General features: G+C 37.3%; 1 protein-coding gene and 1 pseudogene across 1 annotated transcript; both read left to right on the top strand.

Moving 5' to 3' along the window:
• Positions 1-40,477: 40,477 nt before the first annotated feature.
• LOC127076742 (homeobox-leucine zipper protein HAT3) lies at positions 40,478-43,307 on the top strand. The gene is made up of 4 exons (XM_051018504.1): positions 40,478-40,951; positions 41,267-41,595; positions 42,192-42,271; positions 42,598-43,307. Exons 1-4 carry the CDS (start codon positions 40,783-40,785, stop codon positions 42,929-42,931), a joined length of 912 nt encoding a protein of 303 aa, XP_050874461.1. The 5' UTR covers positions 40,478-40,782; the 3' UTR covers positions 42,932-43,307.
• Positions 43,308-47,704: 4,397 nt separating this feature from the next.
• LOC127076741 (hydroquinone glucosyltransferase-like) lies at positions 47,705-49,208 on the top strand (annotated as a pseudogene).
• The last annotated feature ends 22,881 nt before the right edge of the window (positions 49,209-72,089 follow it).

The raw sequence follows: 72,089 nt of genomic DNA, 5'->3' as shown, positions 1-72,089 counted from the left end.
CATCCCGTCTGACAATTATCCACTCTAAATGTCATGGTTAGTTGGTCACACGTCTACCTCTTTTCGGGTTTTCATCTGGTAGGCGGAAGGGGAACCGACTTTTTTTCCATGAACGACCCTAGTGGTGTCCAATTAACTTCGGGGGAAGACCTTGTAAGTCCGCAAAGATCTGGAGCCAAGCACTCAGGATCATACAAATACATCTTAAATAGATAACAAAAAGCATTTCATTAAATAAAAAACTATTTTTTTACATGCTTCTCCATGGTAAGGTACTATCAAATAGTACAACAACTAAAAAAGGAACATAGAGCCTCATCCGGTTTACTTCCATAGAAAAACAATTTCCCCATCGATGATGACTTGAAGCTGACAGATTTTCTCCCTAGAAAGCATCAAAGGATGATGAAAAGGCTCCATTTTCTACAAAGAATTTTCAAATAACTGTGAAACATCCCCAAGGGTGGAACTCATACATTTGGCCAACCGTTGGATCAAGAAAGCATTTTGAGGATGCAATAGCTCTAATTCTTTATGAGCAGATCCTACGATATCCCGAATAGAAGTCAAAGCTTAGTCCTTTATCGCCACGATCCTCACCAGCTGAACCACTTAGTCTGGAAGAGAACCAACAAGCTTCAAAGGAAGCAAAGTATATTTCACTCCAGTAAGACAGATAAAAGCTCTCTTTGCTTTCTGCATGTATTTATCCCGCTGAAGTTATAGATTACAAATGCTCTCCTCCAGCCGTTTCTTATCAGCATAATACCATTCATAACAAAAAGCCTCCCAGTGAACGGACCCACTAATGGCCAAAGCAGTAGAGGCACGATGAGCATATTGAGCCTAATTAGTCATTTATTCCTCTAAAACGGATGTGGAAGAATGGCTAAATAAGAACAATCCTCATCCAAAGGAAGAAGTCGATTATCCTCAGCAGAACGAGAACGAGATCCCGTTAGTAAGGGGCAAGAAGTCAAGCCCAAGATTTTTGGTAAAGTCGGTAAGGCCTCTGCATCAACGTCACTCCCGACCCGCTTTATTCTCCACCTAAGAAGGTGGAGTTTCCCTTCATTATCCATATATTCTGCATATGGTTATGAATAAAGCAAATACATTAGAGATGTATAGATTAAAAATATCAAAAGTCCTAAAGGACCTAATTCTTACCAAAAAAATGGGTTTTATCTCTTCCTGAGAGAGGACTCTTAATAGCAAACGAGCACCAATTAGGCGCTTTAAACATCTTTTATCGACCTCCTCACTGGATTACCTCCTCATATATATCCCAGATTGTCAATAACCTTCACTCACATGCCATTCTAGTACCGAGCCTCGTATAGGATATCATTTTCCTTATATACATAAAGATATTTCCCTAGACGAAAGTGACCTTTATTTCGAATATTTGGAGAACTGATCGACACATATGCCATCTGCTCCATCACTGATGTCACAAACTGCATCATAAGCCTCAAAGCTAACAATGGTTACCAAAATGAATTGTTCCTCAAAGGACTAAAGCTTAGGAGGAGGTTCGTAACCGTGGGTAGTTGACTCCAAGTAAAGTAATCATCTACCCCTGATTGATGCCTCAGAGTCATGGCAACATTTGAATAGATTAAAGGAAAGAATCATAAAAGGCTCTCCATTCAAATGCTTGCACCAATACTGGTAGACTTTCATGTATGCCTAACGTGTAGGATGAAGTTGTGAATGAGTCATGGTCAGGTGATTCAAAACTTCTACCTCCAAGGACGTAAAGGGAAGACGAAGGCCCATGACAGAGAAAGTGTATTCGTAGAAGGGGATGGCGTAATCACCATACTTGTCACATATTCTTTCACCCTCAAAGGGACTCGGGATTCCCCATTAGGAAGAAAGACCAACCTTTGTGAAAGCATCATCAAGACAACCTACTTTAACAAAAGTAGAAACAATGGAAGAATATACATAATCCACCCAAGAAGATGGAGTATCCTTCTAGAACTTATGAATATTTTTCTGTGATTTATTGCCCATGTCACACTAAGTTTACAGTTGCAAGAAAATGGAACGCTAAAGAAGAAAGTAACCGCTAGACTTGAAAAATAATGACTCAGAAGCAAATGGAATTTATCCTTCTAAAGGATACTATAATCTAGCATGCAAAAGGACTTCACCAATCATGTATAATCACTTGCACACAACACTCAAAATTTTTGGTTCCCTAGAACCATAATGATGACTCTTCCGAAAATACGTTTAAAATTTGGTGCATTAAACACACAGTTCCCTAAAGAAACTAAAACACTCATGCTTCGTCTATCTCAAAATGATCACGGGGAGGGGAGGTCAGTACCTGAGGCTGCAATATCAAGCCTCCACCTACCTACACCTTGGCAAGAGCTTGAGGGTCAATTTTTCTGAGTCAACCACGTCGACCCGGTCAACCATCGGGAAGGGGTACCACTCCTTATAGAATCTTCTCATCACATGAAGATTATCATCCTAATGATTGCAAGAGATCTAAACTGCAAGTTCATCCAACAAGTCTTCGAATTTTACTGTTGACAAATATCAAAATAGTTATTTCACTCTATATATAGAGAGAGAGAAGACGCCAAACTGAGGTAACAGGTTTCAAATTTAATTTTATTTCACTCTTTTTTATCACATATTGACTTGAGCTTTGGAGTGTTAACCTTGTAGGCCCCCCACTCCATGGTATCAAAAGTTTTGATATGTCATCATTGTCGTTCATTCTCTCATTTCTGATTTCAAAACTGAATATATATATATATATATATATATATATATATATATATATATATATATATATATATATATATATATATATATATATATATATTAAGATAATAAATTATTTAAAAAAGAATGTAAATAATTGTTTTGGGTCCTATTCGCAATTATTGTGAATTTTTTATTTTGAAAGTCTATTTTAAAACTAAAATATGTTCGATTAAAATATAGTCAAATTGGTAGTGCTCAATTTCAAAATAAATTTTTACTAATGTTTTTTTTTTTAAATAATTATTTTATATATTTTTATTTTAACACTAATATATCATCACTAAATATTATAGATAATTACTCATATTATATACTACTTCTATATAGAAATAGATAGATATTTAATTTTGTTAATGATAAAATTGAGAAAATTACACACACACAAAATTCAAAAAATTGTTAATAATACAAAAGATAAAACAAATGATATATGCTTTTGCTTTAAAAAATAAATTGTATATATTTCATTACTAAATTATAAATTAATATTTACCCACACAATTTAAAATCTTTGGTTATGTCCCTTCTAGCAACCATTTAAAAGTTATGGACACCATATGTTTGCTTAAATTTTCAGGGAAATACTTTTCCCATCCAATGAGGTGCGTTCCACACCTCTAAAATCCTAATAATGACCTTATTCGTGTCCGGACATGCATCTTCGGACGCACTTAAAATCACACCAGCCCTCGTAATTCAGTTACACACACCTTATTTTTGCCAAAATCTGGTCCCAAAAGATGCTTCTTTGTAAATTTTATGGGGTGAATTCGGAGATACATTTCCATAAAAACCCCTAAATACATTTTAAGCGTTTTAAAAGGGTGTTTATTGCACATGATAATGGATAATTTGGAGATGTATCTCTGGAAATCCCCCATGATTCCCTTTGTACGGGGAAAAGGCGTTAGCATATGGTCAATCCTCAATGTAGTTAGGCTCATGTTCCCACTCGAATATACGAGGAAAGTGAGATATGATTGACGCTTGAAAATAGTTCAGATAAAATATTAGTAAAAAGTGTAACACAAGAGTTATGAAAATATTAGTAATAGTACATTATCGTAAGTAATGTTCAACTTCCTGTCAACTACTTTGCCTTCCTGTAAACTAAACAGGAGGTCTCCAAGTTGTACTCTTGAATCGCCGTTAAGTTGATGGAGTATTTAAAGTAAACCACATCGACATAGGTTGCACTTTTGTCCACTAACATGGGCGTGCCAACCAGGAACAAAAGGTAACACCTCAATGCACACTTTTGATGGTACTCAACTTGTATATCATCATCTTTGGCATCAACAACCAACTATAGGTGGTCTTCATAAAGGTGTTCCAAGAACTTAATTCTAGAATGAGCACCTCTGGTGTCAGCTACCTCATTCTGGGCATCGTTTGGGTCAACTACTAAATAGGTAACCATCATCTTGTTGGCTTCGTCTCGATTGAGTCTTCGGTGGTCCAGTAATTTCCCCTGATGAGAAGATGTAGGAGGCATCAGACATCATATAGGGTAATGGACATCTCGCCAATAGGAAGGTGGAAAGATGACATATTGGAATGTCATCTCTCTGCAAATGCCACCCGCGTGCCATGGTTTATGGTCTTGTATGCAACAACACATAAATCAGAAATCCCAGAGTATCAGAGAACATTCTTGAACTAGTCATATTCGGGTTGTTCCAATTTTAAAATCTTCCTTTTGTGGTTTACATATTTTAAACATGGATGCTCCTGTAAAACTAAATATATCACCATCACTCGCGATTAAATTAATATAAAACATATGTGATGCAAAAGTAAATAAATATATTTCTCATTTCCAAACATGCCTAGCAACATGTTTTCCATAGAGATGAAGTAAGGAGGTGTCAAACAGAACTCTTGGATAACTATTTACAGAAGCATATGCATCAGAAATGGGTTCCTCGTTATTGGCTTCATAAGCAGGGGACATGTGCCCCTGTGAAGTAGATGTTTGAGACATGCGACTTTGGGGAGTAAAATTAGTTGGTTGTGAACCTCGACCTTATGAACCATCAAATAATGTAGCACCGACTCAAGGTCTCGTGGCCCTTCCCCAAGCCATCTCGTGTCATACAGACACTTGTTGGGACACAATCGAGCCTCAATCTATCCTAGTTTTCTTATCCATTGTATATGTAATAAAAATAAACAATCACATCAAAATGAATTCAGGTCAAATCTGGAGATACATTCTTTTTCTCGATAGAACAAGATTCAATCGCTTTCTCGATTATTTTAAGATTCTTGTTCCTCACTTTTCACTCGAGTGATTCAACCACACATTGGTTGCAAGATGATTCCGCCACATAAAGATTTGAAGAGAGAAGATAATTTTAGAGACAAAAGAGAAAAGAGAGAAAATTAGGGCTTAAAGAAGGAAAGAATAATGTATTGGATTAAATGGAAATTACATGTTTACAAATATAAGGTACCTCTCTATTTATAATGAGATTGCTTACATATCAAGCAAATTCAAACTAACTATCTAACTTCAAAAAGTTGTTATCCAACTCTGTCAAATACTAGCTACTTCAACTTTGATTAGCAGTATTTGACTCTCTATCGAATACGTGAACCTTCTTCTCTTATGAGCTTTATTCGAACTTCTTTTGGATACATGCATATTCAACTACTACTCTATAAAACATATTCTACTTTGACTCAATCGAATCCTATACTTTACAAACATGCTTAACACAAAGAATTACACATTGAACACACCACCTAATTCATTGTGTCTAAGCAATATACCTTCATCATAGTTCTTAATCTCTTGAACAATTCCACCTGCATAGTCTTCGTCATGATATATGCAATTTTGTTCTTAGTTTTGGAATGTCCCAAGTTCAACTTTCCATTTGATACTTGCTCTATAAGATAATGGAATCTCATCTCAATGTGTTTGCTTTTTCCACGTGCTATCAGATTCTTAGCCAAATTGATAGCAAACATGTTGTCGATTTTCATGATCATTGCTCTGTGACTTTAACCTGAAATATCTTCGATCAGATTCACCATCCATGTTGCTTGACATGCACAAAGAGAGGTAGTTATGTACTCAGCCTCACATGATGGTAGTGCTATAATTGGCTCTTTTCTTGAGCTCCAAGAAACTGGTGCACCATCTAGCATAAACACATAACCAGTTGTGGAGTTTTTATCCTCAGCATCACCACACCAACTTGAGTCAGTGTATCCCATTGGTTTGCATTCCTTTCCTTCATCTGCTGCAGGAAACAAAATGCCATAGTCGATATTTCCTTTGAGTTACCTTTGCATCCTCTTTGTGTCTGCAAGGTGTGATACATTTGGCTTTTGCATGAATATACTCAAATACCTACATTGTATGCTAGATCACACCTTGTGTGACAAAGGTATCTTAATGATCCAATGAATCTTCTATACTATGTTGGATCGACTTCATCTTCATCTAGATCCTTTGTCAGTTGCAATCTTGGTTCAATTGGTGTCGAAGTTGCATTACAATCCTCCATCTTAAATCTTTTGAGTATCTCACTTGCATATCTTCTTTGGTGCAACATCAATCCTCTACCACTCTCGTAGAACTTGATTCCAAGGAAATATGAAATCTTATCCAGGTCAGAAATTTTGAATTCCTTGCTCAAGTCACTTTTGAAATCTTTGATCTTCTTCTTGTAGCTACCTGTTACCAACATTCCATTGACATAAAGACATAGTATAAGAAATTCACTCCCACTTTTTTTTCCAAGCTCTTGGAGCTTGATTGAGACCGTGCAGAAGTTTATGCGACCTGTATACCTTGATTTATTGGCCTTGCTTCACAAAACCAACTGTTTATGCTACATAAAATTCTTCATCTAAAGGGCCATTCGGAAATGCACATTTCACATCCATCAGACACATATACCAATTTTTCATGTTTGCTAGGCCAACAACTAACCTGATTGTTTTGATCCTTGCCATTGGTGCAAAAAGTTTATCAAAGTCGATTCCATCTCTCTGAATAAATCCTTTAGATACAAGTCTTACTTTGTGTCTGATCACTTCTCCTTTTGGATTTAACTTCACTTTGTAATCCTACTTTACATCAATTGTCTTCTTACCTTCTATGGACCAGGTTTTATTTAATTCTATGGACTTTAGTTGCTCCATCATGGCTTGCATCCACTTCAAATCCTTCAATGCCTCAATTAAATTGATTGGCTTAATATATTCATAAAAATCATAATATACGAGATCATCTTCATCATTTACCCCATCATCTAATGTGATCACACGTTCCTGCAGCCTTGCAGGCATCTTCCTTGTCCTTTGAGGTCTGATTGTGCCTGCTTGAATTCCACCTCACTTTGGTCGATTTCCACTATCATATTCACTAGATGGTTCATCGCATAAAATTCCCACCGAATCTTTCTTGACATTGTCATTCCAATCCCACTCCTTTAGCTCGTATATGATCACATCTCTACGAAGGAAATTCCTATCCAAAATGCAGCAGAAATTAAAATGTTTCCTTTAGTGATTCTTACGAATGGGCATGATCAGTGATAGAAACGGTCATCTCTTGTGGCGACTGAAACCTTTGATGTAGATCTAAAGAGTGATCACAAGCGTTGAATGGTGACAACGCCTCTACTCGGTCCACATAATAGATTCTTTCAGTCTCAGTGCTAGCTGCTACGAATGAAGGCTTTGAGTGAGTGAGAGAGAGAGAGAGAGAGAGAGAGAGAGAGAGAGAGAGAGAGAGAGAGAGAGAAAGAGAAACGAAATTTATTAAATCAAATGCTTATGCACAAGGGTTCTATTTATAGAACCGCTTGTGTGGGCTGCAAGCTAAAAAGTCCATTTAAATGTATGTGACCCATATCTTATGGTATACTGAAAATCACTTAAGCGCGTGGTACCTTACCATATTTCGTATTCTACTTAAGTGCATTGTACCTTACGATGTTCTACAATTCACTTAAGTGAACTGTACCTTACGGTGTTCCTTATTCACTTTATCTCTCATCAATCCATCCTTTTATGTGTGATCTTGTAGGTTTTCGCGATATTGGCAATTATATTAAATAACGTATTTAACATAATAAACGGTAAGTAGTATCTAGCAACACATCACTGTTACCCAAGACACAAAAATATCATATGATCTGACAAATCCTTTTTTTTTGTGATAATACTTGTATGTATAATTACCCTTTTTTCCCTTATGTATATATTGAACACAAGGTATAGACCGTGTCATTCTTGTCTAGTTCAATATTGGGCCCTTAGACATTTATCTTGTTACACGGGATGGGCAAATTCCATATAGGTTACTCATGTCCCTCAACATGCTCCATGGAGTACCCATAAACTGTCTTTATGGTCATCCAGTTACGGAAAATGTTTGATCAACAATAAAGCACTCGACTCTATATCTAGGGTCCATAATGGTTTCACGTCGAATGGTGGTATACACCACTATTACCATGAGAATAACTTATGACACTTTGCATAACATTCTATGTAGTATTCTCATAGCGGGGCTAGTATAAATATTACTCCTAATATTCATACCTATGTTTAAGACTTGATAATTCCTTATCCATGATCCATGAGATGTGATCATTGTAACACCCTTCTAAATACCCCAAAATATTTAATTAAAATAATAACATATCAATCAGAGTAATTATGCCCCGAAGGGTGTCACACAATCATTTCACAACAATTATCAAAATATCCTGTCATGCTCATTTATTAAATCAAAATAAGACTCTTTTGCATAATTCGCAGCGGGTACAAAACATCGACATTCAAATCATGTACTACATTACATGTAAAGTTGAATCAACAACTAAATTAAAACATAGTCAAACATTCCCTCCCGATGTTACATCTACCAGAGCATGACCCACTAAGGACGACACTAGACTCCATAGCACTAGCTTCTACTCAACTCACTGCTCGTTACCTGAAAAATAGATGTAAGGGTGAGTTTCTCAATCAATATAATAAGCATTATACAACATTATGTAATGTTAAGTAAATACGCATTTGTTCACCCTAACCAGACTACACACTCAGCAACGGCAGTACCAACTCAACATCATACCCAACAATAACATATATCATATGTATAATCTCAAACCATACTCAATCATCAACAACACAACACATAATAACCATATAATACTGGAATACATCCATTCATATTATATGCCATACATTCATTATGCAATGAGACTCAACATATGCGGTACCGACTATTCTTGAACATACAGTTCAAGCTCACCGATCAACTCCAGATACGGCTACTAAGCTCACTAGTCCCACTCATTTGAGATCTAATGACTCACTCACTAATTCCTCACCATGGGAATTAGCTACAGCCCCAAAGGCTAGACTATGCACACTAATTATCTAGTATGCAAACATCAACAACAATTCCATAACAATTCACTCACTAATTCCTCACCATGGGAATTAGCTACAGCCCCACAGGCTATGCCATGCATGCTAATCATCTAGCAAATGCAGCATCAACAACAATCCACAATGGACCTGTGCTCACACTCTAAGCCATACAACAGTCCATTCACAATTACATGCATAATATATACATTCACAACAACATGCATATCATTATACATCATCAATATTTTATCACATAAGCATATCAGATCATGCCAAACAACAACCACAGTATTAGTACACTCTACTAATACCTATACTACTCAAAGCCACGGGAAATGATCCCTAATATGTAATACATCAGCTGAATTGCAACACTCAGCCTAAACAACCAAAAACTGCACAACAACAGCACAGAAAATTCACAATTCTGCCCATACGCGTATTGCCTATGCCCATACGCGTATTGCCCACGCCTAACCAAATCCATACGCGTATTGGCCATTCCCATACGCGTATGCTACGCGTATCACTTCCCCATACGCGTACCACCAGAGACCATTTCACGTTCAAAATTTCATCTTCCTCATCCATACGCGTATTGCCTAGTGCCATACGCGTACCAGCCATCTCATACGCGTATTGCCTAGTGCCATACGCGTATGACCAGAAACCAGAACTCTCAGATCTGCAATGGCTTTCTCTGCTACGAGATCTACCCAATCCAACCTTCCACAGTCCAATTTCTACACAGAAATCGTTCATATTTTCAACACAATTCATATCTTATTCGATTACACAAAATCTGACACTTTTACATCTAATTCCTACGAATTCTTTCTCAATTATACCCCAATTTCGTTTATCCAAAAAGTTCACAAATTCATCATGCATCAATCTAATCAGAGGTAAAACAATGGTTATCACTACCCACTACATATTATCACATAATGCCCTTTAACCGATGATAAACCCCCCTTACCTGAGTTAATCCAGCAATCTCTGATCTCCAAGCTTTTCCTCTTCTCTTGCTCTGCCTTTTTGCCCTTTTTCCACTTTCAACCGCTTCTCTGTGTTTTCCTTTTCACGTGCAAAACCTTTTTTACCAAAAATGGGACTTTTTATTATTCCAACTTATTTTATTCCAAGTAAATAATTATCCCAATAATTATTATTCCAAAATAATAATAATAATAATTCATTTATCTAATTAAATTAATAAACATATTAGTAACTTAATTTAAATAATTATTATATTATTATCGGGGTGTTACAACTCTCCCCCACTAAAAGAGTTTTCGTCCTCGAAAACATACCTCAAGCGAACAACTCCGGATAAGACTCCTTCATCTGACTCTCAAGTTCCCAAGTCACATTGCCACCTGCTGGTCCTCCCCAAGCTACCTTCACCAAGGCGATCTCTTTACCCCGCAATTGCTTCAACTCTCGATCCTCGATTCTCATAGGTGATGTTTCAACAGTCAGGTTATCTCTCACCTGTACATCATCTACTTGGACTACATGTGACGGATCATGAATGTACCTCCTCAACTGAGACACATGAAAAACCTCATGCAAATTCGCAAGCGACGGCGGTAAAGCGATACGATAGGCTACCTCTCCTATCCTCTCCAAAATCTGATAAGGACCAATAAAACGAGGTGTCAACTTCTTCGACTTCAAAGCTCGACCAACACCAGTTATCGGAGTAACACGAAGAAACACATGATCTCCCCCTTGGAACTCAAGTGACTTCCTCCTCTTATCATGATAACTCTTCTGACGACTCTGAGCAATTCTCATCTTCTCCTGAATCATCTTAATCTTTTCTGTAGTCTGTTGAACAATCTCCGGTCCAACCACAGCACTCTCACCGGACTCATACCAACATAACGGTGTCCGACATCTCCTACCATACAAAGCCTCAAACGGTGCCATACCAATACTCGAATGAAAACTATTGTTGTAGGTAAATTCAATCAAAGGCAAATAACAATCCCAAGCACCTCCCTTTTCCAAAACACAAGCTCTCAAAAGATCCTCTAATGACTGAATCGTCCTCTCAGTCTGACCATCAGTCTGCGGATGATATGCAGAACTCAATCTCAGCTTAATTCCCAAAGCTCTCTGCAAACCTTCCCAAAATTTCGATGTAAATCTAGGATCTCTGTCCGACACAATACTCGACGGAATACCATGCAAACTTACGATCTTCTCAATATACAACTCGGCTAATCTCTCTAACGGATAATCCATTCTGATCGGAATGAAATGAGCCGACTTCGTCAATCTATCAACAATCACCCAAATAGCTTCAAAATTCTTACTTGTCCTCGGCAACCCAGAAACAAAATCCATACTGATACTATCCCACTTCCACTCTGGAATAGCCAACGGTTGCATTAGCCCAGACGGCTTCTGATGCTCAATCTTTGACTTCTGACAAGTCAAACAGGAATAAACAAAACTCGCAATTTCTCTTTTCATTCCCGGCCACCAAAATAACTTCTTCAAATCATGATACATCTTCGTAGCTCCAGGATGAATACTCAAGCCACTACGATGTCCTTCCTCAAGAATACTCTTCTTAAGTTCAGTAACATCCGGAATACACACCCGATTACCAAATTTCAAAACACCATTCTCGTCAACTCTGAATTCACCACCTTGACCTTGATTCACTAGAGTCAACTTGTCAACCAAAAGCATATCGGATTTCTGACCCTCTCTAATCTCATCCAAAATACCACTTGTTAACTTCAGCATACCCAATTTAACACTATTGTGAGTACTCTCACACACCAAACTCAAGTCTCTAAACTGCTCAATCAAATCCAATTCCTTAACCATTAACATAGACATATGCAATGATTTCCGACTCAATGCATCAGCTACTACGTTTGCTTTACCCGGATGGTAATTCAACCCAAAATCATAATCCTTCAAGAATTCTAACCATCTCCTCTGTCTCATATTCAGCTCTTTCTGATCAAACAAATACTTTAAACTCTTATGGTCACTGAAAACCTCAAATCTTGATCCATACAAATAATGCCTCCACAACTTCAGAACAAATACCACGGCTGCCAACTCTAAATCGTGCGTCGGATAGTTCTTCTCATGAACTCTCAGTTGTCTCGAAGCATAAGCTATAACCTGCTTATTCTGCATCAACACACCACCTAAACCCAACAATGAAGCATCACAATAAACCTCGAATAGTTCCGACGAACTCGGTAATATCAGGATAAGAGCAGTAGTCAACCTTTTCTTTAACTCTTGGAAACCTTCTTCACATTTCGAGTCCCAAACAAACGCTTGCCCCTTTCTAGTCAACATCGTCAACGGTAACGCCAACTTGGAAAATCCCTCAATGAATTTTCTATAATAACCTGCAAGTCCAAGAAAACTCCTTATCTCAGAAACTGACTTCGGAGCTTCCCACTTAGACACCGCTTCTATCTTAGAAGGATCAACAGCAACACCACCTCTTGAAATTACATGACCAAGAAAACTAACTTCTTCCAACCAAAATTCACACTTAGACAGTTTAGCAAATAACTTCTTTTCTCGGAGAACTTCTAAAACCACTCTCAAATGCTCAGCATGCTCTTCTTCAGATTTCGAATACACCAAAATGTCATCAATAAACACTACCACAAACTTGTCTAGGTACGGATGGAAAATCCTATTCATATACTCCATAAATACTCCAGGCGCATTAGTCACACCAAAAGGCATCACAGAATACTCATAATGTCCATACCTTGTTCTGAAAGCAGTCTTCTGAATATCCTCAGTTTTTACACGTATCTGATGATACCCAGACCTCAAATCTATCTTGCTGAACACACTCGCACCAACCAATTGATCCATCAAATCATCAATCCTCGGCAAAGGATACCGATTCTTGATCGTCACTTTATTCAGTTGCCTGTAGTCCACACACAACCTCATAGTACCTTCTTTCTTCTTAACCAATAACACTGGTGCACCCCACGGTGACACACTCGGACGAATAAATTTCTTATCCAACAAATCTTCCAACTGACTCTTCAATTCAGCTAACTCAACAGCAGACATACGATATGGAGCCATCGATATCGGTCTAGTACCAGGTACCAAATCAATCGAGAACTCAACTTCACGCTCTGGCGGCAATTCATTCACCTCTTCCGGAAACACATCAGGAAAATCACACACCACAGCTAGATCACCAATTACCAGTTTATCTTTAGCTTCCATAGTCGCTAACAGCATAAACAACTCTGCCCCATCAGCTACTTCCTCATTCACCTGCCTTGCTGATAGAAACAAACTCTTTCCTTCTTCAATCTCAGGAAAAATCACAGTCTTATCAAAACAATTGATATAGACTCGGTTAAACACCAACCAGTTCATTCCCAAGATAACATCAATCTGCACTAGTGGAAGACACACAAGGTCTATCCCAAAATCTCTACCAAAAATACTCAAAGGACAATTTAAACAAACTGACGTAGTAGTCACTGAACCATTCGCAGGAGTATCAATCACCATACTACCACGCATCTCAGATATCTCTAACTTAAGTTTCACAGCACAATCCAAAGATATAAAAGAATGAGTAGCACCGGTGTCAATAATAGCTACAAGAGGAAAGCCATTAATATAACACGTACCTCGGATCAAACGATCATCTGCAGAAGTCTCAGAACCCGATAAAGCAAAGACCTTGCCTCCTGACTGATTCTCTTTCTTCGGCTTAGGACACTGTGGACTGATATGACCCAACTCTCCACAGTTGAAACAAGTCACAGTCTTCAACCGACACTCTGCAGCCAAATGACCACCTTTTCCACACTTGAAACACTTCATCTCAGCACTGGTACACTCCTGAACACGATGTCCAGCTCGACCACATCTGTAACACTTAACAGGAGCACTAGAGTCTCCCCCACTAGGCCTCTTCATCCCACTCTGCCTCTGGAAACCTTTGCCAGTTGCATACGGTTTCCCACGATCAATCTGATTCTTACCTTTCCTATCAACCCTTTGCTGATAGCTCTCTGCTCTAGCCTTGGAATCCTGTTCGAAAATCCTGCAACAATCAACCAAATCAGAAAACACCCTGATCCGCTGATACCCAATCGCCTGCTTGATCTCGGGACGCAACCCGTTCTCAAACTTCACGCATTTGGAAAATTCCCCAGTAGCCTCACTATAGGGAGTATAATATTTTGACAGTTCTGTGAACTTAGCAGCATACTCAGTAATAGACCGGTTACCCTGCTTCAATTCCAAGAATTCTATTTCTTTCTTCCCTCTGACATCCTCTGGAAAGTACTTCCTCAGAAATCTCTCTCTGAACACTGCCCAAGTGATCTCAGCATTTCCAGCAGATTCCAACTCAGTGCGGGTAGCAACCCACCAATCATCAGCTTCCTCTGACAGCATATGCGTACCGAACCTGACCTTCTGGTTATCGGCACACTCAGTTACTCGGAAGATTCTCTCGATCTCCTTCAACCACTTCTGAGCGCCATCTGGATCGTATGCTCCCTTAAACATTGGAGGATTGTTCTTCTGGAACTCACTCAGTTGACGAGCAGCTCCCATTCCCACAACATTCGGATTTCCTCCAAGTACTCCAGCTAGCATACCCAGAGCCTCGGCAATTGCAGCATCATCTCTACCTCTTCCAGCCATCTCTATTCTGAAAACCCAAACAAACTGAAACAATGAGTACCGATAGGGTTACACAACACCTATACCGTACAGGGGAAACAGAATAACTACGACTCGACTCGACCGACTATGCTCTGATACCACTAATGTAACACCCTTCTAAATACCCCAAAATATTTAATTAAAATAATAACATATCAATCAGAGTAATTATGCCCCGAAGGGTGTCACACAATCATTTCACAACAATTATCAAAATATCCTGTCATGCTCATTTATTAAATCAAAATAAGACTCTTTTGCATAATTCGCAGCGGGTACAAAACATCGACATTCAAATCATGTACTACATTACATGTAAAGTTGAATCAACAACTAAATTAAAACATAGTCAAACATTCCCTCCCGATGTTACATCTACCAGAGCATGACCCACTAAGGACGACACTAGACTCCATAGCACTAGCTTCTACTCAACTCACTGCTCGTTACCTGAAAAATAGATGTAAGGGTGAGTTTCTCAATCAATATAATAAGCATTATACAACATTATGTAATGTTAAGTAAATACGCATTTGTTCACCCTAACCAGACTACACACTCAGCAACGGCAGTACCAACTCAACATCATACCCAACAATAACATATATCATATGTATAATCTCAAACCATACTCAATCATCAACAACACAATACATAATAACCATATAATACTGGAATACATCCATTCATATTATATGCCATACATTCATTATGCAATGAGACTCAACATATGCGGTACCGACTATTCTTGAACATACAGTTCAAGCTCACCGATCAACTCCAGATACGGCTACTAAGCTCACTAGTCCCACTCATTTGAGATCTAATGACTCACTCACTAATTCCTCACCATGGGAATTAGCTACAGCCCCAAAGGCTAGACTATGCACACTAATTATCTAGTATGCAAACATCAACAACAATTCCATAACAATTCACTCACTAATTCCTCACCATGGGAATTAGCTACAGCCCCACAGGCTATGCCATGCATGCTAATCATCTAGCAAATGCAGCATCAACAACAATCCACAATGGACCTGTGCTCACACTCTAAGCCATACAACAGTCCATTCACAATTACATGCATAATATATACATTCACAACAACATGCATATCATTATACATCATCAATATTTTATCACATAAGCATATCAGATCATGCCAAACAACAACCACAGTATTAGTACACTCTACTAATACCTATACTACTCAAAGCCACGGGAAATGATCCCTAATATGTAATACATCAGCTGAATTGCAACACTCAGCCTAAACAACCAAAAACTGCACAACAACAGCACAGAAAATTCACAATTCTGCCCATACGCGTATTGCCTATGCCCATACGCGTATTGCCCACGCCTAACCAAATCCATACGCGTATTGGCCATTCCCATACGTGTATGCTACGCGTATCACTTCCCCATACGCGTACCACCAGAGACCATTTCACGTTCAAAATTTCATCTTCCTCATCCATACGCGTATTGCCTAGTGCCATACGCGTACCAGCCATCTCATACGCGTATTGCCTAGTGCCATACGCGTATGACCAGAAACCAGAACTCTCAGATCTGCAATGGCTTTCTCTGCTACGAGATCTACCCAATCCAACCTTCCACAGTCCAATTTCTACACAGAAATCGTTCATATTTTCAACACAATTCATATCTTATTCGATTACACAAAATCTGACACTTTTACATCTAATTCCTACGAATTCTTTCTCAATTATACCCCAATTTCGTTTATCCAAAAAGTTCACAAATTCATCATGCATCAATCTAATCAGAGGTAAAACAATGGTTATCACTACCCACTACATATTATCACATAATGCCCTTTAACCGATGATAAACCCCCCTTACCTGAGTTAATCCAGCAATCTCTGATCTCCAAGCTTTTCCTCTTCTCTTGCTCTGCCTTTTTGCCCTTTTTCCACTTTCAACCGCTTCTCTGTGTTTTCCTTTTCACGTGCAAAACCCTTTTTACCAAAAATGGGACTTTTTATTATTCCAACTTATTTTATTCCAAGTAAATAATTATCCCAATAATTATTATTCCAAAATAATAATAATAATAATTCATTTATCTAATTAAATTAATAAACATATTAGTAACTTAATTTAAATAATTATTATATTATTATCGGGGTGTTACAATCATCAGTCTATATACATAATAGTCTTAATGCTTTAATATTATCCCACTTCACAACAAAGCTCGACTACAAATACTTTAAGAATAATGTCCTTATGTTTAATGAGATCTCATGATTAAGTCACACTTGATACATTAAACGGATTAGCTATTCTAGGGACTTTATTAAACAAACATAATAAAGAAAAAACCCTTTATTATTAATAAATAATTCGATACAAGTATAAAAAGTATTAGCCTCTAGGGCTTACACCAACACTCCATTGATCACAACTTGCTTGTTCAAGGGGTTGAACTATTTGTATCCACCAATCGAGTAATAATATATCAGGATCATCTGGGTTAATTTGTCATTGAGTTTCTTCCTCAGTTGGTCAGGCACATGTATACGTGTTATGGATCCAAACACCTTCAAATTACTTAAGGTAGGCTTGACACCGGACATAAACTCATATGGTATGAATCCCCCTAGATTCTTCGTTGTACACCTGTTTAAGATGTATGTTGTAGTCGACACAGCTTTACTCTAAACTCATTTGGTAAATTCTTTCCCTTTAACATACTTCTTACCATTTTCATGATGGTCTTGTTCTTCCTTTCAGCAATACCATTATGCTATGGAGTGTAGGGTAGCACCACCTCATGCACAATCCATTCTCTTTAACATAATGCATCGAAGTCTTTCGACACATATTCTCCACCAACATCAGTATATGATCTAAAGGATTATTTCGACTTATTTCATGCATCTTTGTTGAAGTTATTCTTGTATTGCTTTGCCTGAACCCATCTTTCACATACTTCTTTTGGAATGTCAATTTCTGGTGAGCCTAAAACCATATTTCTTCTCTTTAGATTTTGGGTGTCTTTAAAGTTGAGATGCCCAAGTCTGTAGTGTCATAGCCATTCATCCCTTATAGCTGCAATTGCGAAAAACTTGTGCTCCATCACATCGAGTTCAATCTTGAAGGTTCGATTTTGAGACATATGTGCCTTCAAGATTAACTTGACACCTTAGTCGAGTACTCTCATCATCTTATCTTTGCTCAATACTTTGTAATTCTTCTCGATCAATTGTCATATGCTGAGCAAATTTCTTTTCATGTCTGGTATGTATAATACATTGGAAATTACTGAACATTTTTTCCATCTTTCCTCATGATCAGAACATCACAAATACCTTCAGCCGCTAGGGTATTATCATTTGCAAATTTTACCTTATTATTCATCGATGGACTGATGTTGATAAACCAATCTTTGTTTCCATTCATGTGTGAAGAGAAACCCAAGTCTAAGTACTATTGATCCTTGAATATTTATTCTCCTCTTGTTGTGACCATCAATAACACTTTTTCTTCTTCTTCTTCTTTTTCTTCTTCTTCTTCTTCTTCTTCTTCTTCATGTTTTGCAAGTCTTGTATCATTTTCTCGATTACTTCTTTTGTTTTCTGGATAATCACTAGCATAGTGACCATATTTCTGGAAATTGAAACACTGAATATGACTCTTACTAGGTTTCCTTCCACCACCTCTTCCTCTACTTGTAGCACCACCTCTCTAATTTCTTTGGTTTGTGGATTGTCTCTGGTTTGACAAATTTTCTTCTTGTAGGTAACTCATACCATTTGAATTGTTATAACCGCTTCTTCCTTTGTTGTCTTTCCAATTTCATTTGCCTTAGTTTTCTTTCCCTGATTGTGCCTGCATGGCTACATCACCTTTCGTCTTGCTTGCAAATATTTCAGCAATTCTTTGTTCGTGAGATTCAAATGTCCCTTGAAGCTCTTTCTTTTTCATACTTGACAGGTCCTTCAATTCTTCTTTGGCTACTACCACATGATCGAATTTTGGAAATAATGACCTCAAGATTTTTTCAACTATCGAGCTTGATGTCAAAACTTCTCCATACATCTTGATTTGATTCACCAGTCTTGTTTCTCCAGTGAAGAAGTCAACCACACTCACTACTACAAATAACTCCATTTCACCTTGGATGCAAAAGGGGTATAACCTTAGTTACACAAGCAAGGTAACAAAGGGCGACATGAAAACCTGCCACTTTACCCCTCAGTATTTTATAACCGAGGGAAAAAGTGACTATGGTCATGGGTTCGATCCCCAATAACTGTATTTTTTGGATTTTCAAAACCGCGCTACTTTTCACCTCGATTGTTAACAATAATGATGGGTAAAATCCTATTTACAATTTTTTATTTTTAACCTGTTTTTTTTCTTCGTTTTAATCTGCAAAACATCAAATTTGTTGACAGATTCTAAATCATCATCATCATCATCATCACCATCAACACCACCACCACCAACAACAACAAAAACGAAATCAGTATAATCCTTAAACATTAAATCTCAACAACAAAAACAAAATCAATAGAATCCTTAAACATTAAATCTCAACAACAAAAACAACAACAATAATAACAACAACAAAATCCATTGAATCTTTAAATATTAAATCTCAACAACAACAACAACAATAACAACAACAAATAAACAAAATCAATAGAATCATTAAATACAAAATTTCAACAATGACAATTTACTTGATAAACTAAAACTAACATTAATAAGTTACATTCATGTTTTCCTAACTAACATTAAACATTTTTAACAAGAATTACTAGAGAAAAAATTATGTTAAGAAACTAACCATGAAATATTTTTCTGCTCTTGCTTTCATTATTATTGTTTTTAATATGTTAAGTTCAAATTTCAGCACTTTGTATCCAAGATGGATAGTTGTAGCATTCACGTTTTGATTAGCTAGTGAGAGTTTCACGCAGATCACTAATGTTTCATGTAGATTGATGATTTGACAATGTCTTGATCATTGTTACTTTATAAATGATCGGCAAAGATTCGCTACTTGATTTTTTTCATCAAATTGGTCATAAATAAATAAATAAATAAATAATACGCTACTTTACCCATCGATTTTCAGCAAAACAGAGGTAATAGGTCATAAAAAAAATTTTAAAAAAATTAAATGTGATAAAATATAGTTGCTGATATTCGAAGACGTGTCCTCTAAATACTTGATCCCTCGGTTTTAAGCAAAATCGAGGTGATAAGTCATAAAAAAAAATAATAACGTGATAAAATGTAGTTGTTGGAATTCGAAGATGTGTCCTCTAAATACTTTATTCATCGGTTTTAAGCTAAACCGAGGTAATATGTTATGAAAAAAATGTGCTAAAAATAGTTGTTTTGATTCGAATGCGTGTGCTCTAGATACTTTACCCCCCGGTTTCTAGTTAAACCGATGGAATATATGGTATTTAAAAAAATGTGATGCGTCTATGATTTACACCTCAGTTTTTTATTGGGCGATGTGAAACTTTCGTCATAAAATAATTATTTGTAGTAGTGAGTTTCACTTTCTTCCATCTGAAACAACTCATACATTCTTTTGTGAGTTTGTAATCTTACCTCTTTCACCCTCTCAACACCTCCAAAATATTGCTCCAGGATGTCCATACTTCCTTCGAATAGTCTACATCACCAACTTTCTCAAAGTTGTCTAGATCAACACATTGATGGATTATAAGTAGAGTTTTGTAATCTTTTTTTTCAAATCTTTATGTGCGACTTTTTGCTCATCTGTGACATTCTCGCCAATTTGTGTTACTCCATTCTTCACAAGGTCCCAAACGTCTTGATAGAAGAAGAGAATCTTCATCTACTTACACCAGTTATCATAATTCTTGTCATTCAAGATGGAAAGATTTGTTGGAAAATGCTCATTCGGATGAGAAGTCATTGTTCTATGCTTTCCAAGAATTGCAGTGAGTGATCTAGATACTAGATATTGGAATCGATCTCGATAGAACAATATTCAATTGCTTTCTCGATTGATTCAAGATTTTTTTTCCTTACTCTTCACTCGAGTGACTCAACGACACCTCGGTTGCAAGATGATTCTGTCGCACAAAGATGTAATGAGAGAAAATAATTTTAGAAAGAAAAGAGAAGAGAGAGAAAATTAGGATTTTGGAGAAGGGAAGAAGAATGTATTAAATTGAATGAAAATTATATGATTACAAATGTATGACACCTTCCCTATTTATAATGAGATTGCTTATACATCAAGCAATCTCAAATTGACTAACTAACTTCAACAAATTGTTACCCAACTTTGTCGAATACTGGCTACTCTGACTTTGATTAGTTGTAATCAACTCTCTATCGAATACGTACACCTCCTTCTCTTATAAGTTGTATTTGACCTTCTGTTAAATACATGCATATTCAACTACTATTCTATAGAACATATTCGATTTCGACTCAGTCGAATCCTATATTTTACAAACATATTTAAAATAAAGAATTACATATTTAACAACGAGCTCAAATGAAATTTTAGTGAGTTTGCAACAAATGAAGAAAGAATGGAGAAGGGTCTGGCACAAGTATATGAATTAAACGTGTTTGGAGATGCATCTCCGTAAAACTTACTAAATTTTGAATTAAGGATTGTTATAGAGATGTAGCTTCGAACTCCTCCTAATATTAATACGGAGATTTACTTCCAAATTAAATTTTGATAAAATAAGCGTGACATGTACGTACAAAAATGTATTTTTGAATTATAAAGACTCTTCTAACTTTTCACTTTAATGAGAACCGCCATTAGTTTATGGGCCCGTTTGTTTTGGCTTTTTTTAAAAATGATTTTTATAGTGTTACATATTTTAGTGTAAAAAAAATTTACAAAGAAACTTTTCATAAAAGTTTCAAATAAAAATTTGGTTTGAATAGTTATTCTTAAAATGTTATTTTAGATATTTCATCATTTTATCGAAACTTTTTTGGATATCAAATTTTCAAAAAATCACTTAATTTTGAAGCTATTTCAAATAGTTTTTCATAAAAATTATTTTTAAGATACAACTTTTTGAAAAAAATTGTGATTTTGATTATGTTTTGATCTTCAATAATGTATATTTATGTTATAGAGTGAATAATTCGATCTTTTAATTTATAAAAAACAAATTTAAATTTTTTTATAATATTTTAAAAAATATTTTTGTAGAATCCATTTTCAAAAATAAAAGAAAAAATCTATTTTTCTAAAGTTAAAACTAAACCTATATAATTATCCAATATTCATTTTTTTTCTCTAACGTAAGTCCATTCAATTGAGATATGTTCTTCCTGAAGAAAATATTTTTGTATCTATTTCACTGTTGCGACATTCATCATGGAAGGGACGCACCACCAAATAATCACCGTCACACACATTTAACCTTCGTCAAACCATCAAATATGATAATAATTTCACATTAAAAAAATATTTGACATCCTCGTAAACTTTTTAAAATTATTTGATATTCTTCAAAAATAAATAAATATAAAAAGCATAGACATTAAGAAGGCGACCGCAAGACTTAAAAAGATATGTGAAAGATTTGGTCGGATAAAGTTTGAGGGGACGCATGCTGTTGAACTTCATGCAAAGTCCCCATCATTGCCGTTCGATCATATTTACATCATTATGTCAACTACTACTACTCTCATATTACTACTTCAACTCTTTTTAAAAGAATACTACTACTCCTATCATTCAAATTATTAGTACTACTATCAATCCACTCAAAAGTGCTTAGGAAAAAGAAAAAGAACCCTTGGAAATGAATAATCATCCAATCATACGACTATTTATATGTACTCCACTTTGTCAATACTATTCTTTTTTTTAATTGGTGGATATTTGAATAGCTAAGAAAATGAATTTTTGATTTTTCTCTTAAAATAATTATATTAGTTTTAAAATTACTATTTAAAAAAAAAACAAATTAACTGATTCAAACAAAAAAAAATCGTTGACAAGTGGTGTAGTCGCCCATTAAAACATGCGTACAATTTATGTGCTAGCATATATGACGCATGCATATAGGTCATGTCACTGAATGTGGCGCATGCATTCTCTAAGAGTATGCGTCACATGTACTGATTATTGTGCACAAAAGTAGGTATAAGAAGACAACACATTAATCACATACAAAGATTATTGTCTATAAAAGTAGGTATAACAAGACTACGCGGTAGTCCCAGACAGAGGTTACTATGTACAAAAGTTGTATGCATGCGCAATAGACAATTGTTAATGTGTACAAAAATTGTATGCATGTGTCACATGCAGTGGCTACTATATACAAAAGTTGTATGCATGTGTAACAGACATTGGTTACCGTGTACAAAAGTTGTACGCATGCGTCAATGAGTATGACTACACCTTTTGTCAGCAAGTTGTTTTTGTTTGAAACATGATTAGTTTGATATATTTTTTTAAAATATGATTATTTTAGAATTTATTTTTAAAAACATGGTTATTTTTATAAAAATATATCGATTTTCTTATTTTTTTTTATAATGGTGGGCAAGCCCAACAAAAACTAAGAGAAAATTACACTAGATAAAAAGACCTCGATAATGTCATTACTAATTAAAGAAAACAACTCTTTCGAGAAATCTTCATAAACAATATGTCATGGATCATAATATAAACTCAGTTTTGCCACGAGACACTTAGTTGATTTCCCCATAGATATGGGAGAACTAAACCTTTTTATCATCGGAGATCGTGTTACGAATTTGTTGCATAGACCTCTACCACCGCTGACGTGAATATTTCTACTATTAAGCCCCTTAAAAATAATTTTGTTATCCGATTGCAACTCAACCTTGGTATATCCCTTTCCAAAAGCTAATTTTAGACCCTATAATGCTCCCCAGAGCTCTGCAACTTCAACAATGCAATTACCAATGTACCTAGAAAATCGTCCATACCACCTATCGATAAGAGAACAAGTTGAGGGTAATAAGAAAATAACATAATTATGAGAATTAGGTTTTGGTTTAAATAGAAAAGAATGAGAGCTTAACTTTGATAATAGATATTATTTTGGAACATGAGGCAAGAGGGGAAACATATGGTTTGAGAAGAAAACACCATTGTTGAGGGGCTTAGGGCTTGCTTGTTGAAAATCCAAGGCAATGGGGGGAGATTACTCTTCCATGGGTATATATTGTATGAAGGGTAAAGAGAAACCCTCACCCTTTTCTAGGGTTTTCTTTTGATTTCACCATTATTGATGTGTTCTTGATGAAAATTGTGTAAATCATATCTCTAATTGTTGTGATTCATTATTTGATTTGTGTGTTATGAAATTGATTTATGTGTTCATGACATAATGATTTCAGAATTTGCCATGTGAATTGTATGTGAGGTTGAATTGTGTATCATTCTTATTGATGTTTTTTATCATGATGAACACAAAGATGATTTACATGGTGAATTGATATTAATGTGTAAATTACATGAAAATTGGTGTATTTATTGCCTACCATATGCTTACTTATGTTGAAATTGCATTATAAAACATTTAAGTATGTTAGGACATGTTTGGACGAGGCTTAGAAGGGATAAGGATGGCTGAAATATGATTAAAACTGGGATTTTTGGAAAATTTGTTGATGTCAATCAATTGACATCCTTGTCAATCGATTGATCACGTGAAAATTTGGAAAATCTAAAAAAATAAAACCATGTCAATTTATTAATTCCCTTAATCGATCAATTGTGCTAAGTCAAAACATGAAAAATAGGAAATATAGAATGTTGAGAGAAGTTAGATCAATCGATTGACATTTCCCTGCAATCGATTGACACCTTGGAAAATTGGAAAAATTGTTGAGCTGAAACCTATTATTTTCGCTAATTGTTTTTGCCATAACATTGATTATGTAAATCCAAATGAAGTGTGGTTTGAAGCATTGGAAAGCTAACGCGTATGGATATCCCATAATGTTGTATTAAGAGGCTAGATGGGTACTCAAATTTATGAAATATAATTGTTTTACTTGTTACGTGATAGTTGCCGGTAACGAACAAACGATTAATCGTGTAAATGAATGAATTAATGATGAAGCGATGTTAAGATGATTTAACATGATTGAGTGATGTGTGGATAATTATTCGATGTGTGAATATATGATGTGCAGTGCAAGTAAAATTATGTGAATTATTGTAAATACTTGATGATGATTGTTGAGATGCGTAGTTCAGAGTGAGAACTACCGTTGATGTGCTTATATGCATGATTGTTTATAGTCATATGTGGGAATATACTCATTATTGTATTATTGTCGTTGCATGAATTTTTACAATGAGATGTGTGGTATAATCATTGTTGTGTTGTTGTTGTTACATTATTGTATGTCATGCAACATATGTTGTCGTTGTTGTGAAAGAGGCGAGTCACAAGTTCAAATGTTGGGACTTGTGATTTGTCTCAAGCTTAGAGAGTGGGCTTGGAGCTCAGAGAGGGGGCTCAAGGTTCAGATGTTAGGAACTGGTTCGTATGAAGAACCATTGTTGTGTTGGTGCCACATACATATAGAGTTGAGTTGCGAGTCAGGTTCAGAGAGGGGATTGTGATGAGCATTTTAAGGAGTCGAGCATTGGATACATATATGCATTGAGTTTGAGTTAGCTGCTGATATGAGTTGATATGAATGAGTAATTGATTGTGTGATTTAATTGAAGTGTTTTGTACAAGTTTATGTTATCGATGATTGTGGTATGAATACATTATTTGTTGATGATTGTTGTTGTTATTTAGGGATTTCCCAGTCTTTTTCACCGCTAACATATTTAAGCGTATTCTCACCCCTTTGCTTTATGTTGTCCTCCATGGACATATTATAGATAATCAGGAGTGAAGTTTTGTTGCAGTGAGTCGAAGATAGCTTCTTAGAGCTCATCTTCACTTATTTTATCGTTATCATTTTTAGTCGGTTAAATGCTCTGATTTGTAACACCGGGAACAAAGTTTTTTTACTATGTTTTGAGTCAATGTAGAATTATGTAGTTTGAAGTCTAATACTTTATTGGTGAGATTGAACTTAAAAGTTGTTATTATGATAATTTCCGCTGCATGTTATTAAATGCGTTTGAAAGTTTTTGGACGGTTGTCGTAGTGACACCTTAAATTGCCAATTAAATCTTTTTATATAAGTTTCAGGGTTTAACGTGTTATAGAGACCATTGAATATGGTTTAGAACTTGAGTGCTAGCTGAAATTTGACTAGGGAAGTTTTCACTATCAACATATAACTTAACTCTTTTGTAGATGGTATGAGTTAAGGTATCTGGAACTGTATACTCATCATCATGTTTTCTATTGTTCCTCCAAAACCATAGGGTATGACACGACATTGCCCATAAGTTCTCCCATCTCATAGAGCCATCATAATCATAACCATTTGAGAGATTAAACTTGATCCACTTCTGCAAATTGACCCCGAAAAAGGAATTCAAGTAAGACTCGCTAATGATGGATTTCCAAATAATTTTAGCGGTTTTGCAGTCCCGTATCACTTGGAGAGTATCTTCATATATATCAAGGCAGTCACCACACCGTGGTGCGCATAAGTTCAACCGATGCAAGTACGCATTCGTAATCAACCAAACATGTTTAACTAACCAAATTAAGACTTTGATTCTTTCATGAACTTTTAGTTTCCATATGTGCTTCCATACTACATCTGTTTCGGTATGGTGAGGATCTCTTCTTATAGACTCATACACACTAGACACAAACATAACCCCATCATTCGTTGTGTTCCAAACACAAACACCATCACCATTATCGCTCTTAGGATGACGTATAACTATGATTTCACGTGTCTTAGTCAAAGTGACTATTGAGGAGATTGATGTTCCACTCTTCATTACCATATACCAGGTCTACTACCTGATCCACCTGATAAACACTCATATTTGCACTTGGATCTTGTCGAAGATTTCCTGAACGAATCCATCAGTCATTCCGTATGTTGAATTCAAGTCATTGCCAGTGCCCCCAAATGTGGAGTACTTCATGATAGGCCAACTTTTCACAATGTGTTTCCAAAGGCTTGAATCTTGTGGTTTAGAAACTACATTCTCCAAATTGTTGTTGTCCCTATCATATTTTCCTTTGACAACTTGGCACCATATGTGATTATATCCTAACATAAGTTTGCTTCCAAGATTAATCATGCAAGCATTGTTCATATCTACCAAGTTTCTGAATCCCATACCTCCCATGTGTTTGGGTTGCATAATTCACTTCACTTGACCGTGTGAATGTGCCTCTGAGTGTATGAGTCTCTCCAAAGAAATTCCATTTGAAGCTTTTGAATTTCCTTGATGCACCCATTGGGTACTGAACAAGTCATCATGGTGTATGTTGGGATTGCTTCAATAATCACCTTAGCTAACGTTTCTCTACATGCAAAATATAAATGTTGAGCTTTCCAGCTCATTAGTTTCAATTTAATTTTCTCCAGGATGTGTTTGAAGTCTCTCTTTCTAGGGCTTATACCCGTTATAGGCTCTCCCAAATACATTTCCAACTCCTTGGTCTCCTTATATTCAAACACATTGATAAGCTTTCCTACAGTATCAAATACATCATCGCTATCTCCTTTTTACAATGAGTCATTGATTTTAAAAGATGATTATTTCAGTTTATAATACAATACAATATTTTTTTTCATTATACATTTTAATTCTACTTTTATCATTTTTAATATATTTGATATCAATATTTTAATAAAAAATATTATTCTCTCTATTATTTATATATTTTTTAATGTAAAAAACGATTAATTAAGTCACTAATTATCAGGAGAAGAAGGTAGTATCATATTTAAAATAAAAATCTTATAAGCTTCAATTATTTAGATGATAATAAAGACTTTCATTGAAAATCAAAATTATTTTATTATATTTTAGGTAAATATTAATGACAATTAATACAAAAACACAATAACGAATACTAGTAACACACATCAAATAGAAAATTTGCAATTTGCAATAATCTTTGAAAAACAATAATAAACATATGTGTAGAAAATTTGCAATTTGCAATAATCTTTGAGAAACAATAATAAACATATGTGAGCAAATATAACAATTGAAAGTAAATAAAGAACATTGAATCTTTAACATGGAAATCCTTCATGGTAATAAGAGAGTATCAAAATTATTTTATCATGCAACCAAAAATAAAGAGAGATGTTGAACCTACGATGGAGTGGAGCTTCCGGTGCGACGAAGAGAGGGGTGCACCTCCAAGGTTAGCACTCTGACTCTCAAGTCAGTATATGAAAATGTAAAGAGTATTCAAATTATGTTTTAAACTTATTACCTGATTTGGCATTATTCCATATATATAGGCGAGAGAAGTAACAACTTCGTTATCTTCCAGGCGTGAATACAGAGGACCGTTGGATGTGTATGAGGTGTACATTTCCTGTAGCAAAGTATATGATAGTCCCATGGTAAGTGGAAGATTATAGAAATATAATCGTGTATTTGATCAAGAGGATTTGGCCGATAACAAGCTATCTTAAGGTGGTCAATCCAAGACGAATATGGATGGCCCAAAATAGTTACCCTCAAGAATTTTTGGGCATCTAGAATACTGGGGAATCTTTAGTGACTACGGCCGACTTTTCGAGGATTCATCTTTGTTGTTCCAAAATTGAAGCATTTAGAGTTTGTCACAGAAGTAATGGGGGACATGCACATTTAATGTTTTCTTGTCACTTAGTCATTTTTACTTCTCCTTGACAACACGTCACCCTAGGCATGCATGTTGGGGAACGTTTACCGTACATAGGGTACTTAAATGTCTTTTACCCTAGTTCTGGTTGATGGGACAATATATTGATTACCCTTGGATTTTCTCTTACTGTTTGATCTGAATCATCAATCCTTGTACTAGACCTTCTTACAAAAGTTAGACATTATTCTCCGTTTTTCCTCTTTTTCTTCTTGTTATTAAAAGTATGAAAAGAATAGGACATGCAGTTGCAGGCCCAAACCTGAAAATAATGTTCACTGATTTTACGCGCGATTAAGAAAATGATTCAACCAATTTTTCTGCAAAACTGAAATTTTATTTTAAGCGCAAATAGAATTGGTTGCCTGAAAGTTTAAAAAAATGCCTGGACAAAATTGGGGTATGACAGCTGCCCCTATTTAATTACCTTTAACATAAGAGTATGAATGACTACATTCTTCATATAATCATGGTGAAAGATGATTAAATACAAATGACCAAAATTTTATCCTTTAAAGGAAAGATAGTGAGATAGATGAATTTCATGAAGGTTCAACCTTGCTAGGGATATGAAGGATTTGCCTCCACCCACCGATTATGGTATTGCCTTCAATGACAAACTCTGAAAACAACCAATAACCGAAAGGTTCTCTGAAAATTAACAGAGAAACCCCTCAATGGGAAAAAAAATCAAAACTGGGAGATTCTATGAGAATTAACATAGAAAACCCTCAACGGGCAAAATAATCAACATCTGTGAGATTCTATGAGAATTAACAGAGAAAACCCTCAATGGGCAAAACAATCCACAATTGGGAGATTCTCCGAGAATTAATAGAGAAAACTCTCAACAAACGAAACAATCAACAACTGGGAGATTCACTGAGAATTAACAGAGAAAACTCTCAATAGTCAAAATAATCAACAACTAGGAGATTCTCTAAGGATTAACAGAGAAAACTCTGAACTGTAAAAAACAATCAACAATTGGGAGATTCTATGAGAATTAATAGAGAAAACTCTCAACAGTCAAAATAATCAATAACTCGGAGATTCTCTGAGAATTGACAGAGAAAAATCTCAACAGACAACATAATCAAAAACTAGGAGATTCTCTGAGAATTAACAGAGAAAAATCTTAATGGTCATAATAGTGAACAATTGAGAGATTCTCTACGAATTAACAGAGAAAGCCCTCAATGGGAGAAACAATCAACAACTGAGAGATTCTCTGAGAATTAACAGCGTAAACTCTCAACAGTCAAAATAATCAACAATTGGGAGATTCTCTGAGAATTAACATAGAAAAATCTCAACAGTAAAAATAATCATCAATTGGGAGATTCTCTGAGGATTAATAGAGAAAACTCGCAATAGTCAAAATAATCAACAACTGGGAGATTCTATGAGAATTGACAGAGAAAACTCCTAACAAAGAAAATAATCAACAACTGGGAAATTATGTGAGTGTTAACTGAGAAAAATCTCAACAGACAAAATAACCAACAACTGGGAGATTCTCTGATAATTAATAGAAAAAGCTTTCAACGAATAAAGATTGATAGAGGAAATTGATAAATCTACTTGGAATTGACTGGTATCGCATGCAATGAACGGCGATTGGGGAAACATTCAAGAAAAGACTCCTTAAGGAGAAGATTTATTGAGGAAAATAACCTGTAGGGGAAAAGTTCCAAAGCAGACTCTCCGGAAAGACCTCTGTTTGGAAACAAATTTGAGCAGACTCCCTGGGAATATTCAACGAGAAGTCCTGTGGGGGAGAATACTCGCTCGGAGAAATACCACTAGCTTAGCTTAGGGTTGATATGGGGTTCAAGAGCAGTTACAAAATCCAGGTTTATGCCATGCATGTATGTTTTATGTTGAAGCATGAGATGATGCATGTAATGCATGGTCAATGCACGAGATGGGTTAATGTATGTGTGTGCCAATGAATTTTGTACTTTGAAGTTGAATTGCCAGACATGAACTGGTCTTTAAAATGGCGCCAGACGAATAATGGATTTTGAAATTTGACAGTCATATAGGAGTTGGTGAAAAAGGTTAAGTTACCAGACGAGTACTAGTTTTTTAAAATGGGAATTTCCATAAGAGAACTGGATTTAAAAATGATAAGCCGCCTGATGGGAACAAAACTTTGGAATTGACTCCCAAACAGGAACTGGATTTTATTTAACTGTCAAACGTGAATTGACTTTAAGACAGGCTACCAGACGAGAACTGGTGAAAAAGATTAAGTTGTTAGACATAAACTGACTTTAAAGTAGACTACCAGACGCGATCTAGTTTTGATTTAACTGTTAGATAGGAGCTGACTTTAAAGTATTTTATCGTGCGGGAACTACAAATGATTTAACTATCAGACGAGAACTAAATTTGAAATAGGTTACTAGACAGGAACTAGTCTTACAAATGAAAAATGTTCAAATTCCAGACAGGTATTGGATTAAATTGCTACACGAGAAATGTTTTTTAAATTGAACTGCCAGATGAGAATTGTTCTTCAAATTGAACTGTTATACGAGAACTGGTCTTTAGATTTGAAGAATTCTGAACAAGCGTCAGATTCTGCAAGAGTTTCAACTTTGATAGACAAGTACCGGTCTTTGGGTATGAGGGTGAGCATTACTCACGCGTCTTGCATGCAATTTGTTTTTATGAAGTATAATGATCATCTATGCGATATTGGTTTGAGAAATGCATGAAGTGTGATGATTGATCGATGCATGCAATGTGTTGATTTTGGGTTGTGCCACATAAGACTGAGCTTTTCTGAGGTGCCAAGCAAGATTGGTATTTTATGTTTGATCTTTCATGTTTGTGTTACATGACTTTTTAATGATGTCAGATTCATGCTATGTGAATATGCCCTATGAATGAGATGATATGCATGGTATGATGTTAGAGCATTTTAAACATGGTTGATGCACGAGGATAATCTATGCAATGACTTGAGGGTTTCCAAAAGTTCTCGCGTGGGGGGTAATGGATGTAGGTTTCTTTTATAACAAATCTTCTTTGTCAGAAGGAAAAGGTTGTAGGAAGCTAGCATGATCTCCTGGAACTCGCTTTGAAGTCAATGGTTGTTAATGCACGACATGGTTTACATGAGCATCTTGAAGGTCTGGAGACGAGCTCATTTACCCCCAGTTTGTTGGGTATTTGAAGATATTTACCTCAAAAGGATTTTGGAATAAAGTTGCCATAATATGACCTTGAGATGGTTTTCCCCAATATTTTAAACTTTGAAGCAATATGCCCCTGATTAACCGATTATTGGAATGGTTTACCTTTGATTGTTCAAATCTTAAAGCGATCTGCCCCAGATTGAGTGATCTTTTGAGGTGGCTTGCCCTAGTATGAGACTTGAAGAGGGTTGCACCTGATACAACCGACTATTTAAAGGGATTTCCCCAACAAGGTCTTGACGTGATCTGCCTCTGGTTGATAGAGTCCTAAGGTTATTTTCCCCAGATTGACTGATCTTTGGAGGGCTTTTCCTCTAATCAGCATAACCTCTAGGAGATTTACCCCTGGTCTCCAGAGTCCTGAGGTTGTTTGCCCCATAATGGATCCATTACAGATGATCGAGTTCCTCGCTAATTGCTAATTGATTGCTTAATGTTGGAACTTCCTTGATGCTAGGCGTCGACTTGCATACAAAATTGTTCCTTTAGAATGGTAATTTTAATGCAATGCTCATACAGGTTTTGAAACCAAAATCATTATTAAGATGTTGTTGTGATGCACAGTCAATGATTCAATGATCGAAACACAATGTCGATATAGACATTCAACGTGTGAAAATGATGCAACCTAACCGTAATATGCTTTCAAAATAAACCATGTTTCAGGTTAATGCAACCTAGCCGTATTATGCTTTCAAAATAAACCATGTTTCAATTAGGTCTTTTGAGGATTGTAACGTGTTCTGGTTCACGACTTTCGAAACAAAATTTAATTTTAACATACCCATTCTCCTTATGATCTCCAGTTATAAGTTCAATTAATTCAACTTGAATTCAACTTCCAATAGGGTTTTGAAGGTGAATATATGATGGTTTGATAAGCAATGAGGTTTTTACTTGAGGTAACAGTCACCTACTTTTGTTTGGTAGTCACAAAATTTTGTTTTTGTCAAGAATTTTGGTGACCCTTTGATTCTTGATATGGTGGTTACGTAATCTTGTTTTTTTGTTAAGGATTTTGATGACCTTTAATTTTTATTTTTGTTTCATTTTGTATCCCTATTTTTTGCCTGGACTACTTCTTTGAAGCTTTCAGTCCACTAAGATGCCCTGATTTTTGCCTAAGTTGCCTTTCCCGGTGTTCGACTTAGCGGGCTATTTCTTTCTTTTCTCCTTTTTATTTTAATTTTATTGAAAGGTTGTGACTACTGTGTTAATGGTTGGAGAGGAACAACCACTGTAACTTTTAGTTTTTTGTTCATGATTTCTTTAACACTTAATGATGTGTGTGAATAAGAGCATATGGTTGAACCACTTATTGGAAGATGTATATATATACTAATTCTCTTGAAAATTGAATGCATAGTCAAACTATCTGAACAAAACTAACCATCCTCAGGTTAAGCGTAAGGGTTTTAGTTCTGAAAGAAATACCAATTTCTAGGCTAAAAGTGGTTGACTAGGTATTAACTCTTTAGCTTCTCGGTGTTTGGGGATTTGAAATAATACCTTACATCATCAACAACATTTTACTCGAAAGCATGCCGTAGAAATTTTCGATATTTCTTTTTCATCAATCTCCCTATGATCTTTGCTTAAGCAAAAGTTTGATAAAGAAAAGTGAATGAGAGAAGTATTGATATATATATATATATATATATATATATATATATATATATATATATATATATATATATATATATATATATATATATATATATATATATATATATATATTTTTTTTTTTCACTTTTGCGATAAACATGAAAAAAATGAGTGAACATGAAACGATTGATTCAAAAGATACATGCTCATTTCATTACCATTACCATTAAAAACAACAATGTTTAAAAGAAAATAAGTGCTCAACATGTAAGGAAATTACAAATGCAAAATGCCAAAATGATCATAAGGTTTGAGGATATGCTTCCGTATCTGATCCACTGGCTTTATGAGGTGTTCCCTAAAGTCTTTACACTTATTCAGGCGAGGTCTTTCCGTTCACCAACAGGTTTCCTTCTGGGAAGGTTAAGTACTTTTTGTCGACCAACTGTTGTACTTTAGCTTTAAAAGCTTTGCAGTCCTCGGCTGGGTGTCTTGCTAATCCGACATGATATTCGTATTGATCATTAGGATCATACCCAGGTGGGAATGGTTGTGGGACCGACTTGAGACATCTATGAACCACTAGTGAGTTTTGAATCAGATATGGCAGAAGTTGACTATATGTCATAGGAATTGGGTCAAGGGGAGCATTCATTCTTTCTAGATTATTTCGGGGCCTGGATTGTCCATGACTTATGTTCTGATACACTCATCCCTTGGCTTGCTGATTTGAATGGAGAGCGGTCCAGGGTTGCCGGTATGGCGCTCTAGGCATTGTTGGTTGCCTATAAGGAGTTGGCGACGCTGCTATCATATATGGGAACTAATAGTATGGTGCAAGAAATGGTGATTGCTAAAAATATGAGGGACCATTAGGTCATGCCGGTGCACCATGAGAATATCTGACAGCTACCATGACAGCATTGCTTTCCCACTTTCTTCTTCTAAAAGTCGTTAGCGGATTCCTTTTCATAAATCTTCCTACTCGAGGCGTCTTGTATTTTTCCGCTTTTGAATCCTATTTTGTTGCGTTCTCCCACCATCACCAAGTCAGGGAAGTTCGATGACACATTGTCTATCATTTTCTCAAAATAAGAGCCTTGCAGAGTAACCATGAACATGTCAACCAATTCCTTTTCCAATAATGGTGGTTGGACTTGGGATGCTAATTCTCTCCACAGTTATGCATATTCCTTGAAGGGTTTGCAGCTCTTTTGAGATAAGTTTTGCAGTTGCATGCGACTGGGGGGCCATGCCCATATTATACTTGTATTTATTTAGAAAGGCATAAGCTAGTTCCCTTCATAACTGAATATGGATCCTTTCTAAATGACCTTAGCCATGTGGCGCACTTGAGTCGACATATGGCGTCATAAAGGTCACGAGGAAAGATGAAAATAGAATAAGAGAGTTTTTCTTGATTTCATTTTAAATTAAAGCTCCTAGGAAATAATGGGTGATCATGATCGATTGCACGCACGTCTGTGACGTGACATTTTGGTGTATTACGTTCATAATGACCCGAGAATAATAATTAAATACTATGGCATTTCTTTGAAGTGGCATGTGCGGACTGGGAAAACAGTGTCGAAAGGCTACAAAAATGCCACCTTTTATCTGGTCATATGATCGAAAATGGTTTTTTTTTGGGCATCTGTTAACCTTAAATTTTCTACTTGGTGGGAAAAGTCAAATGAATGTTGCGTTAGTGAAACGCTAAGTGTTAGCATTGATGGGCAGGGGTAGATAATAATGACACGTCGACTAAGGTTATCTGATTGACACCTTGAGACGTAGTTTGGAAGAATCTCAAAAGCAGATCTTGAGATTTGGTTTGGACGAGTCTCAGTAACAGACCTGGGTAACCACTCGACAACATGTCGAGGATGAGTATCTCGACAAATTCCAAAGATTTAGAAAATTGAAGAAACCAAAGACAGAAGAGACTTAAGACTATCAACAACTACCTTCTACGAGCAAGCAGTTACTAGTCACTAAGAGCAGTTAGAGAACATGGGGTAATGGTTTTCATCAGTTTCAAATTGCTGATGACATGGTAGTGCATTGGATGATGAGATGCATGTGTATGAAGACGTGTCAATTCTTTAGGAGTAAACTATCGAAAACAATTATTTTTAGTTTAGTATATATATCAAGCTCATATGTTGTAATCAAGGTCACAAATCTCATATAATTTCTCTATAGAATTGTAGTACCCAAGTCAAAGAATGAAATGATTTATGAGCAATATGTCAGTTTGCGTCCTCTTTTCTTTGCATTTTTTTTGTTTTCTTAATTGAAACATTTTAATTTTGTCATCTTCTGCATTTATTTAATGTTGTTCATTTTAGACGTCTTTTACTTTAATTCAAACTTTATTTTCTTTAAAGTTTACTTTTACACTGTGTGCACCTAGACATTCGTAGTCACATCCTACATGTATTTTCTTTTAAAAGTTTTTGTATAAAGATATTTTCGAATTTTTTTGAATAAATCTAAAAAAAATTTCAAACTTGTGATTGTTCGCTAAAAACATCTACAAATAAATTTATCATTTATATTATTTAGTACTTGATCTATGTCATAGAAATTCATCAAATTTTACATTGATTGTCGATTATTTAATATAAACTTTTTTTTATATGAATTTAAAATTGACTATGAATTGAAAAAGCTATCCAAGACAGGATTATTGATTTTTCTCAATATACATAAAAAAAAGTGACAAGTCTAGAATAAATGGAGTAATAGTAGTAATTTTCAAATTCTTACAAAAATTCATGAGACTTATATGAAGTGGTAGTAGTATACTATAGTGATATTAATGGAAGTCATAAGAAAAATACAATTTGTTGCCGTATAAGCACAAATAATAAATATATGAGCAAAGTGGTCCCCACACATAGATAGAAGATAGAAGATAGCCTCGTGAGTTGGAGTTGGCATGCCATGGAAAAGCCATGTCATTCACGAGACTCTTCTTTTCACAAATGATGAATGAGCATAGGATGGGACCCACCTTGAATGATGGCACAATACATACAGTACTAGAGTACTAGTACATTAACATGAACATGATCATAATGATCATGAGGTTATTATTTTCAATTCCCATCGCGTAGAGTTATAGCGCGTGAAGCTTATCGAACACGCTCAAATATCTTCACATTCACACTACTTATGATGATGGAGTCAATAGTCAAACTCATAAGCAAAAAAACCACCTTTTCCTTCTCAAGAATCTCAACAGAATACAAATAGTCCTACTACTATTAATTAATAATAATAATAATAATAATATATTTATTAATATTCCCTATCTCATCTTTAATAAAAAAATTATAAATAAAATAAAAGTTTTAATTGAACCTAAAATCACTCTTATAAAATAGTATTTTAAATTTATAACAATTGAGTTAACCTTGTTACTTTTTTAATTACTGTACACAAACTATACAAATTTAAATTTATATAAAAAGGAAGTCTTTAAAAATACATAATTTTTTTTTGTTAACATATTTATCTGATTGGTTGTAAATTATAGTTTTTGACCATTTCATGCACATTAAAGAATATACTTAATTTTGTATAAAAACTATAAATTTTGAAATAATATATAACGTTATTTTTCAATAATAATATTAAAAAAGTATTTAAAAATTTAGAAGAAAATAGAATAATAAATAATAATCATTCCAATTCAACATAAATTTAAAAGTGAAAATGTCATTTAATTAAAAATAAATTTTATTTAGGAAAACGACATTAATTTTAAAAAGTCATGAAATAATAAAAGTGTAATAAAAAATAAATACTAATATTTTATTTAAAATTTAATGATAGTGCATTATCAGTGTAAAAAAATATTATATATACGTTTAATCAAAATATTTTAAAATATCAAATCATATAAATAATTTAAAATTTATAGAGTGATTTAGGGAGATATATGATTGTCACTGATTTATTGAATAAAAGTAATTTATACTGTCAATGCACCATTCATTTTCTCTTTATTTAAATTATAATATAAATAGTAAAAAGACAACAATAAAAAAAATATAGTTTAATTTTCATATGTATGAAAAATGTTTTTAGGATGTTAATAAAAAAATATAAAAATTTGTATTGGGAAATGATATATCTAGGTTTTTAGTAATTATAAAATTGTTGTTCCAATACAAAATTTCTACTTTATTTATGTAACAAATGCATTTGGAGAACACATCTTTTCATTTTTCCTTTTAATTTGTTGACTATTACTGTAGTAACTACCTAGAAAAAAACAATAGCTAGTCGATTCAAATGCAACGTAGAATTTCATTAGAGTGCATTGTAGAATGTTTATATTCAAACATAATGTTTTTCATATTTAGTCTTATGTTATTTTTTTAGAGTAATGTTAGTTTGTGTAAAACAAATATAAATTAAAAGATAAATATAATAAAAAATTCTTAAAAATCACATGATAAATTTAATACTATAATATAAGTTTATAAATAATAACTTTATGAACTTTTTCAATATAAATTTTTTAACATGTGTTTAAAGACACAAGTTATCATTATACTTCGATTCAAATGCAGCGTAGAATTTCATTAGAGTGCATTGTAGAATGTTTATATTCAAACACAATGTTTTTCATATTTAGTCTTATGTTATTTTTTTAGAGTAATGTTAATTTGTGTAAAACAAATATAAATTAAAAGATAAATATAATAAAAATTCTTAAAAATTACATGATAAATTTAATACTATAATATAAGTTTATAATTAATAATTTTATGAACTTTTTCAATATTAAATTTTTAACATGTGTTTAAAGACACAAGTTATCATTATACTTCGATTCAAATGCAGCTTAGAATTTCATTAGAGTACATTGTAGAATGTTTATATTCAAACACAATATTTTTCATATTTAGTCTTATGTTATTTTTTTTAGAGTAATGTTAATTTGTGTAAAACAAATATAAATTAAAAGATAAATATATTAAAAAATTCTTAAAAATTATATGATAAATTTAATACTATAATATAAGTTTATAATTAATAATTTTATGAACTTTTTCAATAGAAAAATTTTAACATGTGTTTAAAGACACAAGTTATCATTATACTTCGATTCAAATGCAACTTAGAATTTCATTAGAGTGCATTGTAGAATGTTTATATTCAAACACAATATTTTTCATATTTAGTCTTATGTTATTTTTTTTAGAGTAATGTTAATTTGTGTAATACAAATATAAATTAAAAGATAAATATATTAAAAAATTCTTAAAAATTATATGATAAATTTAATACTATAATATAAGTTTATAATTAATAATTTTATGAACTTTTTCAATATGAAATTTTTAACATGTGTTTAAAGACACAAGTTATCATTATACAATTTTTTAATATGAAAACACTTCGTTTTTGTAAATTCATATACAGAACATTTTTTTAAATATAAATAATCAATTCAAATATTAAATTTTATATTAAATTTTCTACAAAAGTATTTTTTAATTTAATATTTATAATACAAAAATATTTAATTCTAATTCTTTAAAATAAAATCTAAAAGAAATATTATATGACCGACTTCAACATGGACATATTATACGGTGATTAAAATAAAATATTACAAATTAAAAGAAATAGTTGCACATTTATAAGGATTATAAATAAAATCATTTTTATAGAGAAATTAGAATATTTATACAACTATTAAAAATTAAAGGTAGTACTATTTTATATGCTTAAAATCATACTAAACCATTTTTTTAAAAGAAAGTCATATATAAGGAATTGACCAAGGAGAATAACATTAACAATATTTTTATCATTCCTTGTTGGTAGTATTTATGCATTTTAAAGTTTTTGAAAGAAATTTAAATATTATTATTATTAATATATTATTTTCAAATTTTAATTTTTTAATTTACAAAATAAACATATTTTTCACAATTATCATATTTAAAAAAGGAAAATCAAACTAACTATGTTTAAAAACAACATTAGCTGAAAAGTGGTGTAACGTATGCATACAATTTTTGTACACATATCCCGATATACATGGCGCATACATATAAGTCATGTCACTGCATGTGACGCGTGTATGCATCCTCTAGTAGCATACGCTACAAACAATGACCATTATATATAAAAATTGGTAAAACAAAACAACATACTAACCATAAGCAATGACTACTATATATAAAAGTTGTATAAATGCCCCATATACATTGACTATTGTGTATAAAAGTTGTATGTATATGCCATAACATTTTTTTTTAAAACATGTTAATTTGATATTTCTTTTAAATTATAGTTTTTTTAGAATTTATTTTGAAAAATATAGTTATTCTAAAAAAATTCTCAAAGATATTTTTTTAAAAGTAACAACTAGATTGAATGAGTATTGTTTGACCGAAAATAAATGTATCTTTTTTTAATTTAAAAATAATCTAAAATGTAAAGTTTGCATAATTCAAAAGTATACAATGACAATTTTTTTAAAGAAATTTAAATTATATAGTTTAAGGGTAAAATACTAAAATTTTCAATAAAATTAATTTCTCAAACTAAAAATAAATATGAAGAGATAAACATTGTCAAAAGTAGTAGACCCCGTAAAGATTATGAATAATTTTATTAAAAATAAAAAATATGAATAATATTATATAATAAATTTTAATATTATATAAAATCTACTATTATAAAGAATATTAAAAGAAATTCAGATGAATAATAGAAAAAAATATTATAAACCTAACAAAAAAAATTCCTTAAAAATTTATTGTAAATTTGACATTGCCAACCTAGTATTTGAAATTTCTAAAGTAACCATAGTTAAAATGAAACTAAAGTTGGACTTTGAAGCATTGAAAATCCAAATCTTTGTTGGCTAAAGTTCAAAAAGGCAAATATTTTAATAATATTATTATGATTGTATCAATGAATATGAAATTGGCACTCTGACACAAGTCATGATTAACTCTATTGCATGTTCTCTCTTTCATTACTGTTCTACATAGTACTGTGTCTATATATATAGTTTCATCTATCCTTCATTTCCTATACTGTTCTCCATAAAGGTACCTAATGCTCTCTGTCACACACTGTCATCATACTTCTTAGCCCAACCAACCCCATTTTTTCTGTCCTTCCATTCCTAACACCATTCTGTTTTTTTTTCACCTCCTTCAAACCAAACAACTTCGGTTGTTTCTTTCACCTCCTTCAAACCAATCAAGTTCTGATTTTTTTTTTGAGAAAAAATGGGTGAGAAAGATGATGAGTTTAGTTTGGGTTTGAGCTTGAGTTTAGGTTGTGGAGAATATGAAAATAATAAAACCAAAAACAAAACTCCTATGAATGTTATGCAGAAACCTCTTCAATCTGTTCCAAACCAAAGGGTTTCCTTCAATAACTTGTTCCAGTTTCATGGTATGTTTTTTTTTTCTTCTTATCTACATCTCTTTTCAATTTTTTTTATTAGGGTAAAACTAAAAATCCCATTTTTAGTAAACTATCATGTAATGATGAACGCAAATCATTTTTATTTTTTTTTAAAATAGTTTTTTTAAGAAAAAAAGTTTTTATTTTTAAATCATGGAAATGAAAAGCACAAACCCTAATTTTATTTTATGTTTATTTTTTAATTTATGAGTCAAAGCGGTTTCGAGTAAAAAGAATAGGCTTTATTGTCGTCATTAATTACACATTTGCCACTAACAAACTCACGTGCACATCACGTTACAGATCTCAGTAGCGAAACGAGGTCGTTTCTCCGTGGAATCGATGGGAACTCGCTGCGACCGTCTGCGGCGGCGGTGTTTGATGATGAGAACGGAGTTTCGTCCCCGAATAGCACTGTGTCGAGTATAAGTGGAAAACGGAGCGAAAGAGAAGGAAATGGAGATGAAAACGATGCTGTTGAGAGGGCTTCGTGTTCTCGCGGTGGAAGCGACGATGATGAAGGTGGAGGATGCGGCGGCGACGGTGAATCATCGAGGAAGAAGCTGAGATTGTCGAAGGAACAGTCACTGTTGCTGGAAGAAACTTTCAAAGAGCACAACACACTGAATCCGGTGAGTTTGTTGTAGTGGTGTTTCTGTAATTCAATTTCAACCAAAGGGTTTAGTTGTAATTTGGTTATCATCATTAGTGGCATCTCTGTGATTCAATTATAGGTTAAGGGTGTATTTGGGAGTGCAAATTTGGTTATTTTGACTTTTTCTTTTTTGTTTTTATTATTATTTTTAGGTTATTTTGAGGTTGTCTTTTATTATTATTGTTATTACTAGTAGCATCTAATTTGTCAACTTTTTTTTTAATGAACACGCAGAATAATAAATTGATATTTTTTATTAGTTTTGATTTCAATTTAAATTATTTGTATAATAAATTTGATTAATAAACTTTATAAATGAGGAAAGAAAATATTGTATAAATTGTGAGATGTTAGGTTGAAAAATTATAATTATTTCAGTTTTTTTTTTATGATGAAATGTTAAGAAATTAGTATTCATCTATGGTATAATTTTGGTAGAAAATGTTAAAAAGTTATTTAAAAGGTAATTTTGAAAGAAAAATAGGCAAGCCCATACTCTCATATCCTCTTTTTATATATAGTAATATATAGTAGTATATTATTATTATTATTAATTAATTTTTATTTTACCAGAAACAAAAGCAAGCATTGGCGAAACAGTTGAGTCTGAAGCCTAGACAAGTGGAGGTGTGGTTCCAAAACAGGAGAGCAAGGTGAAGTTTGTCTTTTATCTTCTACTTAGGGATATTACTGTCATTTTCATATCAATTTTAGAATTTAGAATTAGATTTATGAAGCACATACACATAATAATCTGAAAAGTGAATTAATTAAGGCTAATCACAAGTGTTGCTACATGTGTTCAACGTAGAAATGGACACGCATCTGAGGTGTCGGTGTTACAGGGATAATAAGTAAACATTATTGTTATACTTATGATGGTGTGACATTGTTTGTTACATCGTTGTGTGTTTCATGTGTGTTGTATTTTCCCATTAGAGAAAAAAAAGTGAAGTGCTTTGTTTTGATTTGAATGCAGGACCAAGTTGAAGCAAACTGAGGTGGATTGTGAATATTTGAAGAGATGCTGTGAGACTCTAACTGAAGAGAATAGAAGGTTGCAAAAGGAAGTGCAAGAGCTTAGGGCATTGAAGTTATCTCCACAACTTTATATGCAGATGAACCCTCCCACCACTCTTACAATGTGTCCTTCGTGCGAGCGTGTTGCCGTGTCATCCGCATCCTCCTCATCAGCAGCCGCACCCTCTGCATCAGCTCCAGCTAACCGCAATCCGTTAGGCCCTAGCGTTCAACGGCCAGTACCTGTCAATCCTTGGGCGGCCATGTCTCTCCAAAACCGTTCCCGGTCTTGAGTCCTCGGCCATGATATTAGCATTAGGTTAAAGTAGGCAAAGAGATTTAGTGTATGTTTGATACACGGTGAGTTTGATGGAATCATGGCGGCACACTGCGATTCTACCAAACTCAGTGCGAAAACGTGTGGTTAAAAGCTAGACAGAAATGAATCAATTCTGCAGTGCACTTTACTTTTTAGTGTTGGTTTACTAGGACTTAAGGTTATGACTTTATTTTACTTTAGGCCTAGTGATAACATGTTTTACTCAACTTTAGGATGTGTAAAGTTTGAACATGTTAAAGTAGGTTGTGTTTTTCATATGCTGAATAGTTTTTTTTATTTTTATGATCCTTGAAAGGGTGAAAAGGAGAATCCGAATCTATTTTATCTAATTTTTTCATGTGATATATCATACAAGTTGGTGAGAAAAAGTGGGATATTGTGCAAGATTGGAAAGGGGACAAATTAAGGAGATTCCCATGAGGTGAAAGATGTGGTCTCAATTAGAAATGATTTTGTCTATCTTTTGTTGTTATTCTTTTTCCTTTGTTTTTATACTTAAACATGGGGTTGAGTGATGAGTCACATTGTGTGGGACTCTAATTCATACTTCCTTGAAATATGGATTTTTCCATTACCATTAAGAGGAGACAATAGTGAACCACTAGTGAGAGTGGTTGCATCAATATTCAATGTGTTTTTGAAGGTTTGGTTACAAAAAGGCAAGTAATATACACAAAAATAGTTACTACTCCTGCTGCTAGCATGGTCCATGCTCAAAACTTGTGCACATTGGCCAATTTTGTCTTTGGAATGTCTGATTTGTCTGAAAAACTATTCCAACTTAGTATATAATGTTTCAAAATTTTGGCTCTCACTTAAATATTATGCTTCTCAAAATCACATCGAAAAGGGCGATCGCGGTGACCAAACATTGGCTTATTGATTATGTGTAGTTCTATCCGTTGGCAAAAGCTACAATAATTTTTGGTATAGGAGACAAATAGATCATTAGTGCTCAAATTTACCAAACAATTTAATAGATGGTATATCCAGAATTCATTGATATTGGTAGTGTTGTCTTTGATTTGATCCGGATAACAAAAATTTCTATTTTTCTTTTTCAATCTCGTCTTCTGTCTTTGGCTAATCTTTTCTTCCAATCAGCTCATTTGTCCTTTTCTTTTTCTCTTTGATTTGATTTCTTAAGGTTTTTTGTCAATGGCAAATCGTGTTTGTTTTCGGGGCAGATATTTGTAAACGTGCTTAAACTACACTGTGTAGCTTTTTGTTTTTGTTTTTCACAGTAGGAAGGCTGTGGACATGTTGTGGGAGTGGGATAATTGTAGATGTGAGTTAAACTCGAAGCCACACTTTGTTGTAGAGAGGTAGAAAGATTCTGGATGTAAAGTGGGATAGTGAGATAATGGTATATATATGAGTTTAGCTTAAATTTAGGCTTTGAATTTCATAGCTTGGAGAAATTGTGGATGCGCGGTACAACATTGAGATAATTGTATACGGGGTTTAACTTGAAATCCCACTTCACTTTGTAGTTACTTGTTTTTCATGGTAAAGAGATTGTGGACGCATAATATAAATGTGAGATAATTGTATGTGAGTTTAACTCAAATCCACACTTTATACTTTGTAGCTTCTTGTTTTTTCACGATAGAGACATTGTGGATGTGCGGTGCAACATTGGGATAATTGTACATATGAGTGTAGCTCGAAATCCCACTTTCTAGTTTCTTGTTTTTCAAGATAAAGAGATTGTGGACGCACGGTGTATCTCTGAGATAATTGATGTGAGTTTAACTCGAATCCACACTTTGTACTTTATAGCTTCTTGTTTTTTACGGTAGAGACATTGTGGATGCGCGGTGCAACATTGAGATAATTGTACATGTGAGTTTAACTCAAAATCACACTTTGTAGTTTCTTCTTTTTCATGGTAGAGAGATTATGGACGCATGGTGTAACTGTGAGATAATTGTACAGGAGTTTAACTCGAAGCCACACTTTGTAGCTTCTTGTTATTCACACTAGAGAAATTGTGGATGTAATTAGAGAATGATACACCATGATACAATGATGTTATGTTTATGCAATCATATATTCATTAGCATTTTTGCATTGTAATTAGCATAATATCATGTAATTATTATATGATCATTAAAATTGACCACTAGCATGATTCTAGGATAAAAAATACATAGATATTACTCTATATATACTTTTGCTTGCCTTCCTCATGTATCATCATTGTTGATTATGTATTTTTATTGTTGGATTTTGTTTGAAGTTTCACATTGTTTAGGTTATCGGATTATTAAATGTATAAGTATGTGAGGGCAACTACACCCTTTGAGCTAACTTTTAGGGTGAGATCCAAACATATTTATTATATCTTTCATCTAATGTGTCTGTTAGGTTGCACAGAGATAATTATCCACAATGAAAACACTTGTGCTACTTATAATCAGAGGCGCCAAACTTGATGGCTATATATTAAGGAAGAAAGAATGCTCAGATGAATTCATCACCACTACAGACTCATACCAATGCCAAAAGTCAAACCCGGAGTTTGAAGATTAGTGGGCATGTTATTAACAAATTCTTAGATGGCTGATGAAGTCAATGAATGCAACCATATCAACACAACTATTTCACAATGAAACTTCCACACAACTTTAAGAAGAAGCTCAAAGTCTAGTTGGTGCTCACACAAGGTTAAAGGTCACCTATCTCAATTTTGAGTTTCATAGTACTTGGAAAGGAAAAATGAAAATGGAAGGTTACCAGATCAAGATGAAGAATCTTGCTAATAGGGTTAAGTTTGCAAGCAATCCAGTCTCAAATTCTGATCCAATTATTTAAAATCTCAATGGTTTTGATGTTAAGTATAACCCTATTATGGTAAAGTTGTCTGATCAAACTAAACTCACATAGGTTGATCTGCATGCTCAAACTAACCTTGTGGATTCGATCTTTTTATTACAGTGACATTATCAATATATTTTTTGAGAAGTCACCAACGAACAACTTCTATTTTAATCTCGGTCAAGACAAGAGGAGGCAACGACTTTTCAGCAGAAATCTCACATCCATCGGCTCTCTTTGAGAATAAATTCTTTGAAGAATCCCTAGAAGGGGCTTCGTCTAAAAAGGAGTCCATGAACGTTCCTTTTGTTTCGGAAGCCCTAATCAGAGAAGCAACCTCCGACTCAGAATCCATGCGAGCACATGGAAGGGAAGGCGATCTTTTCAAAGAAGAAGAAACACCACCATTCGAATCACTCTCTATGATAATAAGGTTATCGTTCTTCGTAATAAAAATACAATAAATGCTTGAATGGAAATTTGGAGTGAAGAGATGTTCCTGGAAATATATGATCGAAGGCAATAAAGCTAAACAAAAGGCCGAAAGTCAAAGCTTTAAAGCTTTGAATATGCGGTAACGATTACTCCTGTAAAAATGCTCTCAGAGATGAGGGAAAAACTAAAATGAAACAAGAAAAATTCAATCTACAAAATTGCAAAAAAGTTTCTCCACATTCACTCTATCCTTATATAGACCAAAAACAATTGGGCTGATCAAATTGAAATAAAAGGCAAATGTGGAACAACATTCAAGTTTCGTCTTGGGAACATAGCCCCACTCAAGTGCACAGTAAGATGCGTCACACCACTCCATACATTTTCAGGTCACACGTTAAAGAAAAAACAACAAAACGTCTCAATGATGGAACTACATTTAATGCTCATGCTCCCTATTACTCTTCGACAAAACCATAGCAACGCATGCTAGCCGACGTCTGAACTACTACTCCCAAAGGCCAACCACGACTAGTAAAAGACTTTCCTAACATCCAGAGTGTCCAACGAGTCTTGAGGGCAATTGTTCACTGATGGCCAAATGCTCAATACCGGGAGGCCTATTTATCCTACCTTTTCCATTAAGCCTATGGTATAAATACCTTCACAAGGTATTTTTCAAGTACACAATCATTAATCTCCACTTTCACTACGACTATCTTGAACGCTAAACTGAATTGGACATTGGAGTGTTAACCATATAAGTACCCTCCTTCTGATCCGCCGTATCGAAGATTATCAACGCCGATTCAAGATTGACACCAATTGTTAACATCAGTTCAAGATTAATATCTCCGATTCGAGACACACCGTGGTGTCGTACTATCGAATCGCCTAAAAAACTTTGCTCCGCCATAGTTTCTATGATTCTTTCTATTTTTTAGTTCCACAAGAGAACAATGAGAACCCAAAAAAGACAATTGAAAAAAAAACAAATAGCCACAATGACGACAACTAGTATTTATGTTGGTAAGTCTAAAATTTTTGGAACTTTGGGATACATGTTAAAAAGCAAGATTTTAATATGTTGTAAATTGTAATTACATTGAAAAAAAACAATCCTACTTAAATAAAAAAGAAAGATAAACCAAATAGACTTTGCTTAACAAACTTTAAACTAATATAATATAAATTGTTACTATTTAAAGTCTAATACTCTCTCTATTTCTCAGTGTACTAGTGTGCAAGAAACTTTTTCAATAATAAATTGAAGTATTTGGTAGTCCATCTATAGGCTAAATGAACATATGGCAATAAACATCAATATCACACTATAACTTTTACCTTTACAATAGATTAGTCCAAATGATCAAGAATTAAAGTGTTTTCTATTCCATATAAAACGATCATATACGCAAGAGCTTACATCACTTCTCACAAAACCTTCAAAATAATAGTAAATTATAGACATGCATTGCTATGTTTCCTTCACCAGGACTAAGCCATTTGATTCCACTTGTTGAGTTTGCTAAACTATTACTCCAACAACACAATGAATTCACTGTCACATTCCTCATTCCATCTCTTGGTCCTCTCACTCCTTCAATGGAATCCATCTTGAACACTCTTCCACCAAACATGAACTTCACTGTTCTTCCACAAATCAACATTGAAGACCTTCCACAGAATCTTGAACCTGCAACACAAATGAAACTCATTGTGAAACACTCTATTCCATTTCTACAAGAAGCTGTGAAATCACTCGTTTCAAAAACTCACCTTGTAGCTTTAGTCTTATGCATGTTTTCAACTGATGCACTTGAAGTTGCTAAGCAACTCAACCTTTCTTCTTACCTTTTCTTTTCCTCAGGAGCTGTTTTATTCTCTTTCTTGCTTACCCTTCCAAAGCTTGATGAATCTGCTTCATCTCAGTTCTTAGAGTCTAGTTATGAAACAGTTAATGTTCCTGGTGTTTCATTTCCTTTCCATGTCAAAGATCTTCCTGACCCGGTTCTCTACGAAAGGTCGAGTGATACATACACATCATTACTTGATGTGTGTCAAAAACTCTCATTGTTTGATGGTGTTATAATGAATACTTTCACAGATTTGGAGCCTGAGATTATAAGGGTTCTTCAAGAGAGTGAGAATAAGAAACTTTGTGTTTATCCTGTTGGACCTATCATTAGGAATGAGTCAAACAGTGAAGCAAACATGTCAGTGTGTTTAAGGTGGTTGGAGAATCAACCACCAAGGTCTGTTGTTTTGTCTCTTTTGGAAGTGGTGGAACACTCACTCATGAACAACTCAATGAGTTAGCTTTTGGTTTAGAATTGAGTGGACATAAATTCTTGTGGGTTGTGAGAGCTCCAAGTAAACATTCTAGTTCTGCTTATTTTAGTGGACAAAAGGATGATCCATTAGAGTACTTAGCAAATGGTTTCTTGGAAAGAACAAAAGAGAATGGACTAGTGGTTCCATCATGGGCACCACAAGTTGAGGTTCTTGGACATGGTTCAGTTGGTGGTTTTTTGAGTCATTGTGGTTGGAGTTCAAGTTTGGAGAGTGTGGTCAATGGTGTGCCTATGATTGCTTGGCCATTGTTTGCAGAACAGACGATGAATGCTAAGTTGCTCACTGATGTGCTTAAAGTTGCTGTGAGGCCAAAGGTTGATGATGAAAGTGGGATAGTGAAAAGAGAGGAAGTTGGTAAAAGTGTAAAGAGAATCATGGAAGGTGATGAGAGTTTGGAGATTAACAAGAGAATGAATGAATTGAGTGATGCTGCTGCTGCTACTGTGCTAAGTGATCATGGTTCTTCTAGGAAAGCACTTTCTGCTCTAGCATTGAAATGGCATTGATTTACATGTTGGATGGTCTGCAGAAACTGTTATTAATGCTATCATTTTAAGGTGTTGAACAATGTAATAGTTTCTTGTTTAAAAATGGATTTGATGTCAAACATTTTCAGTGTTATTTACTGTTTTCTATATTTATTTATTTTTGCATGAAATTAAATGCTAAGAAAATAAGAGATTTAGTGGCTAATCATAGTTAAAGGTAACATATTCACATGAGCTCACAATTAGTTGAACAATAATCCATTAAAACAAGACATGATAGGTTCTTATTATGCTAACGAGATCATAAAATATAAAAACTATGGTATTTGGATCGAATTCTAGTCTTGACAAGGTTAGTTTCATGGTTCGACACCAATCGAAGATGTGCATGTCGTAGTCGAAGTCTATTATTGCATGCAAAAATATGTTAGCTTGTTGTTTAAGTTAACATGTTGAATTGAGGCAGTTTGTTGGGCCGATTGTTTAGTATGTTACTTGAAACCTAAGATTTAGTTTTCTTATAAATAACATATTAGTTCTCACTCCTCCCTCAATCCCTGATAATCCTAATCAAAGGGAGAAAGTTGTGTGGTTGAGATTCAATTGTAAACATTGTTCCTTAATGTGTAATTGAATCAAGAATCCAGTTTTTAACCACTTTGAATTGTCTTTCTCTTCTATTCTCTCTTTTCTTTTACTTTGTGTTTTTCTTGTTAATCAAGAAATCGATCATACTTTGTTTTCTTGGGCATCGTTTCATAACAAATTGGTGCAGTGAGTGTGGAGGAGAAGATGTCGTCAACAAAGTATGATATTGAGAAATTCACCGGTGTGAATGATTTTGGTTTGTGGCGCTTAAATATGCAAACCCTACTGGTTCAGTAGGATTTGTTAGAAGCGTTAAAAGGATCGAAAAAGATAGATGTTGCCTTAACGGAGAAGGAGAAAACGACAATGATCGAGAAAGCCCACAATACCATCATATTGAGCCTTGGTGATAAGGTTCTTCGGCAGGTCTCGAAGGAGAATACGACAGCAAGTGTGTGGGGAAAACTCGAGGGTTTGTACATGACCAACTCTTTGGTCAATCGTCTCTACCTGAAGCAAGTCTTGTATTCATTCAAGATGAGTGAACAAAAAGTCTTGGATGAGCAGCTGGATATGTTCAATAAGTTGATTCTTGATCTTTAAAATATCGAGGTCAAGATTCATGATGAAGATCAAGCGTTGTTGTTGTTGTGGGTTTTACTAAGATCTCATGCTCACTTCAAATAAACCCTCTTGTATGGAAGAGAGTTCCCGACCTTTTAAGAAGTTCAATCAACCTTGTACTCAAATGACTTGAATAAAAGAAATGAGCGAAAGCCATCTTCTGTTGGTGAAGGATTGTCCGTAAAAGGAAAATTCATAAAGAAAGATGGTAGGTTTGAGAAGAAGAAGGGTAAAGTTCTACAAAACTCTTATGGTGATAATGCTCTTGCTATTAGGTGTTACCATTGTAAGAAGGAGGATCATACAAGAAAGGTGTGCCCTGATCGACTGAATAATCATGGTGGAAAGGATAATGGTAATGCAACCATTATGCAAGATGATTATGATTCATCTGATGTCCTAGTGGTTTCAAGCAACGACTCTAGCAATGAATGGATTATGGATTCAGGATGTACTTGGCTCATGACTACAAACAAATACGTGTTTGAGGAATTATGTGACCAAGATGGTGGATCAGTGCTGCTGAGAAACAACAAAGCCTGCAAGATTGCAAGAATTAGATTTGTCAGATTCAAGCTCCATGATGAGTCAATAAGGCCATTGACTGATGTCAGGTATGTGTCGCATCCTGCGAAAAATCAACCGGCGAGCCTAAAAATAAAAACACACAGAGCCGCCACTAAACGTTATTTATCCCAAGATAGGGAAAGGAAACGCTCAGAGAAACCTGGAAAGGAAATGGTCTCGCGACCAAAGAGACAGGGTAAGGGAGTCGGTTACGCGAGGGGAAGGTATTAGCACCCCTCACGTCCGTCGTACTCGACGGGATCCACGTTCTAAAATAAAGAATAGGTTGCTAAACATCACACACACACACGGGGAACGCAGGTGGGGTTAAGAGGAACGAGCTCGATAAGGTATCGCGCCTTATGCCTACATATCTTGTCTGGAACAAGAATCAGAGCCTCTGTAGTTCGGCTTACGCACGCCAAACAACACAAAACAAATAAACAGATGGCAAACGTGGAGCCCGACAACCACTGGATGGAATTACGTCGGCATCCGAACCAAAACACACTCAAAAGGGCAAACGTGGAGCCCGACTGCCAATCACTGGGCTTACGTCAGCATCCGAACCCAAGCATACAATCAGATAACAAGTTAACACACATAAAAAGAAAAAGGTTGCCCGGAGAGGTCTCGCACGACCCCCTGCCTACATACCTCGTCTGGAACGAGGATCAGGGCGATGTAGTTCCCCTGAAAGGGACTAAATTGCTAACCAGAAACCGGGGAAAGACACACAACTAGGGAGCTGAGACTCGAGCCTAATGTTGTCATGCATCGTTTACCCTAAGTTCAGTTTTCTATCCTACTTGCATAAACAAGCCTATCCTAACCAGGAAAGAAGCTAGCACACAAGCATACAATCATATATCATACATCAGATGAGAACAGGCATCTCAAACAAGCATGTCAATCAGATATCCACATATCACACACTATAGCCAAACAAGGGGGCTCAATCAATCAGGTTTGACTGCCTAAGCAAGTCGTCTGTACAGGCTGGTTTTGCTCTTAACCTTGCCATTGCGAGGCTAAGGTGAAGCAGATGAAAGGATGAAGTGAGGATCAGACCTCACAGCTCTTATCCCTGACCAGGGAGAGCTTCTGACAAATGAGCATGGGTCCAGAATGGGGGAACCCTTTTATACTCAGAGACTCTGACACAATGTGCACTGCACAAGATCTTGGGCTAGGATCTCAATGCTACAACCATGTAATGGGAGCAAGGAGAAGACTCACAGAATAGTGGGGGATAGATTGCTTATCCCTACCTTCCACCAATTGCCTTACTTAAAGGACTTTCACCTGCTTGGGCTTAAAAATAAACAACCACAATCATTGCCTCTTAAGGAGGACTTCAGACATTTTGCCCGGCCCGGTAACAGCCGGGTCTCCAGACTACATGAAGTTTAGGAAGCTATACTTCAATGCAAGTTGCTTAAGCAAAGCAAAGCAAAAGTTCACAAGGAACTGAGCAACTAAAGTACCTGGAAACAATCAAACACAATTAGTAATCAGACAGACAAACCATAAACAGCAAGTATTCACTCAATCAAACTATACAGATCAATGTACAACAAGGCAAGCTCAAAGCTTAAGCCCAAGCTTCACCACCTACAAAACAATGTTATGTTAGTGTACAAACATCAAACAACACCATTTCAATCAATTTGATTCATTCTCCATGTGCATTATGCTTTTGATCCTGAAAAATCAATCAAACATTAGCAACAAGACCACTAGGCCAAGCCTAGGGTCCAAAGCAAGAAAAAATCCCTAAACAGCAAGGCATTCTCAAACCAAAGTCAAATTAATGTCAAACAAGAGCAAACACCATTGGTCTCATGTTTATATCATTCATCATGCTCATGTTATGCACAAAACAATCCACATTGGTTCAAATGAAGCATCAAACATGCAAACAGAACTATTGCATTCAAACCCACATCAAAACAATTCCAAAAATTCTCAAATAATTTCCACCTAAACAGGGGATATTCAAGGTCTACCATGTCAAATTTGAGCTCAATTGGGCAAATGGAACCATGTCAATGAAAATCAACAAAAACAGACACAATTATAGGCTCCAAATCACAACATCAACACATGCTTCCACTTCAAAAATTCATAACTCAATGAAAACAAAAAAGAAATGGATGAGACCAAAACAGGGATGTCACACAATGTGTCTATTACAAACATGCCAAATTTCATGATTATCCAATACCATATGAGCATTTCACATCAAAATTACAAACATGTACCACATGGACTTGCATATTTGACCAACAGAAATGAAAAATCACAATCAATTTGAAAATGCAATATAAAATTCCACAAAAATTCATACAACATCTCAACATGTTAATGATTCACCATGCAAAATTTCACGTTATTCTACCAAGCCTAGATCACTCAAAAAAATCCAGCAAATTGACACAATAAGGTGTGACACAAATTGTCACACCTAAGTTCAATAATTCATAACTCAATGATCAGGTATCAAAAACTCATGAAATTTACATGGAAATAAACATCATCCAGTCCACAATCATCACAAAAATTTTCAAGAATTTATTTGCAAGCACGTGCATTTCACAATTAAAATGGTAAAATATATCAAAAATGAACACATGTGAAACAAACCTAAGTCAATCCAAAAATATACCATGCACAACTTTGACCAATAGGTCAAACAAATTCTACAGTCAACAAGGAAGTCAAAGAAACAATTCTCATATTTTTCTGAATTTTCTATGATTTTTTATGATTTTTTAAGGATTAATTTAATTAAAATGAATTTACAATGGCAGATTTGTAATTACATGAACAGTACCGCGGGAAACTCCTTGTTTAAAAATTCAAACGAAATTCCAGATCAAACAAACTAATTTCCAGAAATTCTTTCTTCTTCATCCAGAAATGCTATGAACACGAAGAACACAAAAGTTCACCAAAATCAACAAATGAATATCCGTTGGAACCGCCTCACCACGTGGATCTCAAATATCAACACGATTTCTCCTAAATGTTCCTAAATCTCACGGATCGAGGGAGTTAGGGTTTGCACTCGAAACTTCAAATCCAGATTACTCAGCCTATGCTTCATTATAATCTAAACTAAACCTAGCATTGCAATCTACATTGAACGAACTACAAAACACCTATAAACATTCATCACTTCGTGACATTCGAAATTCACACACCTGGAGATTGCAGCGATGAAATTGGCGTTCTTGAGCTTCGATTTCCACAAACAGATGTAGTAGAGTGATGAGGAAGATGAGTAGAGGTGTTAAATTCAGTTGAAGTGCTTGTAGTGCACGGATTCTTCAATTCACCATTGATGCCTCCACAATGAACAGCCACGAATGAAGCTCCTTTCAATCCAAACTTCAAAAACAGATAGAGATGATGATGAGAGGAAGTGGCAGCAAGAAGAATTTCGAAAATTGATCAAGAAATGAGAGAGTTCTTGTCAATTTTTGGTTTTTGGTGTTCTTGAGAATTTTCAGAATTTGGAGAGTTTTTTTATCTGATTTTTGGGAAGTGTGAGTTTCTGTTAGGAGTTTGTTATGATTAGGAATATATACTCCAACTTAATCCATCCTTAATCACCTCAATTAGCAAAATGAAGTGAAATTAGTGAAAAAATGAGTTATGTGAACAAAATCTGGAAAATAAGTGACTTAACAACCAAAAAACAGCTTCACACAGCAAAAAATACCCAGAAAACTGAGTTTTTGCGCGAGCGGTCGACTCATAGCCTGCTATGCGTCGGCCCGAAGCCTATGCGCTGACCTATGCGTCGACTCATAGCCTGCTATGCGCTGACCCGTGGTCTATGCGCTGACCCTATGCGTCGACTCATAGCTTGTAAAAAATTTTTTTTTTTTTTTTTTTTTTTTTTTTTAAGAAGAGGAGGGCAAATTTTGAGATGTTACAGCTGCCCCTATTCAATCCACTGTGAACCTGTTGATATGAACAGCCTCGGCTTTCAGATGATCAGGATGAAGAGTGATTGAATACCAAGAACAGACGAACAATTTGCACTCTGACGGGATAATAATTAGCAGCGCCTGTCAGCATCGGCGAAGAAACAACCTCTGAACAACGTCGACCTGGATACCAAAATAAATGGTAACGCAGGGATAACCATGGTCTGATCACCACACCTCCACGCGGGATTATCAACTCCTCTTTTTATGCTTTTCTTGAACCCCGAAATTTTCTCTTCTCTTTTTTCATTTTCTTGATCCCCGAAAATTTTCTCTTGTGCAAACGATCCTCGGATCTCTGCATTTGAACCCCGGAAAATGCCTCAGCATCTCTTTTTGCCAACATAATGAACCCCGATCTCCAGTTTGAACCCCAGTCGCCTGACGATAGCTCGCGATCGCCAATATGAACCCCGTTCTCCAGAAAATGCCGCAACATCTCCTTCTCTCCATTTGAACCCCATCTCCAGAAAATGCCTCAACATCTTCTTTTCTCCCTTTGAACCCCAGAACATGCCTCAGCATATCCTTCTCTCCAATCTCTCGTGATAATTCCGCTGGCAACGTCGGAAATAACACCAAACCACTCTGAGGGCGACATGTCAGAGGGTAAACCTTCATAAAGAAGGTAGCATGTGTACCTCTTCCTCAGAAGACACCTATAACGACCTCCATTGGCCTCAGCCAGAGTCTACGGTGACACATGAACAGAAGAAAATCCTAAGGACCTCATCCCGGATATAATCTTCAACTCCATCTCCATTTGAACCCCAGAAAATACCTCAGCATTTCCTTTTCTCCGTTTGAACCCCGAAATCGCGCTGATCGCGTAACGTCTTCTGATTTTATTTCCATCTCTGCCCGACGGAAAAATTTCCTCCAGTATCGCACTACTGGGGAACATTGCTGATCTGACGTCATGATACCAAACCCCTCAGAGTAACATCTTCACCATCTGTCTCGCACGACAGAAACCTCCTCCAGTATCGCACTACTGGGGAAATACCTTTGATCAAATCATGAGGCTAAACTCCTCGGAGCAACACCTTCACCGTCTGGCCAAAACCACTTCTCAAACGGTAACCACGGCTTGAGACTAGCTTATGCTTGCAATGATGCATGATTGATTTTTTCTGCGTAATGCTCCATAAACATGGAAATGCTACGCGATTATTTATTTTTCTATGCAATATGCCATGTTATTTTTTCATGATGAATGCATAAAAAATAAAAACATCCCCCTCAAGGGACTCCTCTGGGGAATACGAGACACTCTGCTGAGGAACTCGTCACTGCTCCGATTCCACCCTGCTGGGGAATAGCACTGCTGCTGGGAATAAGGCAACCCTTGCTGGGGAAGAACCTCCTTTGCACCCAATCCACTCTAGAAACCGCTGGGGATAAGCACCACCAACACTCTGTGGGGATACTCCAATCTTGACTTGCTAGGGATATCAATCCTGACTCCGCTTCGGGGAAACCCTCACAGATACCTGTTGACTTCGCTGGGGACATACCCACAGAAACTCTACTAGGGGAATAGCAACCTCCAGGCTCAACTGGGGAAACATCCATATATCACCTGCTGGGGGATAACCCATGCAATCCATAGGCAGAATCGACTCAGCTGGGGATGCAGAAACTCGTCCACTACGGGAACTTGTTCAATCTACTGGTAGGATGAACACTGCTGGAGATATATTTCGTTGAAACCCGCTCCACTCGGGGAGTAGCAACCTTCGTGCCTGGCTGCTGAGAAAACACCGTCGTAAACCTGTCGGGGATAACCATCCTGACTTGGCTGGAGAAGTCCACAGACATTGGATCTGCTGGGGAGCTAGTCCTATGATTCTGCTTGGGGACTTAGTTGGGAAATGAGAAAAATCGGTATAGAACACCCATCGACTCGTCGAACCACGGTACCTACCTCCAATACTCGTATCGGCTTTCCACTTTTGAGAATTCCCAGACTCGACTGGACCTTTTCTGCTCCATCATCTTATATTCCAAGTCGCTCCGCGCTCGACGGAAAGCGTACTCCTGGGAGTTATACAGAAATTTCAATTTTCCGATTTTGAAGAGTCTTCTTGATTAATTTCAAAGGTCGCCGGACGTCTCTCGTCGTCTCTTCGTCACCCTTCTTCGTGCACTCGTCCCTGATTGGACTATGCGGGGAATTACATACTTTCAAGTCTTTCGACTTTGAAGAGTCTTCTTGATTAACATCAAGGATCGTCGTACGCCGCAACGTCTCTGTCATTCTTTCATATATTCGTTCCTGGGTGAACTTTCTGGGGATCTGTTACAAAACTCTCTCATCACAACCTGCAAGTGAGTGAAGAATATCTAACAGTACCTGCAAAACAGATCGTTAGATAAAACCGTGCCCCAGGCGTGTCAAGATTTCAACACTTGGGTCACTCAACCTTCCAAATAAGATTTCAAGCTTTCAATCTTATAAACATGCATTGGAAAGGACCTGTATGTCTTAAAATGCAAAATTCTTTATCAAAAGTATTTGGATGTTTTGGCAATCAAAGCGGTAATGAAAAACAAAAACAAAATTATTTGACTGAATATGCATTTTATTGATTGAAAAAGTGTGGCTCAAATGAGCAATACAAAAGGAAGCAATTCCTGAAAAGAGGTAATTGCGCTCAAAAGGAAAAATCTATCCTAATGGCAATGTGAAAAACCCGTAATCTCATCGAGTTCCAACTCGGTTACACCCCATATGTCCTCAGACTCTCCGTGCTTTCTGCCTTCTGGACAAGACGATTCTGACTGATCCCCACCGGGTATTATCCATGATGCTTTAACCAAAGCGCAAACGATCATGCCGGACGCAGTTGTTCGTTTCAATCCCTCTTTTGCCTGGACCGCCCTTTCGGGTTTTCAGTCCACCGGGATACCCTTTTTTGCCCAAGTCGCCTTCTCAGGTTTTCGACTTGCCGGGTGTACAATTTTTCATTTTTATCCCTAATTTTTGCCCGAACCTTTCTTTCTGTTTCTTTGGTTCGCCGGGATGCCCATTTTTGCCTAGACTATTTTATTCTTTTCGTCCAGCGGGTCTATTTTACACGAAGTATTTTTTAACTGCGTCCGCATTCACAGGGGATGGAAAATCCTCACCATCCATGGTCGTTAACAACAAGGCTCCGCCAGAGAAAACCTTCTTGACCACGAATGGACCTTCATAATTCGGTGTCCATTTGCCCCTTCGATCGTTTTGAGGAGGAAGGATCCTTTTCAGCACCATATCACCTACGTGATATACCCGAGGCCGTACCTTCTTGTCAAAAGCATGCTTCATCCTCTGCTGATACAACTGCCCATGACAGATGGCTGCCAGCCTCTTTTCCTCTATCAGGCTCAACTCTTCATACCGGGTCCTTACCCATTCAGCCTCTTGCAATTTCACGTCCATCAGGACTCTCAACTAGGGAATCTGAACCTCAACGGGTAACACAGCCTCCATCCCATATACCAACGAGAATGGAGTTGCCCCAGTAGATGTACGTACCGACGTTCGATACCCATGTAATGCAAATGGCAGCATCTCATGCCAATCCTTATAGGTTACCACCATTTTCTGCACAATCTTCTTAATATTCTTATTGGCTGCCTCAACCGCCCCATTCATCTTTGGACGATAAGGAGAAGAATTGTGATGCTCAATCTTGAATTCCCGGCACAGCTCTGCCATCATCTTATTATTCAAATTAGAACCATTATCAGTAATGATTCTCTCGGGAACCCCATATCGGCAAATGATGTCTCTCTTGAGAAACCTAGCCACGACCTGCTTCGTCACATTCGTATAAGAGGCTGCTTCTACCCACTTGGTGAAGTAATCAATAGCCACCAATATGAATCTGTGCCCATTCGAAGCTGTAGGCTCTATCTTTCCAATCATATCAATGCCCCACATGGCAAACGGCCATGGAGACGACATCAAGCTCAACGGATTCGGAGGCACGTGCACCTTGTCAGCATAAATCTGGCATTTATGACACTTCCGCACGAAATTGAAACATTGGGCCTCCATTGTCATCCAGTAATAACCTGCTCTCAGCAGCTTCTTTACCATTGCATTCCCACTGGCATGGGTACCGAACGATCCCTCATGAACCTCTTTCATCAATTGGCTTGCTTCTGCATCATCAACACATCTGAGCAAGACCCAATCAAAATTCCTCTTATACAAAACCCCATCCTTATTCAGGTAAAACACCATGGCTAACCTCCGTAGAGTCTTTCTATCTTTCTTCGATGCTCCCTCAGGATACTCTTGCGTCTCAAGATAGCGCTTGATATCATAATACCACGGCTTCTCATCATCAGGCGCTGTATCAACAACAAACACATAAGCCGGTCTATCCAGACGACCCACTTCAACACTGGGGAACTGATTCCACCTCTGCACCTTGATCAAGGCAGCCAGAGTAGCCAAAGCATCTGCCAAAGGATTCTCCTCTCTGGGCACATGATGCATCTTCACCTTGGTGAAAAACGTCAACAATCTTCTCGTATAATCTCGATACGGAACCAAATGAGATTGATGCGTATACCATTTTCCGTTAACCTGATTTATCACCAGAGCTGAATCTCCATATATCACAAGGTTCTTGATCCTCAAATCAATCGCCTCTTCAATTCCCAATATGCACGCTTCGTATTCAGCTACATTGTTGGTACACTCAAATGTTAGCCGGGCAGCAAAAGGAATATGGGATCCTTTCGGCGTAACCAAAACAGCACCAACACCGCTTCCATTCACGTTAACGGCCCCATCAAACATCAGAATCCATTCGGATTCAGGGTCAGGCCCCTCCTCCGGGATTGGTTCCTCGCAATCTTTCGATTTGAGAAACATGATGTCCTCATCAGGGAATTCAAACTTCATCGGTTGATAATCATCAATGGGTTGCTGGGCGAGGTAATCAGACAATACACTCCCCTTGATCGCTTTCTGAGAGGTGTACTGAATATCATATTCAGTCAAAATCATTTGCCACCTCGCAACCCGTCCGGTCAATGCTGGCTTCTCAAAAATGTACTTGATTGGATCCATCTTGGAAATCAACAAAGTGGTATGAACCAGCATGTACTGCCTTAGTCGGCGAGCAGCCCAGACCAAAGCACAGCAAGTTTTCTCGAGCAGTGAATATCTTGTTTCACAGTCGGTAAACTTTTTGCTCAGGTAGTATATGGCATGCTCTTTTCGACCAGACTCGTCATGCTGCCCCAATACACACCCCATAGACCCCTCGAGGACTGTCAGGTACAGAATTAACGGTCTTCCCTCCACAGGAGGCATCAGAATCGGGGGCTCCTGCAAATATTCTTTTATTTTTTCAAATGCCGCTTGGCAATCATCATTCCACCTGACCGTTTGATCTTTTCTCAACAATTTGAATATTGGTTCACACGTGGCTGTTAGATGAGATATGAACCGTGAAATGTAGTTCAATCTACCTAAGAAACCACGAACCTCTTTCTCTGTTCTCGGTTCAGGCATTTCTTTTATTGCTTTTACTTTTGCAGGATCAACCTCGATTCCTTTCTCGCTTACAATGAACCCCAGCAATTTACCGGACCGCACTCCGAACGTGCACTTGTTCGGATTCAACCTCAGTCTGAACTGTCTCAGCCGGTCGAACAACTTGGCCAAATCTACCAAATGCCCCTCCTCTGTCTGGGACTTTGCTATCATGTCATCAACATAGCATTCAATTTCATGATGAATCATATCATGAAACAAAGTCACCATGGCCCTCTGATAAGTAGCACCGGCGTTCTTGAGACCGAATGGCATCACCTTGTAACAAAAGGTACCCCATGGTGTGATGAACGTTGTTTTCTCCATATCATCTGGCGACATCTTGATTTGATTATAGCCAGAAAAGCCATCCATGAAGGAAAACACCGAGAATTGAGCTGTATTATCTACCAACACGTCAATGTGAGGTAATGGAAAATCATCTTTCGGACTAGCTCTATTCAGATCCCGGTAGTCCACACACATTCTCACTTTACCATCTTTCTTCGGGACTGGCACGATATTCGCAACCCATGGCGGATAGTTAGTGACAGCAAGGAAACCAGCATCCCACTGCTTCTGCACTTCCTCCTTAATCTTCATTGCCATATCAGGTCGAGTTCTGCGCAACTTCTGCTTCACTGGAGGACAATCTGTTCTCAACGGTAGCTTGTGCACAACAATATCGGTATCCAACCCTGGCATATCTTGATAAGACCAGGCAAAGATGTCGACATACTCTTTCAACAATGCCACCATTCTGTTCTTGACACTTTCCTCCAAAGCAGCCCCGATTTTCACTTCCTTCTTAACCTCATCGGTACCCAGATTCACCACCTCGATCTGTTCTTCATGCGGCTGAATCACCTTCTCCTCTTGTTTTAACAACCTGGCCAATTCCCCTGGCAGTTCACAATCTTCTTCGTCTTCTTCTTCAGCAAGATAGATCGGATTGTCGAAGTCATACAAGGGTGTAACAGGATTGTTATCAATGAGATCCGGAGAGGAATCGCATCTGCATGAATGTTGATTCATGCACTGCTTTAGAACCGGTGTGAAAAAACAAAAAAAAGAAAAATGAAAACATTGCCATTTTTTATTTTGTTTTTATTTTTAAACTGCAAAAATAAATGAAAAACAAGGAACACCGCTTTTGACTGAAAATCATCCTTTATTAATGATGCAAAATTTGCAAATTTAAACATGAGGTGGCCCTTACAATGGACCAATACGTGTCGGACAACACGTATGGCTTTCATGCAAATAAGAATGAAAACAAGAAAAATATTACTCTTCGAGGAGAGTGACCCGGATGATCTCTTCGGTCTTCCAGTTGTGGATTTCCATCCCTGGTTCGCACGACTTTATCCACCGGTCAATGTCGCAGTCGCTGTCAGAGTCTTCACCCATCATGCAGATGTGGTCCGGGTCCAGCATTCCGGCGCTCGTGAAAGTAACTGACGCACGACGTCCTCTTCTCGTCCTGAGCCTCGGCCCGGTTGATATCCAACTCCGAAGCGATCCTTCTTCTCAGGGACCTCCATCATTTTGCCCCAACCAGGAGCCTCTCCACTCTTGACCACCTCAGCAGCCTGCTTATAGGAAGCGATGGATGGTTTCTCTTCCTCCTGCTTAGCAAACAGAGCGTTCTCCACCTTGACGGTTTCGAATGCCTGGCTAGGCGTTTCCCATATTTCACCATCCATCTCCACGTACTTGAACGAAGACAGGTGGCTGACAAAAATGTCCTCCTCTCCGCAGACGGTGACGACTTGACCTCCCCAAACATATTTCAGCTTCTGGTGCAAAGTCGAAGTGACTGCTCCCGCAGCATGAATCCATGGGCGACCCAATAGGCAACTGTATGCTGGCTGGATGTCCATGACATAGAAAGTCGACTTGAACACCTCGGGGCCAATCTTCACCGGCAATTCGACCTCCCCGAATACGGCCCTTTTAGACCCATCAAATGCCCGCACAATCAGATCAGTCGGGGTCAAAATCAGCCCATCACAATTCAGTTTAGCCAAGGCTTTCTTGGGCAACACATTTAATGAGGAGCCGGTATCAACCAACACATGTGAAAGCACGGCTCCTTTGCATTCCATCGCTATGTGTAGCGCCCTGTTGTGGTTCCTTCCATCTACGGTCAAATCCATATCAGTAAAGCCCAACCCATGGCTAGCATGCACGTTGGATACGACCGTCTCCAATTGGTTGATTGTGATCTCTTGAGGAACATAAGCCTTCTTCAGAATTTTCAATAAGGCCTCCCTATGCCCCTCTGAGCTCAGCAACAATGAAAGAATTGAGATCTTAGAAGGAGTCTGCTGCAAGTGATCCACCAATTTATACTCCGACTTTTTGATGATTCTCAGAAACTCTTCAGCCTCATCATCAAATTTGTTTTCCGACCCCGCAGGCGCCGGTGTCACCACAGGAGTACCTCCACTCTCCACCACAGCCTTCCCCTTTGCCCTGGCTAAAGCCTCGGCCTTTTCTTTTTTATCTTTTTCTTCCTCCCCCCTCCTCAAAGCATCGGGAGAAAACAGCCTACCGCTGCGAGTGAAACCGCTGGGACCGGCATTATCCACCTTTAGCACGGTGGTTTCACTAGCAGATTGTTCTTCAACCTTCTCCCCATTACAGTACACCTCCCCACCATAATGCCACGGTACGGCATCATCTTTGTCATAGGGAACCGGCCCAGGTACCGTGATGGTAACTGGAGCCTCCTCACTAAGGTTAGACAAATCCACCGGGTCGTAATAAATCGTTATGGTGGAGACCTCTTCTTTCTCTACATCGGCCCTCTCAATCACAATATCACCATTGTCCATCAGACCCTGGACATGCTCCCTCAGAAGCTCGCACCCATTCACCGACATAGTGCACTCAGCACACTCAGACCCGCAGCCCGGATATACCCCATTTCTCAACAACTGCCTCTTAACCTCAGTCACAGGCGTCTTCATCTGATCCACAGATACCAACCCAACCCTATCCTCCGCCGAGATGGCATTTACTCCCCTCTGACCATGCGCAGGCATGGGATTGGCATTGACGTTGGGAGATGGAGCAAAATTAATGGCCTTTGAATCCACCAGGTCCTGAACTGTGTGCTTAAAAGCTTTACAGTTCTCAATGTTATGCCCGGGCGCACCCGAGTGGAATTCACACTTAGCATTCTCATCATAGCTGGCTGGCCTTTGATCAGGTCTCAAAGGTGCCAGAGTTCTGGTCTGCACAAGGCCCAAATCTTGCAGCTTCTTAAACAAGAAAGCATAGCTCACCGGAGGCCTATCAAATTGACGATCCTGCGCTCTGCCCCGGATCTGATAACCAGCCCTTTGCTGCCTCTGCTGAAAGGGTTGTTGTCTCTGTTGCTGTTGTTGCTGTCGCGGTTGTGCTGACTGAGACTCAGCAGGAATTGTTACCACAGCATTGTGCTGGAAGTAACGGTCCCTGCCGAGTCCGCGTTGAGTGTACACGGCGCTGGTATCGCCCTCTTTTTTCCTCTGCCCGCCGTTATTACCAAACGGCTTCTTTGAACCTGAAGAAGACGCAGAAGCATTACCCTGAATTTTGCCCAACTTCAACCAACTCTCAATCCGCTCTCCAGCTACCACAATATCGGAAAAATTGGTGACAGGACAACCCACCATTCTCTCAGCAAACGGCCCCTACAGGGTCCCCATAAACAAGTCCGACATTTCACGATCCACAAGCGGGGGTTGCACCCTTGCAGCCAGTTCTCTCCATCTTTGGGCATACTCCTTAAAGCCCTCATTGTGCTTTTGAGACATACCCTGCAGCTGGGTACGGCTCGGAGCCATATCTGCGTTGAACTGGTATTGCTTGAAGAAAGCATCTCCAAGATCCTGCCAACTCTTAATATCAGCAGACTTCGGCTTAGTATACCATTCCAGGGAGCCTCCAGACAGGCTGTCCTGGAAGAAGTACATCCACAATTTCTGGTCCGTTGTATACGCAGAGATCTTTCGGACGAATGCTTGAAGGTGCGTCTCTGGGCAAGAACTCCCGTTGTATCTGTCAAACGTAGGCGCCTTGAATTTCTGCGGAATAACGATCCCCTCTACCAGCCCCATATTTGACATATTCACCACTCCGGGAGTGGCATAACTCTCCAACACCTTTATTTTCTCAGCCAGCAGCTGGATTTCCTTGTTCTGAGGAGGAATGTCGTAAGGCACAAAAGGCTCATTTCGCATAGAGAACTGGTCAGCCTCTCTATCTTCCTCCTGATCTTCGTCAAACCCATAAAACGGAGGCACAAAGTGGTCTTTCATATTCTGCCCCGGTTGGCCACCAATACCACCAAGACCACCAGCATTATTCACCAGACCGACAGTTGTCCTCTTTCCACCGTCTCTAGACCCCTGCCCCTGGTTGGAGACTCCATCCAGGTTGACCCCACTGTTAGCTGCAGAAACCCGCTCGAGTTTCTCAACCTTGTCCGCCAGAGCCTTCTGACCAATCGCAAAGCCTTGCATTATATTGATCAGCTCGTTCATTTTATCTTTCAATTCAAGCATATCTGCACTGGGAAGCTCCATGAGTCTGGGAGTATTTCTTCGGGTATAATATCTGTGAGGGCGAGTTGAGTGCAAAGGTACTGTCCTTCGAGCGTGAGCAATGATTCCTGTCACAAGCAAGCACGTTAGTAACAGTTACCTGCAAAATAAAACACAGTTATTATGATCAATGCATGAATGCAGTGTCTATCCATATGAAGGACACTTTGTCTCTTGATCCTGGCATCATTGAGACAAATAATAATCCGGTACTATATTCAGTCATTCAACATTTGATTCATCGTGCAGATCGGAGATATGTGATTTAGCATGATACCCCCAACCATGTGTGTGCTTGTGTGAGTGCATACGGCAAAGCAAATAAAGCTTGAAAACCAATCACTGAATGAAAAATCACCATCACATAACCAAAAGTGCACAATCAGTGCCATAGTCGTACATCAACCAGATAAAATCAAATACAATCCTCCAGAATAGGAAAGAAATACAGACAAGTGAATTCCGTCAACAAGCCTGACGGTAATCCAACACAAATGAAAGATCTAACTGGATGAGGGTCCCGCAGGTGGCCCTATCTCGTCTTCCATCCTCGCGAACTCTGCGGCGAACCTGAGCTCGGTGTTCTCCTGTTGTAGTCTTCCAACTTCCTTCTGATGAATCTTCATCTGCCTGAAGTAGTGGTCTCTCTCAGCCATGTAATGATCTCTCTCAGCCCTGATCTTTGCTTTCTCCGCTTCCCCCTCTGCAGCGAGGACTCTGGCTCTTTCATCTCTTTGATCCCTCACTAGGATTTGCCTTCTCTTCTCATCCTCGATGACCTTCGATGCTCTGAACAGCTTATCCTTAGTGATGTCGTGCTCCCGGTTGGATGATGCTAAGGCCTGACTAATCTTCCCATAGTAGGCTGTATCCATCTCAAAGCGTTTAGCTTCCAAGGCATGTCGCTTGTCTTGACCTTCCATCTTCATTTTGATCTCCTGATTAGCTGCATGAAAATGAGCAACACTTCTCTCCAACTCAGCTTTCTCTGTAAGTAACTGATCTCTGGCCCTCTTCATCTCGAGGAATTCCTCCATGCCGACGGAAGAGCTTGGACCCTCAATCATAGGACACCCCAAATCACCTCCAGGAAATGGTAGAAATGTAACCTCAATCCTCTGCCGCAACCAATCTTCGAACAAAGGGAAATACCGACTGTTGACCTTGCCGAACGGAACCTTACCCTTTCTCCGAATATCTCGCCACTCATCCAATACCTGCCTCAGCTTGGTCTGGTTACCATCAATCGGGAAATAGAAGGACTCCTGAATCTCTCGCCCGAGAGGAGGACCCTCTACAGCAAACCCCATCTGTCTCCTGAGAAGCGTTGGGTTGTAATTGATGCAACCCTGAACTCCCACCAAAGGCACATTAGGTAAACTCCCGCAACTGCATATAAAATCTCTTCCAGCCAGACCATTATGAGTCCAAGAAATATCATCAGCCCGCAGACCCATCAACCTGAAGGACCACTTGACACTAGGATCAATCTGAACGAAAGCACCTCGAGAAGGCAAATACCCCATAAACCATTTGAAGAGCAACTGAGAACAGCATCTAACCAGACCACCACGTCTCTTCTCATTCCTATTATGCACTGAGTAGTAAACATCTCCGATCAGAGTAGGAATAGGGTTTCTCTGCAGGAACAACCTGATAGCATTATGGTCCCCAAAATTCTTTTGATTAGGAAACAGAACAATCCCATAAATGCTCACAGCAATCAATGCGCACACCGTCTTCCAGTTACCCATTGCAGCATGTTCCTTGGCATTAGCCTCCAAGAAACTCAAATGAAACCCAGGTAGCTTCCCCTTTTCCTTCAATCCTTCCTTGACCATTTCCGGGCTCAAATAAAGAGCACGTGAAATTCCAAGGACATCTGGCTCTGCTCTGGTGACATGGAAAGGAATCTGATCACGGATCTGGATACCCAGGATGCTAACATAGTCCTCCATCAGAGGTCCCAACAAATAATCTGGAAACACGAAACATCTCAGCCCCGGATCATAGAACTGGAGAAGAGTATGAATGGCACTCCTATCACTGTCAGTGAGTCTGAAAACCATCTTCAGGATACTACCGTATGCCTCTCTGAACATCCCCACATAGTCGGGAGTAATCAATGCTATCATCTCCTTCAGCGCACCAATCTCGGGATCAAAGAAACTGTGGACAACATCGGGCTTCAAACCGGTCCTCATCTCTGAGCAAAGAAATCTCTCAACCAGGATCTCGATCAAAGATGTCCCTGCATATGGGTAAACATGTGTTAGATGCAATTAATGCAAGATGTAATGATGCTGATGAATGAATGCAATGCGTTGCCATCCTCCAAGCCATCTGATCATCTGCACTGAATCTGGTCCCTGAACTGATCATAACCATCTGAGGAGTGTACAATCATCAATCAGACCCCCGGGTTCCGAAATAAACGGAAGACAGATACATCCTCATCATCACCGAACCATCTCTGAGCAGACACACCCTCTGAATCGGCCCGGGGAATCCGAAATAAACGGATCCCCACTGATAAATATCTCGGCCCGGGGAATCCTAAAATAAACGGATCCCCACTGATAAATCAACGGACAGCACTCCGGCGTCACGGCAATAAATGACCATAAATCCGACTTATAAATATGTCTCTGAACCACAGACCAAAAGTCACCATCTGATTATGCATCTGAAAGAATCACCCTTCCCTCACAGGTAAATTCTAAACAGGTCATCCTAAGACGGATAATAGTCTCGACAATCGGGCGGAGATACTCAATGGGTTTGCCCTTTCGGGTGTGCCATTGTAGCTCCCTTAAGACCGTCTAAACCAAAGATCCGGGAAATGATCGGTCACCAGAGTCCACAGCTCAGATGAAGTAACTAAGCCAAAGTGGATACTCCACAGAGGAAAGCACTATCAAATGAACCTCGTCCGGCTTGTGGTACATCACGCCGCCAGGCACATGTTAACCTAACACGAAAGAGGCGACATGAGACCACACTAGTCCTAGGTGTATACTCGGGCCTGGGTTTTAGCCCCACTCAGAACACCCACCCCAAACAACAGAACCACCTGCAGAGGACGGCAACAACATGATAGTATGATGCATGCAAGTATTTAATGCACATATATACATGGGTTAGAATAATAACTGCAATAAATCAAACATACAAGCAACCTAAACTAATCCTAGAACGCTAGGAAAGACTCGCTTAGGGAAGAAGGACCAGCACAGGTCAACATCTTTTATTTCCCCAGCAGAGTCGCCAGCTGTCGCATCCTGCGAAAAATCAACCGGCGAGCCTAAAAATAAAAACACACAGAGCCGCCACTAAACGTTATTTATCCCAAGATAGGGAAAGGAAACGCTCAGAGAAACCTGGAAAGGAAATGGTCTCGCGACCAAAGAGACAGGGTAAGGGAGTCGGTTACGCGAGGGGAAGGTATTAGCACCCCTCACGTCCGTCGTACTCGACGGGATCCACGTTCTAAAATAAAGAATAGGTTGCTAAACATCACACACACACACGGGGAACGCAGGTGGGGTTAAGAGGAACGAGCTCGATAAGGTATCGCGCCTTATGCCTACATATCTTGTCTGGAACAAGAATCAGAGCCTCTGTAGTTCGGCTTACGCACGCCAAACAACACAAAACAAATAAACAGATGGCAAACGTGGAGCCCGACAACCACTGGATGGAATTACGTCGGCATCCGAACCAAAACACACTCAAAAGGGCAAACGTGGAGCCCGACTGCCAATCACTGGGCTTACGTCAGCATCCGAACCCAAGCATACAATCAGATAACAAGTTAACACACATAAAAAGAAAAAGGTTGCCCGGAGAGGTCTCGCACGACCCCCTGCCTACATACCTCGTCTGGAACGAGGATCAGGGCGATGTAGTTCCCCTGAAAGGGACTAAATTGCTAACCAGAAACCGGGGAAAGACACACAACTAGGGAGCTGAGACTCGAGCCTAATGTTGTCATGCATCGTTTACCCTAAGTTCAGTTTTCTATCCTACTTGCATAAACAAGCCTATCCTAACCAGGAAAGAAGCTAGCACACAAGCATACAATCATATATCATACATCAGATGAGAACAGGCATCTCAAACAAGCATGTCAATCAGATATCCACATATCACACACTATAGCCAAACAAGGGGGCTCAATCAATCAGGTTTGACTGCCTAAGCAAGTCGTCTGTACAGGCTGGTTTTGCTCTTAACCTTGCCATTGCGAGGCTAAGGTGAAGCAGATGAAAGGATGAAGTGAGGATCAGACCTCACAGCTCTTATCCCTGACCAGGGAGAGCTTCTGACAAATGAGCATGGGTCCAGAATGGGGGAACCCTTTTATACTCAGAGACTCTGACACAATGTGCACTGCACAAGATCTTGGGCTAGGATCTCAATGCTACAACCATGTAATGGGAGCAAGGAGAAGACTCACAGAATAGTGGGGGATAGATTGCTTATCCCTACTGTCGCATTACGCGAAAAACCGGCGGGAAAACAAGAACAACAGAGCCGCCACCGTGCGTTATTTATCCCAAAAGAGGGAAAGGAAACGCTCAGAGTAAACCTGGAAAAGACGTGGTCTCGCGACCAAAGAGAATGGGATCGGGAGTCGGTTATGCGAAGGGAAGGTATTAGCACCCCTACGCATCCGTCGTACTCGACGGGATCCACGCACAATAGGAAAGAAAATTGGTTGCTAAAAACACTGCTCAAAACAAACATCTACACAGGCTGAAAGGGACACAGGAAAACAAATAAGACTGACTCGGCAGGATATCGCATCCTGGGCCTACTTAGTCTATCAGGCATAGACATCAGAGTCAAAGTAGTTCGAACTGGGGAAAACACGTGCTCGCTAGGATGTCGCATCCTATGCATACGTATCTCCTTTGGACGAAGGAGAATCAGAGCATTCGTAGCTCGGCTAACACGCACACAAACAAACACAGGCAAAGGCAAACGTGGAGCCTGAATGCCAATCACTGGGCTTACATCAGCATCCGAACCAAAACACACACAAGGAGGCAAACGTGGAGCCTGAAGCCACTCACTGGGCTTACATCAGCATCCGAACCAAAACACACGCACACTGGAATCCGAATGCCACTCGATGGACTTACATCAGCTTCCAAGCACACAACAAGAAGAAGAGTCTCGATTGCAACCAGGGCAAGAGAACGGGAAGGTCTCAATCGCAACGAGGGCGAGAGAAAAGAATTAGTGTTAGTTGTTAGTCAAACTCGACAAGACATCGCATCTCGTGCCTACGTATCTCATCTGGACATGAGAATCAGAGTTGCCGTAGTTCGGCTAAACTATTCCTGTTGGTTTGTGTTTTTTAAGTGGATAACGTCACTGCGCAATCTACCTGATGCTCGACCTTTGGAGACTTACTCACCTGTAGTAGAAGGAGTTGACATATCCTTAAGAGGGGATAATGTTTGTTTGTGTTTTAGGAAAGCTCAAGCAAGAAAGGAAGTCCTATACGAAGGAACCGTGCTACCTTAATTGTCATGCAAACGAGACTACGCGGAGTCTAGCAAACCTAGGGGATACAATCACACCACACAAACATATACAGCATGAAATAAACACACCAACAAGGGGGCTCAAACATCAGGGTTAGGCTTTAGTCGAGGGGTCATATCAACCTCAACAAACAAGCCTCTGTATCGGGGTCAGGTTAGCTCTTAACCTTGCCATTGAGGGGCTAAGGTGAAGCCAGATGAAAGGTGATGAGGGGTGTGCCTCATTGCTTCTATCTCAAGTCCGGGAGAGCATGTAAATATAAGAATGTGGGGGAGTTCAGAAAGATGGAACTCTTTCCCCAATTAGACTCGATAGATCTTGGGTTTGGATCTCAATGCTACAACCATGTAATGGGAGCAAGGAGAAGACTCACAGAATAGTGGGGGATAGATTGCTTATCCCTACCTTCCACCAATTGCCTTATTTAAAGGACTTTCACCTGCTTGGCACGAAAAATAAACAACCACAATCATTGCCTCTTAAGGAGGACTTCAGACATTTGCCCGGCCCGGTAACAGCCGGGTCTCCAGACTACATGAAGAAGAAAGTGCAATACCTCAATGCTAATTGCTTATAAGCAAAGCAATGCAAGTTCTTAAGAGAACTGAGCAACTGAGGGTACCTGGAAAAATCAAACAGAATCAGTTAAACTGTATAGACAAACAACCAACAGTCAATATTACACAAACAGACAAATCCAATCAGACAACAATGAGCAATCCATGAACACAAGTGAATCCCCCATTAAGGCCTACAAAACACACAATGTTAGCCAACATCAACCAATAATCAGGCTTAAATGAATGAGGCACTCCAATCGTGGCAATGTGCCTTTGAACCTGAAATCCATAATCCAAACAGTGAGTCCAAACCACTAGGTCAAAGCCTAGGGTTAAAAGAGGGAAAAAATCCAGAACAGCAGCTGACACTCCACATGAAATTCATTTACTCAAGAGATAATATGTCCTAAAATTAAGGGAGCATGCAAGATTGAATTATTTCTAAGCCTAGGGGTAGAATAGTCATTTCACAGTTAAGGGTTAATATCTATACATGAAAATTCTAATTATATCTAAACTAGATTTAATATTTCTAAAATTATTTCTAACATATTCTAATCCTAAAATTATTTCTGATTATTTTCTAATTAAATTCTAACCAAATTTTAATACCTAATTAAAATTCTAAAAAAGGCTAATTATCTAAAATTCTATTAGACTAATCTAATCAATATTCTAAAATCCTAAAAGTTTAATCAAGGTTTAATATTCCTAAGACTATTTAAGTCTAATTCCTAAACTAAAATTTCTAACTAAACTAAGAATCCTAATTACCTAGAATTTCAAAATTAAGCTAATATCAATTAATTCTAATATTTCTAAAAGTCTATTACACTAATTCACGTATCATTTAATCCAAATTTTAATCAAAATTAATATTTCCAAAAAAATCTATCTAATTCTAATTAACCTACTATTTCTAATAAACCTAATTTCCTAAACAAATCGATTTCCAAAATTCTTAGAATTCCTAATTAACATAC

This window comes from Lathyrus oleraceus, chromosome 4, assembly GCF_024323335.1.
Source record: "Lathyrus oleraceus cultivar Zhongwan6 chromosome 4, CAAS_Psat_ZW6_1.0, whole genome shotgun sequence".
Lineage (NCBI taxonomy): Eukaryota > Viridiplantae > Streptophyta > Magnoliopsida > Fabales > Fabaceae > Lathyrus > Lathyrus oleraceus.
This window is presented reverse-complemented; position numbering and strand designations above follow the sequence as displayed.

Coding starts and splice junctions, on each gene's coding strand:
- LOC127076742 (XM_051018504.1), top strand. CDS start 40,783: ATGGGTGAGAAAGATGATGAGTTTAGTTTGGGTTTGAGCTTGAGTTTA. Junction 40,952..41,266: donor TAACTTGTTCCAGTTTCATG/GTATGTTTTTTT, acceptor ATCACGTTACAG/ATCTCAGTAGCGAAACGAGG. Junction 42,272..42,597: donor TTCCAAAACAGGAGAGCAAG/GTGAAGTTTGTC, acceptor ATTTGAATGCAG/GACCAAGTTGAAGCAAACTG.